The sequence below is a fragment of the Haliotis asinina genome, chromosome 7 (assembly GCF_037392515.1).
Source record: "Haliotis asinina isolate JCU_RB_2024 chromosome 7, JCU_Hal_asi_v2, whole genome shotgun sequence".
Lineage (NCBI taxonomy): Eukaryota > Metazoa > Mollusca > Gastropoda > Lepetellida > Haliotidae > Haliotis > Haliotis asinina.
The window spans coordinates 34,597,546-34,669,634 of record NC_090286.1 but is presented as its reverse complement, the minus strand read 5'-3'; positions in this window follow the sequence as shown (position 1 = coordinate 34,669,634).

The window sequence follows — 72,089 nt, the reverse complement described above, 5'->3', positions numbered from 1 at the left end:
GTTATTGTATATAATGCTTCTTCACAACGACCCCAACGATCCAAACTGGAATAAATTAATATATAATTCTGGTAGTTTCCCGGTAACACTGCCATCGCTTTTAGAGGAACTGTAACTGCGTTTGTCTGTTTTCCAATGTAACCATGGTGAGTGGATGCTGAAGATAATGTACACCAAATACAATGTGAGATGCCCGATGGGTTGCTGAATGTGTTTGAGTATAACACTTATTTTATTTACCATAGCATGCAGCAGACAGCTGTGTCATCGAAAAAGGTATATGTGTAAGTGGTGTACATTTTGTTTGTGTGGACGTTCTGGAAAAATTTGATAGGAAAACAGAACCTCTGGTTGTTTAGATACTAACTGTCTTTGCTTGTTAGCCTCATGAGAAAACTCGATGACTGACCTTTCAAGACTAGGTAACGGGAGACGGATGTTAATAACACGGTGCATCTTTCAAACTCAGATGTCAGATAACATTAAAGCAGGTGACTACACGTTATGAGAGCCCCTAGCATTAACGAAGATGGACAGGCAGTGTCAGTAAGTCCCCGAAGGCAACGGATTCCCTGTTCTGTGTAGAGAATAACAATGAGGGATCGATACACATTTGTTGCCATTTTCAGTGTCGCCTGTTTCACAATGAGTTCAAATACTTACTTTTGCACAGGCACAACGTGTATGTCGTTTTCAGTGAAGGCCCTCTTCACTGAGTTATTCCATATTGCTCTTGCAAAGATATTCGTTTCCGACGTAATACCATCTTTGCTGAGGGACGCTTTGGGTAATTTCAAATCCCGTATTTTTCTGTACGTGTTTGCTTTAATCCGGTTTCTTTTAACCCTGTGGATTATGAAGCAGCCATTTTCAAATGAGTGTGCCCTTGGTACTAAATTACTCTTTTCATTTAAAAATCACCATGCATAATGACTGCCCATGAATGTTTTAAAGCATTTAACACAAGCCCACTCTATTTGTTGCGAGGCTCCGTGGAAAAGGAATACAAGTTTGTCATTGCATTATATGACTAGTCCAAATTTTCGCCGGTAACAAGGTTTATGTTGTTGATGCCTAGTAATGTCTGACATCAATAGGAATCCAGAATGATGATTATCCGGTTGTCAGGGATCATTGTATACAACAGGACACCGTTATTCCAGATGCCGCATGCTGTCACACTCTATTGAAATACAGATGGTATGGCAAATTGAATGGAGAGTATGCTTACAGTCCTTAATCGTGTATTATCAACACCGTTACAATCCGTAATCATGGAAACTTTATAAAAGACCTACTGCATTAGTACATGTCCGTTAATCACCCTGATTACAAGCCGTAATCATGGATGCTCTATAGAGGATCTACTGCAACCGTTCATGTCAGTTATTCCCTTTGGTTGCAGTTCTTAATCATGGATACTCTATTAAGGACCTAATACAACCATCCATATCTATCATTCACCAAGGTTATACTCCATAGCTACGGACATTCTCCATCTCTAGATGCTCACAATTTACCGACTTTTGTGAACCGTCGCTGCATGCTGAACCATACATACCAAACCGACTTCACTAATTACACTACACTTTTACGAGACTTGTGTAATTACATAAGAAACTGGCCTTTGATGAGTACATGCACAATACAATAACTTAACTGCGATGCATTATGCATCATCCACGCTACAGAGATTCTCAAATGTCCAGACGCAGTCTCATCCAATAAACCAGCAACATGCTTGTGTTTCCTTGATAACAAACCTCGGTTACTCAATGAACAATTCAAATCTCACAGCAAGTTCAACTTTAATCCTCAAAACCGATCTACTATTTCATTGTCTCCGATTTTTGTGTGAAAAGTGTTGAATGTGTCCATACTGGATTTCAATGGACGTCTTGGAGCGGTAAGTCCCCAACCCTTTAAGTGGTGACTCCGTAATATGAAAAAACAGTCATTTATTACACTGAAACCGCCACTGTCTTGCATGAAATAGATCGCCCATTTTAACCTATGGACCTCACATATATTTGAGAAAAGATTTACGAGTTATAAGTCATGCTTATACCCTTACTTCCATCGATATTTTCTCACGTATTCGGTTTTCACCTCTTTTCCCTTCTTGGTGGTAAGTGGGAAGTGTTTTAATTGGATAAATATTCTCGAGCTGAACATTTAAGCTCCAGCTCAAAAGAACTGCTTTTCAGTGTTTTCATTTCGTCATTTATTTTAATTCTTATCAATTTTTAATTCTTAAGCAGTTTCGATAAATCCACAACAGCACAATGTCATGTCTCATGACCAATGTCCTTTGAGAATTATTTCTCTATGTCGAGTGTTGAACCCAGCAAGCACTATATATCAACAATCTAACTCTACTTTATAACAAATGCTTTAAGTGGCCACAGCCATAATAAAAAACGAAAAAAAACCCCAACAAAATTCATTTATAACGATGAATTCGTTTCTCTCGGCTTTTGAATGAAATATAGAGCTCATTTTATCCTATTGGAAAAAGATTTACGCGTCACAAGTAATTTTAAAGTAATTTTAATACCTTATTTCCATCGAAATGTTCTTACATAGTATTCTGTTTCTATCTCCTTTCCTGTCATAGTGCTTTGTGGGGAGTGTTTTAAATTTGATAGATTCCTGTGCTGAGCACTTAAGCCCTTGTTTAAACACAATCGGACAAAGGATTGCATTTCAGTAACCCCAAACAATTCTTTTACTTCTTCCAAGCGTGCCAGAAATTGCATTTTTTATTACAGCTGAGCTGAATCAACACCTGCACGATGTCACATACACTTAATGCCAAAAGATACGTTAACCTCCTGCCTAATGAATTACATTAAAACTAACAGAGATATACATGTTAGAGGGCATTAGTTTACAAGAAAGTTGAACAACAAAGCTTTATGCAAATCACGAAAGAAAATAAATGATCGACTGCGGGTGAAATGCATCTTTTTCAGAAGAGTTCATTTGTCTTATGTTCGACCATGTCGAAATAACCAGATAGCAGTAATCTGGATGTCCAAAAGAAAGGCTGAAATATAATTCTACTTTGAGATAACGAGAGACCATTTAAAAGTCACCGTTTTTCAACTATTAAAACAAGAGAAAACTGTTGGAGAGTGTGTAAAATCCCTATGATGTCAGTATTTTGAAACCTTTCCCAATGATTTGCACTAATGAAATCAAGTACCGTGTTTCTTTGACATTTTCAAAAAGGGTTTAGGACCATCGGAAATTACCTTTGCCGACATTTTTGCTTGATATGTAACAATTGTCTATTTTCAATTTACACATAGCATTTGCAATATTCAAACAATATTTGCATCCGTTTCACCTGTAGAATGATTCTTTAGGATATGAAGAGAGACTAGAATGCATGATATGACACACAGGTACGGGAAATATGCCAAAGGAAGAGAGAAAAAAGGTCATTGGGAAGGTGCAGATGGGTCCGACATACAACGCTCTCGGATGCCACCGCATCATGGTTACAAGACTTATTCAGCACCACAGACTGAGGTCACCGTAGACCATCAAAATGCAGCAGAAAGTTGCATCACAATACAGAAGAAAGTTGCATCACAATGCAGCAGAAAGTTGCGTCACAATGCAGCAGAAAGTTTCATGCTCACGTGAGTAAATTTAAAATTCATTAAGGAATAAGGGTATCGTTTCTTGCGTTTAGTGTACATATATTGTGTTTTGAGGCATTCTCCTACAATTATCCGTTCTACCATGACTCAAGAAAATACTGGATTCTGACTTGTTATTCATAAAAATCAGACGGCATTAATTCTGGATTGACGCTATCTGATTATAGGCCGTTTCACCGCACATTAGCAAGTCTTATTGTGAGAACCACTTCCATTTGACCACAATGATGGCAGGTCATAACAACAACTTCATGGATTTTGACGCTGACTCGGGGATTTGCCACATATGCGGTTCGAAACTTTTGGAATGAACATGCGTCTGATTTCACGGCGCTTCACTACGCATGTATATATAACAATGTCGCACTACTTCAGCTTGACCACCAACATGGCTGATATCAAAACAACAGACTTGATGGAAATGCTGATAAAACATTTATTCAAACGAAAAAATACAGTTAAATCATATTTCCTCCACAATTTCATTGGATTTTCACTATCATAATACCCTCTATTATGAAAATATTCAATCACAATACAATACCCAATTACAATACAATTACAATACACGGCCCCTAACAAAACACATAAACCAGAATGAATGCCAAAATACACCCCAATCAAAATTGTGCAGCAAAACGTTAGTAAAAATTTACCTACCTGGAAAATGGTATATTTGTTTCCATTTAGAATGGGAAATTCGCAAGATAACGGTCTGGCGAAACACCAAAGTTATGCTAGATATACTCATACTCCATCATGTCACAATAATACATGTATCAGTATGTGAAAAAAGGGAACACCAGAGTTCTGCTCTGAAATCCTCCGCGCAAGGCAGAGACTGTTATGTTCGTACACTCTGAGAAAAGCTTGGCCTCAGTCCATACCCAAATGATGAAAACAAAGTTTCCAGGAATCCCAAGTTAGTCGCATGTACATTGTCAAACATTTTGATAAAACGGCACTATCACTCTTTTGCCGCATGCTAGGATGGAGGTAAGTATATGAAAGCACAATCGACACTCGCCGAGCGTAAAAATCAACAGTTTTTGATGAGTTACAGATCGCAGGTATATCAGAAAAGGATCTATTCTTCGATTCTGGGGGTTCTGATTCGACATCCAGTCAAGTATTTTCCATTTTCACGTCAAATTTCAAACTTTCGCAAAATGTAAACTCTGTCTCGTCCGCCATTTCAAACTGAAGCGTAACTCTACTTCCACAAAAAAAGTAGGTCACAAGATTCTATTATTGTGTAACCAAGGGATCAGAGTATCACAGCAAACAAACAATATGCTGGTTTAAGTCGTGTAGAGGTGGGATTATAACAACTTAGGCATTACATTTATTATTGCATTGAATAAACAGTTGTTTGTTTTCTTTAGACAGAATATTTTTTTATGTTGAAATGTTTAAAAATACGAGAGTCACCAATCACTCTCTTCACAGACGAGTTTAACTCGCCTCTCATCCCTTGCCGGATCACGCAGCGTCTTCCGCGCTCGGTTCCAACTGAAATTTAGTCGCCATCAATTCAGTACAGTATGTCTCTGATTTTCAAACACAGTAGGTTTATCTCCTAAACAGATAAAAAACTCGATGGAGTGTTGTAACCGGCGGTGGCTCTGTTATGCGACTCATGCCATCTCATCCTTATTACTGCAACGGGTACCTTTCTTCCATACCATGATACAACAACCTGTCTCTGCAATTCTTCTCATCATGCTTATAGCAACATGTATCTGACATACAGGTCACAAGTCGCAGTCTCTATAGCCGTGGGGTAAATATGTTGCAAAAATGGTAACTGTCGTTGTTTATAAAGAAATGTCTATCATACTGTGAAAGACTTATCCGGAAATGTAATCAGAGTCTGGCCAAAGGTGAGCACGCATTCATGTCTACTCGTGTGCACCTTAATAGCGTCTATCACTCCAGGGTTATCTGGTTTTTACCGTCACTGTGACCAGAACAGGAATGGTGTCTTTGCATATATGAACATGACACATGTCAAGGCGTAGTTCAAAATAATGCTTCCATTTTCCCGGCATTTTATCACGATTTCACACAATGCCATTTAGAAAGTGTTCAAATGTAACATATGTCATGTTTGGGATTACACTTTCTTAGTAAAGTACAAATTCTAGTACGTATTTTGTTGAGTCCCATCCGGGATTCCAGCCCGCACCCTGAGAGGCACCTAATCACCAGCACACAAAGTCAACTGTCTTACCCTCAAATATGGTAACCTCAAATATGACGTATGTCACAATTGACCAATTTGTAAATAGAATTGTGTAATCATAGATTTCGGGAGCCGTGCCAACACTTATCAGAGGTGTACTCAAAGTACGCTGTCTAGACTACCAGTTCTCCGATGTCCATTTTTGTGGATGTCACTCTAACCTTTAATTCACTCACTCATTCGACATTCTAAAATGGCGTTATTTTTTCCTCACATGATTGATAGCTGTGGCTGATGTGCACACGATAGTTAGCAGGATGTTTTAATCATTTGTCTTAAAAACTGTTTTCAGAGACCGTTTCAATGAATTAACGTGTGGTCAGGAGATCTAGTTATATTGAAGACTGTCGATCATTATTCACCCTTAAGGAGCAGAAACTCTGACGCGCCTAAGGAGACAGATATGGGGTTTCCTTAGTTATCAGTGATATCTAATTAACCTTCTTCGATCCACAGGAGATCCAACAAGTCTGTGCAGATGTCAGAGTAAACTGACACACAACAGGCTAGGTCACTGAATGTGATGACCAGATAAATATTTAGTTGACACTCCAGCCACCAAATGCCATTCCCTGTAGAAACACGCCTGTATAACGTCCTATCGTATTGTAATCAACGTTCTTACCCCATTACTTTCAACCAAAGATCTTATGAGACCAGCACGCTTCACCCCATCATATGCTGATACCAACAGTATGAACCTTTAGCATCGAGCTAGGTTTTTTTCGCAGAGTAGATTTGTAGAATCGCATCCTCAAACCCAAACAATGTAAAAAAGCCTTTGACAATAATTTCAGCATACAAGGATTGTTTCTTGGATGATATCATGTAATTGTAGACTGAAAATCACTTCATAGACGTAACTAATTTGTTGGACAAAAATAGAGAGAAAATCCTGTCCGTAGTTATTCGAAATGTCTGACAGTACAAACGCATGAGCTTATGAATACAGTAGAGAAGATGACAGCGTTTTTTGAGAATCGGTTAAATATATTATATGAAAATCATGCGTGATGTCGGCTGTTGACGATTCTCGCGAATTATAATTGTGACGATATATGCACGAACACAATAATGATTGTATTGTTTTTCAGATCTTCGAGTACTCCATCTTACGAAGTCTGCTTGCATCCTCAAAGAATCTGTCAAAACTGAAGAACAGGAACATCCACTCCTTTACAATATATGCAGTATACATACACTGTGCGCGATACATATAATGTCTTTATGTATAATGGAAAGTACAAAAGTAGTCTGTTGGTATGATGCGTATGATACACATTGTATCCGACGTTAAGATATGTCATGCACATGGTATCATTGTGTATAGTGTCACGAGAGTGTATTTTCTGTAAATTGTATTATTAATTAAGTAATAATTATTATTGGGTCACAACCTTTTAAGTGATAGTTATTATGGGTTACCTTTCGTATCATAAATGTTCAGTGGCATTAGTATTTTATCGGCAGGCCTTGAAGGTAGTTCTCTAGAGTTACCTCCTTTGAAAAGGTAAACACGAGGCTGACCGAGAGAATTCTACGTTAGTGGCGGTGGTTGTAAGTGCTCGAAAGTTCTTGAGTCAATGACTGTATATAAATTTATAATGGCTGGTTGCCGTGTTGTCGACACGGACACATAGATTAACTGGAGTATATATATATCTCCCTCCCTCCGTCAACGCTTGATCTACATAACTGCTTGCTGTGTACATTCTGCATTACTGTTTCTCACTCTCACATCAAGACTTCGGTGAGTTGACATGATATTTGTGACCCATTACTTTAAAATTTACTCTGTTGTATTGTATATGAAACCTCTCTTGTGAATCTTTCGTATGTTGCCTTTGTTTTTGCTGAATAAAAAAGCTACAGATTAATTTAAAAGGCACACGGAACCCTTCTTATATGTTACCACCGCATTAAGAATACATGGCCATAATCTATCCCCATCGTCACAAACAGACGCAAGGTGATGTCAACTGACCACATGGACAAAGCACAGGAACATATACTACAAGTCAAAATAGGAAATTGCGCCAGACATCATGTTTTTCACTAAAGCCTCTTGTTTGCAAATCGACTCATTTCACTGGAGACAAATCAGAGTGTATCTAAATTAAAAACTGTCAAAGTACCTACATGATTTATGGAAAAATCACACATTGTCCAAACGTCTGTCACCATTCTTTTCTTACAATGCGTTTTCAGTGAACGAGCCTTCATAAAAGATAAATAACGTCGACAAAATCCCTTCCACAAGAATAAGAAATTGCTAAAACCTAAATGCGAAATTGTACATCTTTGATTTGATCATGGCCACGTGTTTATGAATCACCAACAAGTAGTGTTGATACCGGGTGTTCACGAAATTGTGATCGTATCCACCCCTGAAACTTGAAAATGGTCAGCAAATTATGAACAGCATGTAATGTTGAAACCTGAAGGGACGCTTATGAACATACCTGTTTTGAAATTGTTTCAGAGTAGACAAGTGTCACTCCGTCAAAATAGTTATGTATTTTGCTAACGAATGCTCAATTATATTTGGATTAGTTTGACTGATTAAATGCTAACATGCTTGAACTACAGATACTCAATGGGTATCATGTCAAATTCGCTGAAACAGCTCAAGTGAACTGAATTTTCATTCACTGTGTCGAGGAGGCAAAAAGTGTATAACTTGTTCGCGTCTACTGATTGCACATTAAACATTTCTGCTTTAAATTTAGTTTTGCACCCCTGAAATCCTAAAGTTATTCTGTTTAAACCTCCCTTTTATGTCCGAGCTTAGAGTCGCGGAACGCATCTCCAGTTGAATATAACCCATCGATTGTTACTACAGCCAAACCCCATCAAACTGAACAAAAACAATATGGACGTAGGAAAGGTTCTTAAGCCATTGTCTTTGTCAAATAAAGGTGTACACGTCTGAGAGTAATATGTATCAGAATCTTCCTCGGGCATCTATTACGACCATCACTGCTGTCCCACGGCAAGGTACTGGAACAGAACTGAAATAGATTCTTATAACGATCATGACCATAGTATTATCTTCACTCAAACCTCTGTCTCGACCTGCCAGAGCAGTTGAAAGTATATCCACACCTGCAGCCTTGTCCGCGTGCTCTTACACGTTTATTGGGAAAACATCGAGACATGCTTCCCCTCGATTCATCGTATCGATATTGTCACATATGTCAGAGTAGCTGACTCTTCTGTATCACAATTATCTCAACACATAGCTTGAAGACAGCGACACTGTGTAAACGTGGTTTCATTGCATTATATTTCAATCAGCTGCAGCTGTGATCATTCGTAAAGAGCGTAGATTAAAAACGTACCCACACAAGGAAAACAACATGATACCAGATGGTTGGTAGTAAAGGATCACTACAGGGTTACACACCGAAATACATAAATCTCACATATCCGTTGGAAAGTGTTCAAAGTGTTACAAAGGGATTAAAGGATGTATTGAATAGTTTCGATGCAGTGGAATGACATTTGAGTCGTTAGCCTTATGCATAGCATCCCACAAGAGATACGAGTAATATCAACAAGAGATGCGAGTAATATCAACAAGAGATACGAGTAATATCAACGAGAGATACGAGTAATATCAACAAGAGATACGGGTAATATCAACAAGATATACGAGTAATATCAACAAGAGATACGAGTAATATCAACAAGAGATACGAGTAATATCAACAAGAGATACGGGTAATATCAACAAGAGATACGAGTAATATCAACAAGAGATACGAGTAATATCAACAAGAGATACGGGTAATATCGAGTAATATCAACAAGAGATACGGGTAATATCAACAAGAGATACGGGTAATATCAACAAGAGATACGGGTAATATCAACAAGAGATACGAGTAATATCAACAAAAGATACGAGTAATATCAACAAGAGATACGAGTAATATCAACAAGAGATACGGGTAATATCAACAAGAGATACGAGTAATATCAACAAGAGATACAAGAGATACGAGTAATATCAACAAGAGATACGGGTAATATGAACAAGAGATACAAGTAATATCAACAAGAGATACGGGTAACATCAACAAGAGATACGAGTAATATCAACAAGAGATACGAGTAATATCAACAAGAGATACGGGTAATATCAACAAGAGATACGGGTAATATCAACAAGAGATACGAAGAATCTGAAAAATTTCAATTTTTCGTAAACTATTGTGACGTCATCTGTTACCATCTCTTATCTCTTTCAGTGAAACTGTATTTGTATCATTTCACTACTAAAAGCTAAGTATTTAATTAGGCTATCAACTACTTGACAGGAAGTGCCATATAAATGTATACACTCGGTATTCTTTGAGCAAGCAATCAGCTATTTAACCACAAAGTGGTGGTGTGTTTGTTACTAAGATACGAACCGTTACTGTAGATAAGTGAATTACATGTTAAGTCGCAGCCATATTTCAAAGTGAAACAGGATCAAACACAATCTGAAAACCTGATATGAATAATTCCTTTATAGCGGTTGAATGTTTCTCATTTCCACCTCTTTGCCATATCTACTTCAAACTAGATTGGTGTTTATTTTATATGTTTGGACACAGTCTAGGCTTGGTGTTGATACAGCAGAAATAGTGCAACCCTAGCATCCAGTTACTTGTGCATGTCTAGAGGATATTAAGTTTTCACATTGGTCACATTTAATTCGATCCCGGAGACGCTTTGGTAAATTGAAAACGTATGTGACAGTCTTCCACAGTGTTGTTCTGTGGGCATTTCCATGCAGAGTATGTTCCCAATAACCAATCAGTCCCTTATGGTAGTGATCAGCTGACATTGCTGATTGCTTTTCGACTGAATGGATAGCTGATTGTTTAAGAAGAAAAGGAGTGATATACAAGATCAACTGTGAATGTGGCGATTCATATATTGGTGAAACCTCCTGCCCTGTTGACACCCGCATAAAAGAACATAAATTCTCTACAGCCAAGGCAGACAGCAAATCAGGCCTCTCAGACCATCAACAAAATTCCCCAGTCATCGCATCAAGATCGACGAATTCAATGTCCTGTCAACCCAAAACCAGGACTTCACAAAAAGGAAACTGTTGGAAACCATCGACATCCGCCGCCACAAACATTTGATCAATAAAGACCATGGATACTACATACCATCGGCCTATGAAGAACTAATCAAGAAGTTGTAATCCATAAAGTTGTATGTTTCATTTTTGGATAGCTGATTGTAAGGACAAATGCTAGTTATTTCAGAATATGTACGAACGTGTAACATTAAACGTCAGCTTAAAAGATTTCTCAAGAATGCGTAAACGTGGAAATGGCACATCAGCTGTAAAAACTTAATTGACCATCAGCAAACATCACTGGTAAACGTATTCTGGCCAAGCAGCAGCAACCGCAAACACGAGAATGCAAAGGTGTCAACTTGCAGTTATTGTACTTGATCAAATTCTCACTGTTATTTTTATTGGGTCCAGCCATTTTCACAGATAAATCGAGATACTGTCTACACTTTACGGATCTGTTGCCTCTGAGCTTTGCGTTGACAAGGAGATAGATCTGAAGTTGGTAACGTAAACAGAAATGACCGCTGTAGAGCTTTGAGACTGGATTGGAGCTGGATCACGATTCGATCTACGGACGACGAGACAGTATGACAGGCGTGTGAGTGCATGTGAGTACGTGTGTGTGTGTGTGTGTATGTGTGTGTGTGTGTGTGTGTGTGTGTGTGTGTGTGTGTGTATTACGAGATGAAGTTGTGGATGTGTACGCGAGCATCATGGTGGAATCAAAGCTAATCGTGATACCACATTAGAGCAGAGGCTATCAACCCTATCTTACCAGCAGCAGCAGCAGCTCGCTTTTCCTCTACGCAAAATCTCTCCGGAAATCCACAAGAATTTGGCTATAGCCTCACTGAAGACTAGAACTATAGTCTTATGGCAACCGACCGCACACTTCTTCAGAGTTGGGGATGATGGTGCCAGGCAGTGATCGCAATGCGAATCATATACTATGAGGCATTTTTTTGACAATTGGTGAATTATTATGATAAAGTTATATCAGTTTCATAGTTCTTCTCCCATTTTGATGGGTGATATGACTGATTATTGGGCACATGTTGTTTGTTGCCAATGGCTAGTGTGTCTAATGGCGGAAAACTGGGTTCAAATACAGCTTGTACGCATTGAAAGTATGTTACTTACACATGAAAACTATTGTGTTTGCACACTACATGGTTGGTATTTAAGAACTGATCAGCCCCACCCATAGCTGGATCTAATGACAGATCCAATGATAATAACAGTAGTCAGAGATGAGTAAGGTAGCCCAATTAAGCTACAAACGTGGCCTATAGAGGGAAGTTTGTATTTTTCAATACATGATCAAAGATCCGCAAGTGACACATAAAATATTATACCAAACATGTTGTCAGTAAACTCGTTGAATAAAAAGCGATACTTTCCTTACTACTGTCATGTTTAATTCGTAAATGCAGTATTCCAACTAACTACGAAGAGCAGGCCTTAGCACCAAGCTTATCCACGTTTGACTTCTATTGTTATTTTTTTACTAACACGAAAAATTGCCTGCCTTTCCAAATTAACGCATCACAGTGCGGAAACAATGCTGGAATTGCAATCAACTATGGAAATAAGCCTTAGCGGAAATTGTGTTAGTGCAAAGGTTTGGACAAACAGTTCACCACGTTTTATGAACTAAGTCTTTGAAACAAATGTGGCAACCGCTTTGATGTCAACGAATGAGTGTACGCAGTGTGTCACACAGATGTTTTAGGACAGACCTTCGAAACGCTGATGGCTTTTGCAGTGTCTCCCTCTGGCCTTTTACTAATTTTTATTCCATGGTAACCAAGTACATAAAGCGGATCTCTCAGACCAAGGCTGAGGAGGTAGCACTTTACCTAGGTTTTAAACTTTAGGTACAAAATCACCTTGATCAGTATTTCAGTGGCATACTCACGCATGAGGAAGTACAGCCCACAATGACAACATCTAAGACGTCTATCACTTGGTGACACTAACGACCCAACACGCCGAGAATTACAGTTGATCCAAGATTGACATAAAACGATTCTGTCCATTGATAACTTCCCAACTTTTTTAAATTTTCTATTGAACTCTTAAAAACTGAAGAAAGACAAGCAGGATTTTGAAGAGCATTTATTGATTTCTGCAAAGTTCCATTACTTTAGTTTGACGATGAGTTGACACTTATCGATAACATAAACTGTTTACAAAATCAACATTGGTAACACGGTTGTCAAGCCGGGCATTACAGCACCAATGATCATGACAGTTTGTCGTTGCTTTAAACTACGACGCCATCACCTGCCCTCTGCTACAGTAAGTGATTCATGATCGGTCTTGACATTTAATACTAGAAGTAACCAAGGAATTTAAACTTGTCCTTCAGATTCTCCGATCGGTGAGCAAGTGTTCTCGCATTGGAGTTGTCTTTGCCACACTCCTTGCACAATTTGGTTACAATAGCAGTACAGTGTATTGCCAAATCTCAATGGATTCAACATCAGTTGGTGGACTTTGAATCAGGCTGTGCAGATACCACCAACATGTTAGGTTAGTAACATAGAATGTTACACTAAGTAGGTTCTGATGGAAGGAGAGTGGTCTTAATGACCACGGATTGTGCACCGTGTGTGACAAGTCCCACAAATGATATTGCTCGTTTTTGGTAATATCAATGACGCGTAGACCGTGGTATAAAACCGGAGGCCATTATGTTACTTTTGAGACACATTACAACTTAGCATTAGGCGTTTGTTACGATTATTTAAGCCGTCCTCTTCGTGAGCAAATAACACAACTAAGACAACCCTATGCCCTTGTGGAGAGTTTGTCCAATCTGTCAAACGATGGTGTCAGGAGAAATAGAAATGGATTGATTCTTAACGGTTGTCTTGAGGCACTAAATCCCAGACGTAAAAATGCAGTTCTTGTTTATTTGTTGAAATGTACAAAACAATGTTGCTATTCTCACAAAACAACATTCACACCACACATCAAAGTACTCTTAGGCGCGTACCGGGTGTTTTATATTTGAATTGCATTAGCAGGTTGATCTCTGCTCATGAAGAGTATTAGTTCAAAATATGTACTGTAACATCAAATCAAGTATAGAGTTTAACTATGAAAAATCGGCATCTTTTCCAAGTTTCTCGGGGGTTCGACAGGGAGAAAATCTCTCTCCTTTATTGTTCTCTATCTTCATAAATGATTTAGAATTATGGTTAAAAACATTTGATTGTAATGGCGTTGATATATCTATTAATAACTAAGATATGAATGTAATCTACTTTTATACGCAGATGACACCGCACTATTTGCTACCTCAGCAACATCCCTGCAAAGGTCCCTGGACCAGTGTCATGGGTATTGCCAGATATGGAGACTGACTGTAAACTGTGATAAAACTAAAGTTGTTATTTTTGGAAGTGGGAAGAGTAGAGTAAATAAGCTATCGTTTCATTATGGCACAAATGAAATTGAAATAGTAGATAATTATAACTACCTGGGGTTTATTTTTCACAGTAATAGAAAGGTTTCCTTCGGTATTAATGTACTAGCTACACAGGCAATAAATGTATGTTTTCGTTGTTAAAAATGGCGAGAAATAATGACTTACCACTAGACTGTGTACTTAAAGCGTTTGATATAATGATTTTACCTATCATGTTGTATGGCTCTGAATTTTGGGGACATGGTAAAATTGATATAATTGAAACTGTACATATAAAATTTTTAAAACTGGCCTCGGGTCTCAGAATGTCTACACCAAATTACTTCTTATATGGTGAATTCGGAAGATATCCTATCAGTATCCATGTATCTAAAAGAATTATTAGTTATTGGCATAAACTTACTACGACCATGTCCAAATCCAAATTATCGCAGGTAATCTATAATCTCATGTCACTAGATAGTGTGGTAACTAATCATTGCCATCCTTGGCTTAAACTTGTTGAAAATATCTTAAACTCATGCGGACTTAGCAATGTGTATATGTTCCCGAGTAATTTTAGTCGAACATGGTTGTTGAATATGGTAGAATGCAGATTAAGAGATCATTTTTTCAAGAATGGAGGAATAACATAGAACTAAGCTCTAAGGGACTATATTATAAATGTATTAAAACTCTACCCTTATTTGAAGCCTTTCTATTATTGCCCAATTATATTTATTTTCCATTATTAAAATTCAGAACTTCCAATCATTGGCTACCAATTGAAACCGGGCGCTGGAATAATATTCCAAGAGAAAATAGAACCTGTAAATTATGTGACTCCCCAGCAATTGCAGATGAGTTTCCCTATATGTTTCGCTGTCATGCCTTTAACGAATCTAGGAAAAAATTAATACCAACCAAATTATTGAAACACTCAAACATTGTATCGTATAAAATTTTGTTTACTTGTTTAGATTTTACTGTACAAAAAAACTTAGCAAAGTTTGTGAATGTTATCTCTTCTGCTATAACAACTGTTAGGTAACAGACATGTCATACCATCAACTGATTCGTTATAATATATTGTCATACTCTGACGCCATTTTGACTGTATGTAAAGATTGATGTGTGTACCATGTACTCTCATACCACCATTGGCTGTCTTTAGGGGATAAATGAAGTTGAAATTCGTCTTTACAGTCCAAAACAGCTCATAAAGCCATGTGAAGTGACCACGGAGTGAAAATGAGAGACGGGGAAATGGAGAAATGGGTAAGGAGCACATCCTGCACAGTGACACACACGAAGGTTTACAAAATACCTCTTGAAATAGTTTAATACTCGATACAGATAAATATGTTAGGGTCCCATCATTGCCAGCGTTCTCTACCATCCTCCCTGCAACTGATACAGATTGTGATGAGGTCCATCAGAAAGTTTGATAGATGAGTTATTACTGTTAGATTTGTTATGATAAGTTATAAACTTATCATAACAAATTTAGCTTTAGAATGGATCTTATTTGGGAAGCGGCGACATGAAGATGACTACATCGAATTTCCTCCCTTTTTTATTATTAATGACCAATTAACAATGAATAAACAGTTCCTTTTCATCATTTATAGAATTCAGTGAGACTGAAACCTGCTGTATGGAGAGGACCATCAATGTTTCATCGAAGCTCGCCAACGGCGCTGACAGCTGCTAATTCAACCGAAATGCCACTAATGCATCCTTGTCTTGTCTTGTCTTTTAAACAAAACTCCACTGTCTCATCATATTGTCTGCCATCCACAATTTGTGTCAAGAGAAAACTTTGAGACACTCATGGAAATTAATTAAGTATATGTAGACAGATATTGACAATATTCTAGAAGGTTCACTCCACTGAGATCACACATGATGTGGGGTAGAGTGGGAGTGAGTGAGTGAGTTTATTTTTACGCCGCACCCCGCAATATTCCAGCTATATGGGGGCGGTCTGTGAATAATCGAGTCTGGACCAGACAATCCAGTGACCAAGAACATGAGCATCGATCTGCGCAATTGGGAACCGATGACACGTGTCAACCAAGTCAGCGAGCTTGACCACCTGATCCCGTTAGTCGCCTCTTACGACAAGCATAGTCGCCTTTTATGGCAAGCATGGGTTGCTGAAGGCCTACTCTACCCCGGGACCTTCACGGATCGGAGTGGAGTGGGGTGAGGTGGGGTGAATATGCTTCATGTATCATTATTTCAGCTACATGAAAGTCGACTTAAAATGATTGTGAAAGTCGAATGACAATGACTAAATCCACAAACGAGTACTCGATCAGTGCCCGGAGGACACGATGATCAGCCATCATCGTAAATGGGTACTAAGTCCATCGATGGGTACCAATTCTTCCCTGATTCCCGAAGATGTTACAATATATGTGTAGTTGGGGAATGACATGCGTAGCAAAGCAAACAGATAACTGACAAACTATGACGAATTAAGACTTATATGCACCAAGATTATACTTGTTGCACATTCCCTCCGTGTAATGCACTAGACATGATGCTCCCGTAACATTAATCTCTAATAGCAATATTATAAGTTACAAGCAGTGTTACAAATGTCATCTAACGTCAAATATCAATACCTGTTTCATATCCAGCTACTTGATTGATGTCTGTAAATAATGGAGACTGGGATGGACATCCCTCCTGTTTACATCACGACCATCCATATAATTGGATATGAAAGTGCAGACATGTTTATAAACAGCCATTTCCTTCACGATGTTAGAATATAAAACCACAACCAGTTCCATCAACACACATCCTAAGCCCTCATTTTGTCGACGGAAATCTGAACAGCTACAGACGATAAACCTATTACAGTAACCCCGATTTAGGTGATGTCGTATTTGCACACATACACAATTCCGTAATCATTTTCTCTCGCTCAAGCTGTATCAATCTGGTCATGACCACATGGGGTTTGAGGTGAAAAAAAACCGCAACAAATCTCACCAGAGTAGGACAGACAAGGGTCTACTATTTTTTAAGCAATATCGCAGTTAGCCCCTTAAAGGTCTCTTAAACCGTCGATGAAGTGAAGAAAAATCTTTATTTCCACACAATTTAGCGCTTCGTCAGTGTGATGGAGGATTTATACGTCTCTAGGTGAGACACTAGCTCAACGATGCAGATATATACCCCACAAGTGCAAAACTGCGTTTATTTTCGTTTTGCAAGAAAAATACTTTATAGCTACGGTTTATCCGGCGATCACGTATGTTACTTTGATAATATGTACCCGATGACCATCTAGCCGTCGAATGTCATACAATTTATACATTACCCTACCTAATCATATATAGATTTCGAATATTATTCTATGGCATCTTGGACCTCGAATATTGCCCGATGGAATCCCAGTTTTCTAATATATGGAATCCTAGACTTGAATATAATAGCATTGAAACCTAGCCTTCCAATTGTGTCCGATGGAATGTTACCTTGTGTAGTCAAATGTATAGCCTTGGAAGACACAGACGTTGTGTTGCAAAATAATAATTGAAATGATGTAGGTATTCTGCTACTGTCTGAGAAAATGCCTACCCTTTCAGCTTTTGCCATCCGTGTTTCAGCTTTAGACAGAAAAATGCACACTACATTCTGAACTTTACTGAGAACGTGTAATCCTATATGTGGTCTCCCGTAGTCTAATGATCTCACGTGGATGGATCACGTCTTTTGTGTATTTTATGTATATACTGATGTGAGGTGAAACTTTAATAAAATATATATTTTTATCCATATACCTATGTAATTTAATTATGTTACATGTTTGAATCTAACACGTGCGTGTTATTTTCCATGGCATGCAGCTGTATCATCAAGAAAAAGCTGTAGACGTGTATAAGTTTTGTTTGTCTAGACGTTCGGGATACAATGGATTGTAAAACAGACCTCAGGTTATTTAATCACAAATTGCGTTTGCTTGTAAGTATAATCAGACAACGCTTTGACTGACCTTTCAAGACCAGATAATGGAAGACGGATGGTAACAATACGGCACTTCTTTCAACCATGAATGCAGGCTGACCGCCGCTAGCATTAACGGATGTGGACAGTCAGTGTCTGTAAGTCCCCAGAGGCAACAGACAGCTTCTCTGTTCTCTTTAGAAAAATAACCATTAGAAATGGATACCGATATGTTTCAAGTGCTAGTCTCGTTTTGCATTGAGTACAATGTGCATGAAACACATGGTATCCAGAGGTAACGTATGTCATGTACACAAACCCGTTTACTGTGTAGGATGTACCTATTGTTCATTTCAGTTTGGTATACTTTGTTAAGGCAAGATACACATGCAAATCCTGGATATGATGTATGATGAACAGTGTGTAATTGGTGAGTGAGTTAATATTTATTGTAAACCAAAAGTCACTGTATTCTGTAATCTGATTGGTTGAAAAACATGATCAAATGGTATTAGATTCCCGGAAACTGCAAGAATATTCACTGCGCATTGACCTCGCAAACAATTGTTTTGTTGAGTCATCAACAGTGGTGACGTCTTTCAAATCATATTGTGACGTAAAGTCAGAATGACGTCACAAATGAGCAACTCCAGACGTTACTATGGGAACCAGCTGAAACGGCCTGCTGATGACATTTCACTGCTGTACCCGTACTCGATGTAAACGAGTGCAGACAGTAAAACCCTTTGGTTTACTTTTGTGTTCACAATGTCGATAAACATCATGTGTTGGCCAATTTCCGGGTGTTATTGAGTATTTGAAGCACGGGAATGTTTCATTTGAAACCTCCGGCTGACGCCGTCGGTTCCAAATGCATTCCCGTGCTGCAAATACTCAATAACACCCGGAAAGTGGCCAACACATGATGCTTATCTCCTTAACGTCACACAATATTGCAGCCATATCGTGACGAGAACATAAAAAAGAAATATATATGCATATTATGAAGAACCTGTCAACGAAGGACAGTAAAACCACTAGATTATCACAGTTAGTAGTAACACTAGCGTGGAAACACTATTTGGACAGCAAAATATAAAAACAGGTCATAGGTCGCCAACAAAAGAAGGTAGATCACCATACTAGGGACCATGGGGACTTACAGTACCTCTGCTACCTGCATGGTCCCTAGCTGTATTTACACCATCCCCTCAGCTGCTGGCGACTCTATGCAAGATTACCCACAATTTAAAATGACACATATTCTACGGCTAAAAAAGTGGAGAATAAAATTTGACTTCAACTTTTTGGGGACATACGTACCCTCTCAGGAGGACAATAATTTTACTGTACCTCAACCCCTTCGAGGATACAGCCACTAACAATGTTATCTGCTAATTCAACTTCCAGTCATCAAATATTTATCTGTTTACAAGTCATGGAACAGATTTAATTCTTTTAAAAACGTAATGATTAAATGACAACTAATATTACCAAAAATCATTCATAGTTAGTGATTTAAAATAGTTATCCCTTGTGATGGAATATTCAATACAGTCAAGTTAAACATGCTTGACTGTGATTCTTTCATCACAAGGGATAACAAACGGAGGATCTTCACCCTTAAGCAAATGTTCATGTGTATATCTTGTGTGGCCAATACGACATCGTCGAATGATGACCTCTTCAAATCTGGACTAACAACCCAAGTAGGTGTAACCAATGTAGGGTTTTATTTCATGTCATTTCTTGATACATAGTTGGGTGTCCCACCTCTTCTGCATCAGATCACGGATGTAAGATCTAATGGTAGCTTTATAATCAGTGTGGGGAATAAGAAGTGGTGTCACAGGTTTATTGAGTGCTGCTTTAGCAGCAAGGTCAGCCAGTGTGTTACCAGATATTCCTACATGGCTGGGTAACAAACAGAAGACGATGTCGTATTGGCCAGTAGCAAGATTATTATACAATTCAATAATTTCAATTAAAAGTGGATGTTTACAAGACATATTTGCAATCGCCTTCAGGCAAGAAAGATAGTCTGAATAGATTATATATTGTTTTCATTTAGGGTGTCCTTTAATATATTTGAGAGCCGTTAATATGGCGTTTGCTTCAGCTGTCAAAATAGAGCTGTTATCTGGCAGTCTAGAAGATATTGTTCTGGATCCAATGACAGTGGCACAAGCAACTGCGCCACCGTCCTTGGGCCCGTCAGTAAATAAAAATTAATAATTGCTATATTTAGCTTTTAATTGATTATATTGCTGTTTATATTGCAATTCGTTGGTTTCTGATTTTTTCAACTTCTGGCCTAACCAACTGCCAAGGAGGAGAAGAAAGAAGTTGAGAAGGAGCTATATTTTCCAGCTCAATGCCGGATGAAGAAAGACATGGTTTAATTCTATGTCTTAGAGGCGGAAAAAGAGAGGATTTCTTGCTGTATAAATCCTCATAAAGAGGACTGAAAACACAGCCACAGGCAGGGTTAGATTCATTAGAGTATAATTTAGTAATGCACTGTAAAGCCAATTTTAAACGGCGCTGCTCAAGAGATGGTTCATCAGCTTCAACATAGAGACTGTCAATAGGTGAAGTTCTAAAAGAACCAAGACAAAGTCTTAAACCTTGATGATGGGCAGAATCAAGAAGTTTAAGCTTGCTCTTGCAGGCTCCACCATATACAATGGAGCCATAATCAAGTTTTGAACGTACAAGTGACCTGTATGGGCGTAGGAGAGTAGCTTGATCCCCTCACCACTTTGAGTTGGATACCACTTTCAGTAAATCGAGTGCCTTCAAGCATTGTGTTTTACTGATTTGATATACGGCAAAAAGGTTAAATGGGAATCGAAAATCAAACCCAAGAACTTGGCCTCTTTTACAACTTTGATGGGAGTGCCATTTACAAATAGTTCTGGGTCCTTGTGCGGCTTATATTTTCTACAAAAGTGTAGACAATTAGTTTTTGACTTGGAAAATTTAAAGCCATTTTCTAGACACCATTTATTCATTTTGTGTAAACACAATTGCAATTGCCGTTCGATAGTATGCATATGTTTACCTCGACAAGAAATATTAAAATCATCCACAAAAAGTGATCCATCAATTGAATCAGTTAAAACCTTGGATAAGCTGTTGATCTTGATACTAAAAAGTCTGACAGACAAAATACTGCCTTGTGGGATACCCTGATCCTGATTATAATGGTCAGGCAGGGTTGAACCCACTCGGACTTGAAATTGCCTGTCTTTTAAAAACTCTGATATAAAGAGGTAAACGTCCTCTCAACCCAATGTCATATAAATTCTTCAAATACCATGCTTCCAGGTCGTGTCATAGGCTTTCTCGAGATCAAAGAAAATCGATACAGCATGTTGTTTATTTACTAAAGCATTTTAACGAAGGATTCTAAACGTACCAAATGATCAATGGTACTTCGATTTTTCCTGAAACCACAGTGAATATTTGTGAACAGGTTGTTGGTTTCAAGATCCCAAACTAATCTATTATTCACCATACGTTCCATGGTTTTACAGACACAGTTAGTGAGAGATATCGGTCTGTAATTCGACGGATCTGTATGATCCTTGTCATGTTTTGGTACTGGGACTACAATGGCATTATGCCACGAAAGAGGAAATTTACCAGACGTCCATATTTTGTTGAATATATCTAAAAGTGTGCCCAGACATGGTTCAGGCAAATGTTTCGTAGCTGATAATGATTATGGTCATCACCTGCTGCAGTGCCATGCGCTTGCTCAAGAGTTGTATATAACTCATGTAATGAAAACATTTCATTATAATCTTCACCATTATTTGATTCAAAATCATGGTTTTTCTTTTCCTCTTGTTTCTGGTATTTCTGAAACTCAGGGACATACATTGCCGATGAAGAATTTTTGGCAAGTGTTTCGCCAATTTTATTTGCAATTTGAGATTTGTCAGTAATTAAATTATCACCACTTTGAGATGGTGAACTGAAGATTTTGAACCATTGCCTTTAATTCTTTGAACCATGTTCCATACCTTGGACATTGGTGTGCGTGAATTAATCCTGGAGACATAGTTCCTCCAAGACTGCCGTTTGTTTTGTTTGAAGGTACGACGGACTTCCGCATTGAGCATTTTAAACTTATCCAAGTTGTGGACAGTTGGATGACGGCGGAAATAATTTTCTGCTTTTTCCCTCGCTTTTCTGGCTTGTCTGAATTGAACCATGGTTTCCGTACATGTGGAGCAGAAGAGGACCTTGGTATACACTCATCAGCTATTTCGTTTAAAGTGTCAGAGAAAAGCCGAATAGGATCAGTTACTCAAGCAAACACTGCGGCCGTAGTTTGGATGTGCATAACGTTTTAAATAACGACCAGTCTGCCTTGGAAAAATTCCATCTCGTATAAGATGGAGAATCAGATGGATTAATTGCTGATAAGATAGTTGGAAAATGGTCACTTCCACAGAGGTCATTGTGAACTGACCACTCAAATTTATTTAGTAGAGAAGAGACAGATCCAGAGAGGAGTAGTTGCCAGTTGCAGGGTGCAGATAAGTGCTTAAATCATCATTGTATATACACAAGTGATTATTGGCTATAAAATCTTCCAGTGTTTTACCTTTAGAGATTGTATTTGTACCACCCCAAATCGGGTTATTGCCACTGAGATCACCCTTTATAGTACAAGGTTTAGGAAGTTGGTCATAGAACGCTTGAAGATCAGATTGCTGGAGTGCTGAAGAAGGTGGAATATATAAAGAGCATAGTGTAAAGGTAACGTGAAGAGTTAGTCTCACTGCAACAGCTTGGAGACTAATTGTGAGTGTTAATGGACTATGGATAACATCCTGCTTTACAAGAATTGAACACCCTCCAGTGACCCTGTCACCTGGAGGTGAAAAATAATTATATGCAAATGAACTGACGTTAACCAAAAGTGTCTGTCTGCTTCAGATAGGTTTCTTGGAGACAGAAAGCCGATGCTGCAAAATCCTTGACAAGTAGCTGTAACGCGTTGAAACTGGTCCTTAAGCCTCTACACTTCCACTGTACAATATGTTTGGAATGGATTATCGTTTGGGCGGGTTGATTGGGGATCTACCCCGCACTTTTTTTGAGGGGGACAAGCTGTGCGCCCTTGATTGGACGTTTTCGGGCACGTGCCTGTTCTCAAGTGATCCGTATTTGTTATAAAGCTTAATTCTGTTTTCAGATCCTTCTGGGGCTTTGCCACTTTGCTTTTGTGAAGAATCAGGCATAGGTTTAGTTTTTCCTTTAGGAATATGTTGTACATTTGACAACGACTGAGACCTTGAAGGTGGCTGTGATGATGAATCATGATCCGAAGCTGACCCTGATTGACGTTTTGACATGCGAGGAAGTAGTTCAGCAGTCTGGGTGGAATCAGTGTGCACCCAAGTCAAGTTTGTTTGAGCTGCTGAAGACGATTTTAGAAGCTTTAGAGGATGGTTCAGATTGTGTTTTGGTTTTTGAAGCATATGTTTCTTGTGGGTCGTATCTTTGAACGATTTCCAAAACGGGCACTCTTTTAAGAAAGAGGAGTGGTCTCTAGAACAATTGGTGCATTTCTTGTAATTACTGTCACAAACTTCTGTTCTGTGGTCTTCTCGCCGCAATGAGCACGCACAACAGACAATGTGCAGGAATTTACACCGTGACCATATTTTTGGCACTTAAAACATCTCAGTGGATTAGGAATAAAGTTTCAACTTTCATGTGACAGTAACCAGCCTTTATTGATTTTGGAGCTGTTGGAGTGGAAAATCTGGTTGTTTTTTCAGGTAGTGAAACGTTTGACAAATAACACACCTCGGTCCTTCATCATTGCGGCGATGTCAATTTCCAGCATATCAGCAAAAAGTCTATCACGGTCTCTCATAATACCCATACTAGTGTTAAGAGTACGGTGAGCAGAGACTGACACTGGAATGCCGACAAATGATTTTGTTGCTTGTTGCCTCCTACTGTACTCAACAAGCAAAGAACCTGTTCGTATGGAACGTGGTTTACATGATATATTTGACGTATTACTTTATGATCAGTCAGTCGCCGTGGAAGATAGACAAAACCCATTTACATGAATGGAAGCAACCTATTTCTAGGCAATATAATGTATGTTGCTATGTCGTGTTTAGGGCATAAATGAATCTGAATAGAATACCTGCTCCCTCTCTTCTTTTAGGTGTGGAGTTGATTTATCACAGAACTTTCCAAGGGGAACTCTTTGAATCCGTCTGTCATCACGATCAATGGGATAAAAGAACCTGAATTTGACTTATGTGTTCTCTGTCACAAGGTCATTATCAAGCGATAGTGCATCAATCGTGCTGAAAGCAAAATGTTCTTGATTCAAACTGAGCCAACATGTTTAGCTGTTATTTGTGCATCACCCTTACTTCAAGATCATAAGCTGGAACTGGTAGTGGCGACTAAAACAAGGCACAGTGCATCATCCTCTAAACGTGGATGGCTGCTGGCGCAAGGACTTTTCAGTTAGGGACAATAAATTACAGTGTTGATTCCAGAATTTGTTTTGGTTTTGCTAGCTGAGAATACTTTGTCACTTTTATACCGAAGGAAATATCTGTCTGACAGCGAACATGCTTCAAATGCAGTTTGTAACTATTAACAGTATTGATACTTACGCATGAAAACTGTCGTGGATGTAGGTTGCATCTTTGTTAGTGTAGAACGTTTCAGCCGCACTCGTTGTTGACTCTTGTGAGAAGCATGACACCAGGAACTGTAGTCAGAGATGAGTAAGGTAGCTCACTGTGTATATCAAGGAGAACACTTGGTCTGGAGCGAGGCGTTGTATTTTCATCCGCCCACACAAACATAAGATATACCCAATATACTCATGGAGCACTCAGTCTCACTTAAAACAGTCACTACAGTTTTGATCAGAAAGTATTGAGAATTGTAGGAATATGTTTAATTGGATTTCTAGTATTAACAATCTTGACCAGCTATCAAGTGCTTGGTTTCATTCAAGACAGACAACTCCGTTAATTCCTTTTCATTAGTTTGTGAAGAGTTATCCCTCCTTTGTTAACTTGCTAGCAGACGACATTTTCAGTGATCCTCAGTATGGGTGATTTACAGAATATTAAGTTGATTTTAGAATATCAGACATCGGAAAGTTATTTCAAGTAGAACAGGCATCCCTTTGTCCTCTGTTTATCGTGTTCTGAAAAAAAATATTTCAAATGGATATATCACTGAGCACCAGGGAGGCACAGGGAGGCCTAGAAAATTGGCGGCTTAGTATTCTTGTTTCTAAAACAGTCGAAGGAGTTTAGAAAACTTAAGGCTGCATATGACTGACAGAGGAACCGTGGCTGTCTGTAAGGAGACAATAAGAACTGGGCTGCATGCAGTGGATTGGCAGAAAAGTCGAGGAATTCCACAACCGATCATGTTTGGATTTTCCAGAAGGACAACGACCCAAGACATCTTTCAAAGCATTAACAGGCCTGGTTTCGGACCCAAAATATGATCTTATTAGACTGGACAAATGACAGACCTGACCTAAATCCAAAACAAATGTTTGGGGACTTGTCTGACAGATATTGCTGAAATGAAAGAAGAGGTATGAAAGAAGATAAATGGACAGGATTTCTTTGATCAGTAGTATGCCCCGCGGCATTGGAGCCTGCATTGCTGCCCAAGGTGACTCAAAATACTAACTGTTCACCTGTCGTTGGATCTGGAGTTATGTTTTGCTAATATCCACATTAGATACGTGAGTAATGAGTAAAAAATACAATCTTTAACTTCTCAATAATTCAAGGTCATACCATAACGTCCCTATAAATGCTACATCTAAATACTATTGAATAAACATGCGTTTTTTATTTGTTTTTCTAAGCAACTAACATATTTTAAATGGACCGTTATGGATTACGGTTGTTTTAATGACAATACGTTTTCTCCTGTTTCCAGTGTTCAACTTAATTAGCATCTCTCAATATTCTATTTTGGAAATACATTATTAATCAGCGCTGACAATCACGTCTTACGTTATAACACACGTCACCTGGGAACAGCAGTAAAGCATAAAGTATAACTGTGTTTACTCAGGGGAGGTTTATCACGCCCATCCTGGTGTATTTTGTCTTATTTCTTTACAGACTGCTGTCACTAGCAGATCAACCATGATGTATATTTCACACGTTCATTTGTCCTTATTTAGCATTTTTGTTCCAAATATCCAAGAGCCTCAACCAATTTCTTTTATTAAATAATGATGATATACATACGCTTTGAAAAGAAGATAAAATTTGACATGTTGCAGGAATATCATCATATAGACTTTTCGTTGAATACTTTCAATCATCCATCGAGTATGCCACAAAACGTTTCTTCAGAAAGACGTATACCACGTATAGCTGTATTATAGGCCACAAGGCCGACATTAAGCAAAATAAACTGTCTATAACACGATTTCAAGGAAAGTTTTATCACGTTTACACCATTGACCTGGGTTATTCAAAATACGTTGAAAGTGAACTCTGAATAACTGGGATGCAAAATGTATATCTTTACTAACTACTTAGTTCCCAATATCAATTATTCGTTCCAAACCAGCGCAATCTATATACATGTACATCAATATATAGATGTATACACGGTGTATGTTCCAAAGCCAGATGGCCAGGCTGTGAATTTTTCATAGTTTATGCTCTTCATTTCTTTACGATGTAAACAGCAATGTTTTGCTTTACTCTTTAATATGTTTGATTGATCATTATATTCAAGATACTCTTGTCAATATTCAACAGTATTCAACAAGCACATTTTACAATTTTAAATGAGGTATTTTCACAGTTGGTACCCGGGCCACTGACTGCCATCTGTAGAGTTCATTGTTATTTGGGCCTTTTCATAGTCACAGTGTACAGTATAATCATAAAGTTCCATCTGCTTTACATGAATCATTGCAATACTAACTGGATGGGACTGTTTAATCCTATTTGCCAGAAGGTGATAAAAATGCGCAGAATGAAAAATTGAGAAATTAGAAACTGTTCACGGATTGTCAATAAAAGAACATGACTATATGAATAAATATCCAACGGCGTGAAAACATCCGGCAAAATCACATTCGCCTTTTAGTAATTTGTTGCTGTTTCATGAATAAACATTATATATTCCTCTTCTATTCTCCCTGACGCAAGTTACAAAAATGTCGTAGGAAGAAATTATATGAAATATTGAACGATTCAATTGTCAAAACCATGTACGGTCTCCTCTGTATGACTTAAAATCGAAACTGTCTTTCAAAATGACCAATCGCTCATGATGTAGTTGGTCATATTACTACATCACATATTACAGAACATGCTGTTTACATGTACAAGAAATGTTTGGGTAACAACATACAGAGTATACAGCCTCCTTGAGAACACTATGCCTCCCTTTTCTTCGGATTCATCATATAGTCTGATAATTGTACAATCGATCCTGCTTTTAGCTCTTAGAGGTTCGTCATGTATGTGAAAAAATTCTGTCGCTGTTACATGTTTCAAATGCTCAAAAGATTCGATTTGCAACATCATTTCGGCACTATGTCATAAGACTGTATCACATGAGGAATACATTGTACTTTCCATTTGCCAGCTTTCCTCTAAAAGCCAGAAATGTAAGTGGTCATGTTCTACAATATTTGAGGGACAACTGAGCATTTCCCTTCTACGATGATGGAAAGTATCTAACGACTCTTGCCCCAAAGTTGTCTGATCAACGTTAAACCAAGCTATCAAAACTGTTTGGATTCGGTGGACATTTTGCAAACGAGACGCTTAAGTGAAAACATGATGCCATTCCTATTTACACTTCAGTATAGGTTCCTGGTATTTCCTATGTCGTCAATTGCCACCGATGGGGGTCGGTTATGCTCACCTTTCTGCGATGTATTCGGAATGGTGCAATCAAAACTGATTTTATCAGAGGTTTATGATGACTTTTGAAATGCTTTGGTCGCATTGGCTTTTGGTATCCAATTCATTTCATTTTTAAACAGTGTGTGTACTTCTACTTCACGTCAAGTGAGAAACAACTGCACGTTTGTTTCATCGTATTCAACCAGAAAGCGTTATATCAATGTTTCTAGTTCATAAAACCCTTATTTGGGAATAACTGCCAACGGAAACATATTGATGCTTGATTGCGTCAATGAATGGGTTAACGTCACTTTGAACAATATTTCCTTTACATGAGCGTGTCAGCCTGGTGCTGGAGAAGGGAGTTTTCCTTCGTTGTAACATGGTATTCAAACAATCGATCCCATGATCTTATCAACTTGTCAACATATTCTTGTATACCAGGACATCTGACCAAACATGACTTTCTGCATATGAATGTCAAAAGCAAATGGTATCCTCATAATGCTCTCCTCCCTTCATCTTCTGTTGAAAAGGAAAACAGCTCAGTTGTATTCTTTGGTGAATAAACACATCTCGCGTCCTTCACTCAATGGAAACGTTCCGGAAACTTCTACCTCAACCTCAAGCTTACTTACAGGATGTAACGTGTGACCTTTACTGTACGCACTTATATTTCACATTATGTTTTATTTTGTTACTATTTTGCATGTTACTGACAGAATGCCGTTCGGTGAGTAGACTTTAAAATTACTACATCAATTATATTAAGGACAAATGCCATTATGTGTTCATAACACTGATGAGCTCAAAATAACGTTTCTCTGCTTGAACCCAGCAGTTATGGATCCAGTTGTTATGTCTGATCCAGTTATAATCATCAGTGCCAAGCACTGTGTGTGTGTTTATATGTGTAGGGATTGGTTGCCGACGACAAAACCTTTGGAAAACAAGACTGTTGATCAAAACCGTAACGTTTCACTCACGTCTGTAGTGAGTCACTAAAACACAACCTACAAGAAATGCATATGCATCATGGAATTGTGTATCACTCAGAGGAGAAGCTTATGGCTGTAGGCCATAAAAAGCCACATCAGTTGTAATCCGCACACATTTCTTTATGTTACGCCAGTATAGACGACAAGAGAATGAAAAGACAGAGGCTCAACGACACAACGCCATCGACCGTTTACAAGAACGGGCATCGCAGCATGAAGTGGCAAGCCATTTCAGCGTCTCCATGCAGACCATCTCAAAACTCTTGACCCGACAAAACAAAATTTGGAGTGTTAATGACAGACACAGTTACCACCGCCAGAATCGCTACATTCGGTTGAGACATCGTCCTTTAAACACAATGGCTGCATCATACACAACAATCCAAATTCCTGAACTACGCCGAATCTCCGACCAGTGCGCAACTGGCTATAGGAAGCCAATTTGAAACTATTTGCTAGAAGACTTATTTGGTTTGGTACCCTGTCAGTAAGCCAGATTCTGTCAAAACAGGTCTCTCACACAGGCAGATCGGGATTTGGGTTTGATATTGTTTAAATTATGTGGGGAGGATTTGACCAAATTCTCATCTGGTCACATTAGTGACATTTGCCTCAACGTGAGATATATTGATATGCTATTAGTTGAAGTCTTTTGTAAGATTTCAGAATATGATTTTAGTAAAATGATTTTAGTTAGTCCAAGATTATTTGTGCAATTTGTTTTATTCGGAGCACAAGCATTTAGGCCTCTGGTGTTAAAAAAGACTCTGTCCTTTTCACCAAGGTTAAAATGTTGAAGGCGTTACAAATACCAAATTTTAAGAATAATCACTTTTACCCAGTGCTGTTGAACTTTAGGATTCTTTTTTTTTTGAAGAACTGTTACTTCTACAATCATCACAGTAAATGTTGTTTTATCGGGACAGGCCTTAATATAAGCTTGTCACTTGTTTGCCGACCCAGTCTCTGAACACTGTATCAGAAATAGCTATGTTTAAACCGAATTTAACATCACAAACAAACACCCACACCCACACCCACACACTTGTATGTATCTCAAATCGGTACCCATAAGTCGTGTCGTATTGTAGATATAGACTATATCCCTTGAACAATGATTGACGCTTCATTTGCTAATGATGATTATCTGGCTCGCATCTCTCTCCCAGCCATAGTGCAATTTTGGCTTAACTGGACCTTTTTGGTTAGGCTCTTGGTAAGTGAGAGTGAACAAGTCACGTCGTTCCCTTCATCAGCCTCAACGGTTGATCGTTCGAGCATGATTGTGCTCGACCTCACGTTGCACGTGTCTGACAGGACTTCGTCCAGCAAAAACAATGTTACGGTGTTACCTTGGCCCCCCCCCCCCATTACCTGTATTGTCTCCTATTGAACATTTATGGGATAATCTTGATCGACGCTTGCGCCAGCGCAGCCCGCCACTTCAGACACTACAAGGACTGCACACAACACAAGAGTATCAATACATTCCTCAAGACAGCATTTGGCATCTCCTTTCCTCTATGGGTCACCGCTGTAAACTGTTATCGATGCTCATAGTGTTCACACTAGACACTGACATTTTACACTGGCCTAAATAGTCATCAATAGTTTTACTAATTGCAAACACGTACTGGAGAATAATGTTTTGGAAATTTGCAAAGGTACTGTAACTGGGCATTGATGTCAGGTTTGAATCACTTAAATGCATTCAACATAAATTCCTAAACAGGAAGTATAGTTATTTATCCGACGAGTATATAACTACAATGAAGTGTTCACACCATGGCATATTTGAAAATGGCTCGTTTTCGGCTTTAAAGTACTAAACCTGAAATTGAACTAATTGTGTTGTATGTGTGCCTGGCGCATTGCTGCTCTGATGATACCAAGCTACTCTAAAGGTCTCTGGTCGGTAAGATAAAATTATTTTGACGACCGTCTGTAAAAACAATATATTAAATCACGATAACGTTACAGTGATGACTGTGTGAGTCTATTTTCATCAGTATTTTGCAGAGGGCTGTCTTCACACAATTTCCACAGATGCAACATATATTGAAAACTGTAGCACTTTTACAGAGTTATTTCATGATTGTGGGATGTACATTTCAGTAGTATTTTTTTCTTTATGTTGTGAGACATCTGTTTGAGCTATCAAAAAAAAGGAATATTCCTTAGAAATTCTTGAAAACAATTATTACCTTTCAGACTGATGACAGAAACAGAAAAAGAAATGTATCTGCAATCAAAATTGTGACTAAGCGTTATCCAGTTTTGCTGTACCTGAAAATTTCAAAGCCCCCAGCCCGTTCACCGCCAGACCAGAACATAAGTTTATGTTTCCGTAATTACAAAGGTGGCATTTGGTCTTCTGAGAATGTAAAATAAACAAGTTCACGGTTACGTAAACACTAGTCTACCTGTAATCATATACGATAGTGTTACTCTTAACGTCAGCTAGTTTCAATTTGCTCCCATGTCTGTGACAGGCACAAGCCCGAGAGTTATTAGTTGTTCAAATGTGCTCATTACCTGCTTATTACCCCATTACCTGACATCATTCTTATAGTACTGAGGTACTAATTTGGACTTAAATTCGAGCGCATTACCAACTTAACCTAAGGTCATGAAGTCGCTGTCCTTTCGAACCTTTCGGCCTCATAAACAAGCCATCAATGCAAATCATTGCTGATACATTGAGATATTTTTGTTCTGTTTACAGTCTTAGAAACGAACTACAACCGATGATTCCTATGACGTTGAGAAATATTGTGTAGATAGTAATTTAAACCTGGCTGTGGTTAACTGAATGATTAAGTGTACAAATTATAGACAATAGCCTAACGGTAGTGGTTTGGATAATTATGGAAATGCACACAACAGACGAAACCCTAGTGATTGTTTAGGTGAATATGAGTCCCGCCATAGTTTATAATTACTGTCATCGGCGACGTTTCCATGGCATCAACGTGTTTGTACAACTGGCATGACCGCGACGAAGCATCTTTACATAACGGGATCTCTGAAAACCAGTTATAACACGTAAACTCTTGGTTATCCCTGTGTTGTCAAGGAAAGGTATGTGCGACTGCTTCGTATACAACATGTCATTCTAGTTGAAACTGTGTTTAGGATTCAACAAACAAATAGATAAACAAACTAACACACGTAATACTGGTTATTCGACATTCTTCAAGCACCGATTCAGTAACCCATGCTTGACGTTAGAAGCAGGATCGGGTGGTCGGGCTTGCTTTCCTGGTTGACACCTGTCAATGTATTGAGGTAGTTGTCAGGTGAAGCAGCCGGAACTGATTTGATTCAGACTTAGTTAATAGGTGTTGATCAAGGACAATTAATGATAAAACCGAAACAGATCACTTACATCATCAGACACTATTGATCAAAATAACATGCACATAAATTAGAATTTAAAGCATTCATAATAATAGCAAATATCTATCAAAAGCAGACACAATGGTCTTGGGTGAGTGAGTCAGTTTAGTTTTACGGCACACCCAACAATATTCCAGCTATATGGCGGCGGTCTGTAAAAACTCGAGTCTGGACCAGACAATCCAGTGATCAACAACATGAGCATCGATCTGCGCAACTGGGAACCGATGACATGTGTGAGCCAAGTCAGCGAGCCTGACCACCCGATCCCGTTAGTCGCGTCTTCCGACAAGCATAGTCGTCTTTTATGGCACGCATGGGTTGCTGAAGACCTGTTCTACCCCGTGAACTTCACGGGACACTCACGGAAGTAGCATAACTTGAGCAATGCAAACGGATGTATTGTCCCGATTTGCATATTTTGATATGTTTGGCTACACACAGTTCGTATATCGGGAAACTCTTATCCAAATTTATGGTAACGTGTGGCACCAGGTTACGGAGGCAGCCAATACCGTATCAAATGGTGTGTCTGCAACGCGACTTACTTACACATGTACTGGATTTGTTTGTCGCAATTCATATCATGATACAACAGTTCATTTACACAAAATGAGACCCGTCTTTGGATATGCAGCTTTTATACAATGACCACCGTTATCAAACATGTGCAAGGGAGTTAGTGTCTCGCGGCGGTGTTAGTGTCTACACAGAGGCTTTGAATCACTGATGTACAATAAATACGTCACTTAGGGAAGTCGCATATTCATAGAACTGTCTCCCTTGTTGGTCGAATCGTACCCTTAATAGTGTTAGCATCTATACTGAAACGTCACATTCAATGTACCAAAGACGTTCCATAACCATGAAACTGTCTCCCTAGACTGGGTTCCTGGTGGAAATTTATGCTTCAGTCCACATTCCATCATGTTTCCGCATCCCGGAAACCAACACATTTGTGCTGTGCACTGTTCACTACAATGCTATTCAAAAGAATTGCAAAATTGTCACTAGGATCTTAAATAAATGGTGGTGCCAAAATGGTACTTGTGTCATAATGGACAGTACAAAAGTACGTTATATTAAGGTATGTTTTTTTCTCTAAAATATATACTTACACCCTTTAATATACCACTCCCAAAGCCCTGTCGAAGCTGTTGACCCATATTTCGAAATATATGTTTTGCAAAAGGCTATTTTTTTATTACTGTCATAATTGTAAAGTATTACTATTCCTGTCATTTAGAAAGGAAAACAATATATGAGCCAAAATGAATGTATAAATTTAAGAAAACCTATTTTTCTTGCCTTTATGTGTAAATTACAAACTTCGGCTCAGATAAAAGTGATGACATGTTTCAAATATGTTGTTTGCTTGTTTGTTTTTTAACACAACACTTAGCAATGTTTTAGCTATATGGTGGTGGTCAAGCCTGGACCAGACATTTCACTGATCAATAGCAAGAGCATCGGTCTACGTAACTGGGCCGCCTGGCCGCCTTATGCTGTTAGTCGCTTCTATGAAGATCATGAAGACCAATTATAACAGGCCGGATATTCACGTGTTGGATAGTGTTTTTTTATTATGACTAACTTTCAGTTGAATTACTGGTAGGATGTAAAACATACAGCGGGTAATTATTGATGCAGTTTGAGGACTGTTAATTTCTCTGCTATTGTGAGTGAGTGAGATGCGTTTTACGCCGCACTCAGCAATATTCCAATTATATGGCGGCGGTCTGTAAATAATCGAGTCTGGACCAGATAATCCAGTGAAACGATATTTGAAGAGGATCGTACCTATAAGGACTCGAAATCGGTACTTGGCCGGATGAGCGTATACTATAAGCACAAAGCCACAATCCCTAAACAGCATCTGGCATTCTCATGATACGATCTGAAAGGTGTATTGCAATAGCTATACAACAGCGTGCGATATACACACCAAGGGGAAACCTTTGTATACAAAATAAGAAACACTGTAAGAAACACACGTAGGCATACTTTTCATAACTGTTTACCACGAGTTTGTAAAAGTCCATCACATACGTTTAATCCATATGTTCATGTGTCCATACACTTGCTAATCGATTTCGTCTAAAGCATCAGCTGAAGTCTACAGAGATCTTTCAGATTTTCCCCCTGGAATTGTGCCAGCGTGTAAAGAAGGAAAAAGGGATTGGAAAAAGCGGGGTAAGTTCATGTTTCATAAGTGAAATTATTTTTGTGTGAGCAAATGTCCCACGTGACAGACGTAGTGAAGCAGCTTCGGAGATGCATCCACGCAGACATACGCCAAGCGGCTGAATTGAAGGGCAGCGATATACAGGCTTCAGATTATCAACTTTCAATATTTGTGGTTCCCTTAACTGAGAATATTAGAGCCTTGGCTAGACCAAGGCGGGCAAGTATAATGCCATTAGCCAGGTTATTAAACAAAACATGCATACAGCACTCACAGATATTTATATAGCTCTTTCAATTTTCTTAATTCAAGATTAGATTTGTTGAAATTAGACGAACGTCACGTTGAGAGAACAAAGCTCTGGAAAATACCTTCATTTCGATGGATGGTAGCTACATATATCACTTTAACTTACTGAATACGGTGTTGTACGTACCGAGTGATTTATTGAGGGTGTGAGTGTGCATAACGATGTCTTGAGTAATATTCGACCAGCTGCTGTTCCTCACGTTCAACACTTTGACGCGATCCACGAGCACAAACTCACAGAGAGGCTGTCATACAGAGATCGTATCTAGGATCTGAAGGCTCGTTTGGGACTCTAATCCGCAATGCTAACTCACGCCCTCGCGTTTAGTTGCGTCCCTTTGGAAACAATGTGCCGATTTCGTAATCGAAACGGTTTTCTAACTGGATTTTCCAGCATCATACGCGTTGAGATTTCCCTTCTATAACTATCGGCTTTCCTCTCAGATCAAGCTAAATTCACCCACTCACTCGTACAAATCTAACACTGATCTAACAGTCACGTACAATTACTGTTCAAAGCGGGCTTGTAAAGTAGTAGAGCGGTTATAAGTACGGTTTTGTCACTTTTAATAACAAAACATTAAAATCTGTTTGCAGTTCAAACATTCTATGTTGATATTCACACTAACTCATCCGTGGAAATTTCAAAGTTTCAGTTTGCATTTTACGCCAAGCGTTCTGCAGCTCACCATTTTTATAAGTTCACACTGATTCAAATGTATGTCAAGGGATCTTTCATTTCAGAGTTTTTATAACTGAGCATGAACGGTTTTGTCATATCGAAAAAACACGTTGAAATTCACAGTTCAAGATGCAGCAGGACAGAAATTAATGAAGAGTGAAATAAGAAATCCTCTTATGTCTTTCCTCCAGCAAAAGCGGCAGGAGACGTAAAACCCATCAATATTATTTTCCTTTATTATTAGCTTTGCATCAGTTCGATGATATCTGGAACGTTATTTCACAAGAACACACCGTGGAGCGACAGTTGATACAAATACATTTGTAGTGTGTGGTTATGCGTTAAAGTAGCGTTTTTGTTTGACGAAATGAGTAAAAGGAGTGAAAATACATTCAGCTAAACACGTTGCACTGGTGACTCCAGACAAAGTCTGTGATTGAATGTGACATTCATTCTAAAACGAGATAACGACAACATGACGTCTTATACTGAAAGATGTGTTGTGGAGTTTTACATCCCTGTCAAGTTGTGCAGTAATAAGCAAGAACAAAGTAATTCCTGCTTTGGGTTCACGTCTCTGCACAAGATCAGCCCATGCATTCCATCTGGACGCGCCTGATAAACTTTAAGACGCGTCACCATAGAATATTATATGTTTTATCTTGTGCACAAGAGTTAGTAATACTGCCGCTGTATGACGGCACTCTATAACTAATCAAATCTGGACAAGAAAATCCAGTGATTTAGTATATGGCAATCGATCTACGAAAATGTCAAGCCTTTCCCGCTTGTCGCCTTCTAAAGAAGCATGGCTTGCTGAAGATCGATGACTCGGATCTTCACGGCTTGGTAAAAAATACTAGCCCATTTCAGGCTTTTAAACTAATTCCATTTTTATGTATATTTGTATTTTTGCGCAACAAAAGCGATTTCACCTCTCATTTAAAGCAGTAATGAGTAAGTTATTGAATCTGTGACTGCCATCGTCCAATGAGATGGCTATGCTAGTCACATACAGTTTAATAATAACTCCGAGAGCAGGCTTATGCAAATAACATGTTTAACGTCATTTTCACTTTTCAACTTCAATGCAGACGCTCGATGAAGATCCGGGTTAGTGAGTGAGTGAGTGAGTTAAAATTTAACGCCACATCGGCAATGTTTCAGCCATATCGTGACGAGAACATGTTTGATTTTGAAATGAAATGTGCATAATCCATAAAAATCGGTCGTCAAAGGACAGTAAAACAACTAGAATATCACAGGTTCAATATAAAACTAGTGTGTAAAGTTAAAACTAATATCACTATTTGGACAATACAATATAAAATACCGGCTATACATCACCAACAACAGAAGATAGATCACCATACTAGAGACCATGGGGACTTACAGTACATTTGCTTCCTGAATGGACCATAGCTGGATTTACATCATCCCTTCCGCTGTTAGTAATTGGGAAATCTAAGCATAGATTAAAAAGACATATATTCTACGATTAAAAGTTTTAATTTACATGTACTTTGAATGTTTCTGGACATACAAGGTCCGGGTCACAGAAACCCATGCTTGTCGTAACAGACGACTCGGGTTGTCAGACACGTTGACTCGGTTGATTCGTGCCATCGCATTCAAATTGCGCAGATGGCAGGCTCGTCTGGTCCAGACACAATTATTTACAGCCACATAGCTGGAACATTGCGTAGTTCGGCGTTAGAGAACAAACACATATTCCGTCCATTAGACCAGGTAACCTGTGACATTAGAGGCTAGGTTGCAGAAGACGTAAACATTCAAAGCAAGATGAACATTAGCCTGTATCGCATTGGGAATTAGGCTGATTGGTACTTAATGACAAAGAAGAAGCTGGCCGATAGTTATTTATTCAATATGCACATACTGTGGGTTTACCTAGAGTGGATTAAGTTAAAACAAAAATATTAAAGAGTAAATTAAGAAAAGGGCAACGAGAGAAGTATAACGCATCAATGTTACTTTCTGGAATTATTGGCATTGCATCACACGTTGAGACAGACAGATGATTGCAGTGAACCAAAATTAAAGGTTCTGGTTATTCATTGAAGTTGAACATTCAAAATGACAGAAAACACATTGAGCTGATCAGGTTAACTTAGGAATGGAGACAAAGACACTATGACACTATAGCGACATGGGCGCTTCAGATTGATTCTCAAACACGATAGCGACAATATTGCTCTGCTCTCTTATAGCGAAAGAAATGTGGACCTCTTGGCGACTTCTATAAACGGAAGGAACAAAGAACAGTAATATATAATTGATAATATTTCAGCTCTTTCGCAGCGTTTTGTAACTAACTGAGCCGGGCACAGAAAATCCACTTAAGCTGATGAGCATCAATCAACCATATCAAGGAGTCCCCTCTTGCATCATGGTTTGCTGAAGATCAGTTCTGAATCGATCGTCACGGGGTTGTAGACGCAAGGCCAGTTTACTTTGTAAACTTTGTAACAGCACCTTTCAGCACTTATTCGCTTGTTGGTACAGTTTTGAATTCATACAAAAAAGCGATATTTTATTTTGACATGAACAATATTTTTCGAACCGAAGCGAGGAAACTAGGTTGCCAACCTTTGATTGCTTCGTTCGCATATTAGAAGAAGACTTGTCATATTCTCTATGCTGCGCAACCCCATTTGCTCTGCAGTGTGCCTGTGGTCAGAGAGTCTGGGCAGCAGATCTCGTCAGTCGCGTCACTACGGTTTGCAGAGGCAACATATCACCCAGGATTTTGACGGGTTGAACTGATGGGTTCCAATGTCGGCATGAACGTCTTTGGCACATCGTTGGTTGTCCTCACCATGCTAATCCTCATCATTGTCTTCAAGTGGCCATTGTTGTAAAACAGTTGTTAGAAAGCAAACCATCAGCCTGACACACCAGTGAGGCGTCATTTTATCACACCAACTAAACTGTCTCTCGACTCATAGTAATTACTTTGTTGTAATATAAATGTTTCTGCAGTTTCGTGTACAATCCTTGGCCCTATACATGCTTGGCAAACATTGTCTCATCGACGATAGTGATAGTCACCATTTAAACTGGGACGCTCTGCCGTTCTTCAAGAAGAAAATCCTGGGTTGAGAGTTCACACATGATGCCGGGAACGATATCGATAGTCATGTCATGCCATGTCACGTCACGTCACGTCACGTCACGTCACGTCACGTCACGTCACGTCACGTCACGTCACGTCACGTCATGTGCAGGAATAAAGTTATCCTCGAGCTCAAGCATTAGCTTTCATGACGACGCTTAACTCCCGTCACCTGTTATCGTAGTTTAATTGAAATCAAGTCAGCTGAAATGTTCTGACATGACTAAACATACAACTAGCGTATACTATCAATGAAAGAACGTCAACTGCTCACATATTCACTACACACGTGATCATTGAGTTTCATATGGATGATTTTTACACATTCATAACTTCTGTCATTGGCTGGCAAGAAAACTGTTTAAGTGTGGTAATGTAGGCATCATCTAACTAGATATTTTATAAATACAGAAGAATACATCTCACCACTTACTTAACACCCCCTGTTCATTTTATGGCATGTGGAGAGAAGGCACTTGGAATGTCCAACTTGGCAAGGCAGGGTAGTCGAGACGACTGACAAGTACCATCTATCAGGTTACTGATTTAAGATTAACACTGGAGTAGATGATGCTACGATTACACACAATTCATTTTGCATTACATCTAAAATCGGTTCGGATGCCGGTGTAGACGTTGACCAAAGTAATGTATAGTGCAGACAGATCTTCATAATATTATTTACATTTTGAAATACGTAATATGAAATAAATAACAGGTTGAGAAGGTAGGAGGCGAATGTGCTGTGTACGACTTTGGTTGTACCTTTGCAGACTTTGTTTAGCTATGGTCTGTCTGATTTTAGTGATTTACTTACAATGATTACCCGTCAGTACAATTATCAATGGCAGCAGGATGATTTTATTTCTACAACGGTCTCTTCAGACAAACTACAATTCAAATTCATCTCACTGTCCCTGAGGAATGCTCTACATATTCTCACTTACGCTAACATCTGTTGTCCAGTATTAAAAGTGTTATTTTCTGTGATAGTATGCGATAAAAATATATTTAGCGTTGATTATGCCGCGGCCGATACTTATGTAAACCTTCATTTTTGAAAGAGATGGAATAACAATGTACTAAATTAAAACATCTGACGACACGCCACATTGTCATTTTGTTGAAAATAGAGACCCCTGACATTTGCAGGCCAATGTCCATGTGGGAGGATAACGAAATCACCTTTAGCCGATCTAGTTGAGAACCAGATTGAAACATAGTTCGTCACTGTAGTTATCCTAAAGTCACCAATAGCTTTACAAAAACGAAAAAGGCTTCGGCGATCAGAGTGTGGATTTTAAACACTTAAACAGTAACCCATAAAAATATGCGATTGGATTTTGAAAGTACTGACAAATATATTCATGTCAAGTTGAAATCATGACCAACGTGGTTATTCAATATGGAGATAGATTAGATCTTTCAGTTGCTTGATCCTTAGTAATATATTGCAATGCGGACAGCCAAATGATGAAGCATAGTCATCACAATATCTGTGTTTTATTGTGGTACAAAAGCATAGATTTGATTGGATACAAAGCTGGACAATTTTCATGAAATGTGTTGAATATATGAAAAACGTATGCACGCTATAGAGGTGTACTGATATACTCAAACAGAGTCTAGTTTTCATTCTAATGTGACCTCAGTAATGAATTTAAAATACCTGGGTGTTCTTGATGGGTAATATTCTGACGAGTACTAGTAAGGAATAAATGCTATCATGAACTTGTGGTGTGGGCATACTCTTAACATAAAAAGATTCATTAGCTGTGATATCTGTAGAAAACCTACAGTCGACTTATAAGAAATAATACACAGATCAGAATGTTTAAAACCAGATGTAAACTCAAAACAATTACTTTCAATCTGCATTTAAGAGAGAATTTCTTTAAGCCGTCACCAATGCAAAATCACGCATTGACAATTCAGAGAATAGCCCTTAAGGATCGATGTTTTAGATAACTCATAAACACAACTCAACCAAGACAGGCCACATATGGTACCAAGAGAGGTAAAGAAATTAGATGTCTTTTCAGCAATGTAATTGCAGTCCATTGACAAATAAGACGTTTTAAGTAAAAGCGTCCGCTTAGCAAAACAAAAGAACAAACTTCACCTGGTTTCTTCGGAATATTTCCAAACACTTAAACGTTGACAGTAACTGTGTGGATTCTAAAATGCATTGTATAGGAACTGATGGCAATCGGGAAATACAGTGGCCAGTAAGATTCGACGGAAGAGAAAAAAGAAACTTCAGATCAATAATATACTCAGCCAAAATAGAAACAGTGCACATAAAGTGAAAAAAGTATTGTGAAATCCACGCGTTAAACCAACTGAGCACTTGCAGTGCCAAACAACCAATGCACCCGACGGAGAAGAAATCATGCGATGCAAACAAATTGGACGTTTCACAGTCATGCAGTTCAGCAGTTTCGTGTACAATCCTTGGCCCTATACATGCTTGGCAAACATTGTCTCATCGACGACAGTGATAGTCACCATGTAAACTGGGACGCTCTGCCGTTCTTCAAGAAGAATTGCTGGTGGTTTGCTGGCGGATGTGGAGGTAGACATACGGAGCATTACCGATATCAATAGGGTTTAAACCTGGACATCACGCAGGCTACTTTAGGACATTGACATAATTGTGATCGAGAGAAGGAATGCAGACGCGGGCAGCATGTTTGCGAGTCTTGTCATGTTGATAGGGAGTAGACTGTTAAAGTGAATCTGTATGCCTTGGAACAAATGGACCTTGGATCCAAACATTTTGAGGAATGAGAAATTTATATGGTAAAATGTTTTGCTTTAGACAGGGAACCGGTTTAAAAAAGCATAGGGCATTGGGATATAAGTCAGATTGCTTGACATTAAGAAAATTATTCAGACCTCAAATATCAAGATGAGAAAAGTGTGAATTTTATTCTTCTTCACATGTTATTTACATCCAATAGTGTCAGTAATTTGTTTTGATTTAAACCAAATGCAAATGCGTTCGTGTGAGGATCCTGTATGGGATGTAGTCGGAAATGACACTCAAAGTTCCCACTGTACTTAGCAGAATGGGAAGTATGTTTGAATGGGATACATTGTCCAGTCACTAGAATGGGAATGATACTAACTCTTGCAAGACGTCATGTGCGGAGCTAGGTACCGCTTTCACCATTATCTTTTGAAATCTGTTCAGTTGAATTAGCTTATTACTAAGTGTTCATGTAGTTCAGTACGTAAGGCTGTACATGTCTAAAATGCATTGAACCAATGACTGTCTGAATGCCTACGTGTAGACTGTGTACTGGTGTTCGCCACTGAACACCTGGGTACTCAGTTACATGTGACCTATTTTGGAGATAATCACCATTATCTTTTGAAATCTGTTCAGTTGAATTAACTTATTACTAAGTGTTCATGTAGTTCAGTAGGTAAGGCTGTACATGTCTAAAATGCATTGAACCAATGACTGTCTGAATGCCTACGTGTAGACAGTGTGTATTGGTGTTCGCCACTGAACACCTGGGTACTCAGTTACATGTGACTTATTTTGCAGATAAATGGTTACTTGGAGATTTGTACATGAACAATTCATGCCTTGGATTTAGAACGCACCCAGCCTTCGAGCAACACAGATAACAAATCGGCAAGTTGACAATATCACAGTCTAGGCATACGTTTTGACTATAGATCAGCCTATATAATCTGTAACCCCAAACCTGGCATTATTTCAAGATATCCCATTTGTGCATGTTATGTTGTCTAGACAGTAGTTAATATTTGTGTGTGTCAATGTATTTCTTTTGAAATCACTTCAGGTATGAAATCAATAAGCACAACAACACAACACAATTTGTCATTTCGTTGACGAATAACCATTTGTACAAAACCCTTATTAGGCTTGGATTTCTTGACATACCTCAACATTTAAGATGGTCCACTGTGTGATCCCCAAATACGCTGGACAATAATCTAGAGTGAATGAGTTTATTTTACGCCGCACTCAGCAATATTCCAGTTATAGCGGCGGTCTGTAAATAATTGAGTCTGGACCAGACAATCCAGTGATCAATAGCATGAGCCTCGATTTGCGCGATAGGGAACCGATGACATGAGTCAGCCAAGTCAGCGAGCCTGACCACCCGATCCCGTTAGTCTACCTGTCACGACAAACATGGGTTACCACCGTCCTCTATTCTAGCTCAGACCTTCACGGGTCCACAATATCTAGAAGATACGAGACTAAGTTGGACTGCATTACCGAAACTGAACTCAACTTTCGATTACGTTTCACAACCGGGGTGTTACATCATACACATGCTGTGCGGATCCTGTTACGAGAATGTGACAAAGCAACAACGGTTGCACATGCTGTATTCAACTAAGCTTCAGCTCTACTAACAAGTTTTAAATGAGCCCTTTTAAAAGAGTAACAACATATAAATAGTTAATCCGTTACTCCGTTCACTAGCTATACACGTGTCATACATGCAACACATACACTTCATACCAAATGGCAAGCACGCATATCACATAAATGTCATCTTGATAATCGATAACAGATAATACTCCTAAGCACATTACGCACGTAACAATTATAACAACACTTGATCAGATGGGTATCATAATTCTATCTTCAAGCGATCAAATGGTCACTTCAACGTGAGATTGGGCGCAAGATCCGATCATTGCACGACGTGAAATGAATATAAACCAAGGAAGGGTTCGAGGGAAAGCTTCACTGATTTTGCGACTGATTTGTTATCAGTGACGTAACCAGTCAGATACGGCAGATAATTCCCTCCAACTTTGCACAGAGAACTACACAATATCATGTGTGACGATTTGGATTCATGTCATGTTGGATTGTCGAGACATAGGACAATGTTTACAAGAATGTTTACTGCAAAGATTAAAGGATTTGGCTGACCAGCTAATAGTAAATTAGATATATTAATAAGCAGTTCGTCATTTCTTTCCCTGACCAGTTAATAGTAATATATTAGAAAGAAGTTCGTCATTTCTTTCCCAGACAGAACGGATTTTCGATCATTAGGCCTCGTTGGCTGTTGCTGACACCTATTCAGAAACTGTATAGAGAAAAAAGCTTGTAAATCTAGTATCAGTATGTTAATTGGTTTCTGACAACCGCTGTTTCTTAACTATAGTCCAGAAACCTTCCATAGTTACAACATGCTTACAAAAAATACCTCAGACAGAGAAAAGGACAATGCAATTTTGACAACCGAAAGGATTTGATCAAGCCGTTATGACGCTGTCACTCAGACCAGATTTAAAGGTCAACCGCTTTTAAGCAGAGGATCAGACAGCCACCCATTAAAAACAGAAAATAGCCCAGAATAGGCACTGCCTTGAGCAACAGTATTGATATTAAAAGAGTGCCATATCCGCACCTCATCATGAGAAATTATTTTCTTAAGGGATAAGCTTTCGCATGTCTAGTACTTGCTCATCTGAAAGTAATATTCACAATTCAGACAAAATGGGAGTAGGTGGTGTAATTCCTACATTGTAGTGTCTGCATTTACTGGAATTACATCAACATTAATGTGCAAAGGAAAGGGCAATCTTACACAACTGTGGTCTCTTACAACTGTCGTGAAACTCCCGATCTGGGGAGAGTGCTGACAGGCCATTGTGCACCTTTGCAGACCCTATACAATCACAGACAACATTCAGCGAAAGCAGACTGACATATCATCAGTAAATATTACCATGAACACATTTGTGAATGTGGATCATATATTTGGGTTAGGGTTAGGGTTAGGGTTATCTGACTGAACAGATGTCACCTATCTTTAAGGATATTGTTTACAGCGAACGCATTTATGTATATGTGTATAATCTAGATGAACTTTGAAGTTATTTCTAAATAGTTTCTTAAAAGCCTAAATGTTAACCATAAGCTTGCCTGGAATAACTACGGTGAGGATGGATGAGAGTACCTTATATTCCCATCTATTTGGTGCAATATCATTGCAACGCAACTGTTCGACTCTGGAGTAGACAACTCTGCTTCTTATCAGGGAACAAACATACAAAATCACCGGCAAAGCTCTCATTGTACATATACATGTGTCAGTGAGTACGAACACCTAACCTGCCAAGGGCGATCCAGTTGCCAACGTCGCTGCAAATAGCCGTAAAGTGTTGCATCCCTTGGGGATATTTCGGTAATTATTAACTATGTTTCAAATCTTGTTTCAGTACCATGTTGCCCACGTTTGGTATACCTCTTTCATAATATTGCCGGAATTTTACTAAAAGCGGTGTAAGCCTAAACTTACTCACTCACACATCACACATGAGCTCGTTGACTTTATCAAAGTGATTACACCCAAGATCCACATCTTCTCGAACCTTCATTCTATGTCACACTGACACACTGCTATGAAACGACATGCAAATTCAGTTCTGCAGATTTTAATGGGTGGTTTAGAGGAATGGACTATTACCGGTTATCAGTATGATGTTGGTAATTGTGTTTACTTTAAGAAAATTATGACCTTATGAAGAGGATTAGAAGAATAGACAGTCACCTCTACATAATGTAACACAACCAAACTGTAAGCTTTTACTGTTTGGATTGCACATAGTATACACTCTCTCATGATCAGTTGTAAGTGTAGAATGAGCCTGTGGCCCCCACTACAAAAATCGATCAATCGATTGATTGATCGATTGGTCGATCGATCGATTGATTGATTGTAGCTTGGTCAAACAACGCGTCAACCAGTGGTGTATGACGCTGTGAAATCTCCGTTGAAGGAATATGCCCAAGTATACTTAAGACGTTGTGAAATATTGCTCGACGTAAAATGAAAGTTGACGACGGAATGTTTGAGAATGAATGGGTGGAGATTAATACTAGGATCGACATACATGCGTTAGTTCATACTGAGAAAGATGTCTTATCCGGGAATCGAACTTTATGTCAGAGATAATAGTAAAGATGAAATTGCGAAGAGTGTCTTGTCCATATCGATTCATCAGTTCCAGTAAATCTCTGTTTTTGTCACTTTTAATGTTAACACGGTGTGGTTAAAATGTAATTTTTCAAGAGCAGTTAGATATCACTTGTTCCGAGTTGTTTCTCTGACAAATATGTTGTTGCAAAAAGTATTACATTTCGAAGGCAAAACACAGTGACTCGTTATACATTGATGGCTGATGGTGACAGATCTTCCCTTGACGCCAAGCGAATCTGCTGAACTGTGAGTACCCATGGGGGAGGTAAAAGTAACACCATAATTTTTAACCAATCCGAACGATCAAACACATCGTCTAAAACGATGGAACCTTATGGATGAACCCTGAGAAAATACTGAAACAAGACATGGCTCAGATTATTCTCGTTCCGAACATCACCCAGGCGGTTGATGTACCTATAGGTGCAAAGGGCAAATTAAGTAAATCACAGTAATCACTGCAGCCTAACTTCGTAAATAGGTCAAAGTGGCAAACGAAATATATGGGTCTCATCGACCATATGATATGGGACCATCTCATTTGAACATAATGGTAGAGAAGATCCCTAGAGCTGCGAACATTTAGGTCATTGAGGGAAATTGTTCAATAGATATTCAGATTCTTTAGACCGTCATACTGTAGTTTAACCGTAAGATATCATCCATGAGAAGTGACCTGGAAGCTCAAGGTTGTTCCACTGGTACGTTTAACATGATGCTAACTGTGTCCTAATTTTGTTGTACGAGTACACATTCAAAGAAGCCAGGTGAAGGTAATATGTGTTATCTCATGTTTTATCTCATGGTGCACATGATACGTCTTCGACATGAGACATTTTATGGGGGAAAAACCATTTTCATTTAGAACTATACAAATAATACACGGCCATTTATTTATTCATTTATCTCGGCCGTGTGAAAGAGAATGTCAAATTCTTTATAAATACCATTTGCACATGTCCATGGTTTACGATACATGTCGCAATGGACAGTAACTACAGTGAAGCCTCGTTAATCGGTTGTGTTTTTCAGCAAATTCGTCCGCAATGCGAATCATCCGGACTACTGATTCAAAACCCACGTCTCAGCAAGAGTTTCTTCCCTTTACCATTACAAAAAAGACACGACTCTGGATTAAAGAAATAATAAACATTTAATGTTTGTAAAGCTTATAAAATGACCAATAGCAAGCACAACAATACATGTAAATAAATTCAAGGCATTGAAAATTCTCTCGTTGTTGAATTTCCAGGAACATTGTACAACGTTACAGTCACACCAAAAAGTCCTTCATGGTCGTTTGTGTGTGTGTGACTTTGAAAGCGTGAAAACCACCAGAAAGTGACGAGACTGATGCGATGTTCTGCAGATTAATAGAACCATAAATACAACGTTGTCTTGATGTATCGGGTTTAGTACAATAAGAAATTGTGTGGTAAGTGTTTGCAGTAACTGTTTGCAGTCATAAGCTTAAGATTAGATACATGTGATACTGGACAGAACAGGGAAAGACTATTGTTGCCACGAGACTGTTTCTGCCCATGTGTTCAGAGGGACTAAGATGTTTACACTAGAGACGGATCAATTATGTGTCCGAAATTAGTGAGTATAGTCATTTGTGAGTCAGCCATGCCCTGATTGCCTTTTCGCATTAATAAAAGCACGCGTTTCCGTTTTTATGTTAACTTTGCTTTCGCATTATTTAATATATGCATTATTTTATTGATTTACAGTAAATGAAATATCCTGGGATGCTGCTGTTGGGTGTCAAACTGGTTTATTGACGTCACGAGGTTCCATAATTGAGCATGTAAATTTAATAACCTCATATTACCCTGAAGTGTTTACCTCGACGTCTAGATGTGATGGAAGTATATAGTACTGTCACAACACGAAGAGATCAAATTTAAAAAAAATCATTTTCATGTTACAGTTAAAAGACGCAATTAGACAATTTCTCATTTTAGACACGTGTAACCATGACACATGATACCTGTTACGTTTCTGTAATGCGATTTGTGTGTTACAATAGTTTTTTTTGTTGTTGTCTATGTAGGTTTTGAATTAGATATTGCGCTTCTTCTTGGACTGATCATATATTTCCTTCCCGGTTACAAATATCAATAGAACCGCATGTCACATTTCACATCACCTGCACCAGTGTACTGTTTGCATCACCCGGCGTCATTCTAATCATATTGTGACCAGAGGTGGATTTTGAGAACGTCACAGTGGAAGGTGGTCACGTTATTTAGAATTTTGATTTTCACAAATCAGCGTATGTATTATGAAGATTCGTTAAAAATATGAGAAAACAACGGACACAGAAGAATGCAGTGCACTAACTGTCATGCATGGGACATTAAGCACTCTCGGCTTGTTCATGGTTGTGGTTTGTTATACATATTATAATAGGCAAAGCATGCATAACCACGAGACTTTCGAAGTTCTATTTATTATCAGATTAGAAGAAAAACATCTTATAAATTTATAAAATACAGTGATGGAAACTAATGGATAGTGATAACCAAATGGTTATCCGAGAAGCTCATGTTTTATAGCGGGATATATAGTAATTAAGAGGAGTCGACAAAACCCGGATGGTTACATATACAGTTCTACTGTTCACGTTTTAATTGTGTATTAGTGACAGTGAGTCTGGGAATTATGCTTTACTCAGCCAGTCATTGGTAGACGCTTGAAGTGCGGTCTTGTCGTTGTTTCAGAGACCGATGGGCCAGCAGACAACAGTCTTGTGAAATAACATCAGATTGAAGTGTAGGCCACTGCAAGCAAAATGGATTTATTATGTCTGATCTGGCAGATATGCTAGCCGCAGTGGCCCTTTTGTTGATGACTAAGATTAACACGAATAAGCAGCAATCATAGAACTGATGGCCGATTTTATACCCGTTTAACCCTATACAACGCCACATGATTGATAGTGTGGGCATTCTCATGCATTGACTTTCTTGAATTGAAGCGTGACAAATGATTATTAACGATTTATCTCTAAGGGAATCACTGTCGAATTTCAATGTACAAGTCCAAAGGTGATGGCTAGATGTCATTTACTGAATTTCATTATACAACGTCAAGCTGTAAATCACACACGTTCACATGTACACTTCACACATATTGCATACTTCTAACATTAAGAATGATGACTATTCCGAAACAAGGCCGGAAAATTGTCTCTCCGGAAATTTGAACTGAATTGCAGTACATCTTGCAGTCTATAAATGTGTATATGTGAGTAATTTGTGTTGCTCCAGCTTTTGCATTTTAAAGATAAGATCATTTCAATGCATGCTGAAAAAAGCCAACAAAATATCTCCATAAACAGTTGCACTTCATTCAATTAACACCTTCACATAAGATTATCTGCTTTCGGTTTGAATACTGGTAAATAATGAATCAATCGCGAATTTCTTTTGGTAAGGTTACACTCAAGAATGGGATTCATCGTTGACATTATTTATGAAGGTGACGTATTCCAGTTAATTAGATCAACGCCCGTGATTGATGTCACTATACATGTATTGCCTGGACAAGACTCGATTATGTACAGACCATCGAAACTTAATTGGAATATTACTGATTAGTAACCAAACAAAACAATATTTATCATGGGTTACAATAAACTTTTCATGAGTGTATCCCCCCCAAAAACCCAAAAACACACACACACACACACACACAAAAAGAGAACAAAAACAAAAACAAAAACAAACAAAACAAAAAACAAACAAACAAACAAAGAAGCCAAAATAACCAACCCCAATATTCCTGTTCAGGAAAATAGTCTCAAAAGAAGAAACATATTGGTTTGGTTTGTTTTTTTTTCTACGAGTTTTGATTACAGCATATATTCATCATTGTCCTGATGTAAAGGTAATGTTCCAGTTGCGATCTGAACAATAATTTAAACACTGTATCTACTGGGTTAAAGAAAAAATGTGAAGTAAACCTAGCTCCTCTAGATAAAGCAGTCATTGGACTTGTAAACATATATATTCCTTTACATGAACCACAAAACGCAATCAAAACATCTGTTCAATGTAACATGGCTCCTTTACGAAACCCAAACATGATTTCATTATCGACACAGACATAATTTAATAGTTTAAAATATCATTCTAATTACTTGAGTATAGCGATTACAAAGCCATGAATAAGTTAAGTACAAGTTAAGCCTTGGGTCCTTGTACAATGTTCGAATGGAACTGATTCTGAAAACTCTTTATTCAGCAGAGGCTCCTGATTCAGTCTGATGGTGCTAGTGTGAGATTTTAATTGCATCATTGATTACACCTAATTCGATTAATGTTTGTTTTGAAAAATATATATCTTTGTTTCGTTAACAGCCGTGATATACCTTTAAAAACTCAGATCATGAAAATGCCAAATGTATTTCAGCTGCAAACAAGTGGTAAGACGGAAGATAAAGATAGTTTTCCAGGAAAACGTTGAATATTTTGATAAGATCATGTACGTTTATGTTATTCTCTCTGCTGCCGTTCGGAATTTCTCTTCTACCTTCTGTTCGGTAATGGAGATAGAGCTATAGAATGCAAAATTGATCTATTTTATACGTATCTGATTCTAAAATGCGTGTTTGAAATAACCATGAGGACACAACAATTGAGGATCTCGATAATAATGTTCTGCATTTGATTATTCTCAAACCACCCACCTCACAGCAGGCTCAGGTCCATAAATACAGATCAAGGTTTCCCAAGCTTACTGAAATATGAAACGGCATGGGACGAAAATACTCTCAATTATCTACCGGAATAGATTCCATTGGGCGTTAAGTGCCGACAGTTATATTAATGGACTTTCCATTTCGGGAGCACCTGGTGTCCTCATTGAACTAAAGTAATCTATTCATATGTCTCACGACTATTTTGACTCTTACGTACAAAAGCAGAATCTGTTTTGGTGGGTGACTATTACTAACAGTAACTAATCTCTGTCATTTTACACAACAACCAGAGATGGCGTCAGTGGTACGTGCATGTTCAAAATCACCAAGGATTTAATATATTATTGCAGAATCAACTGCAACTGCAATACCATGGCGTCATCAAAATGAATTAGTGCGAGTTGATGAGATTATTAGTTACGCAGCTTAGCATGTCAATTGCGTCGAATTCGAAACGAACGTTTACAAATCCAATTTACAGAACCCCTTAAAAACAAAGTTGTTGCATTCCTTGCAACAGGGAGAAAACAGTTTATGATACGTTAAATGTATTCCCTTAGGTCCTGAAATAGTCACATGTAACACATTGATATAAAAATACATATGTATGATTTAATTACGTTTTTGATACAGATTTATATATAAGGTGATGGATACATTTTGCTTACATTTTTTAATAAAAGGAATGTCTCCGTTAATTTGTTTCTTGAAAAAAAAATGTTACACGCGTTTCACATGAATCCAAAGTGCAATAACACCAAAATACTCAAGCTTGTACAGACCTATACTTTTATACAGTTGGATTAAGCATTTCGTCCTGATCGTGTTCTACTACGTTAAGTATTACGGCCAGACAGTGGTGATATACTGAGTACAGACTGAGACGAAAGAATGCATCCAAGTTGGTCAGAGGTCCTCTTGTTCCCAGTAACATTTGGAACGGGTCAGTGTATTAGTATGCCAGGTTATCGTGCTATTAACCCACAGGTCACAGTATCACATCTTCGAATACACATCATTCAACACTAAAATGATCTTTGCTTCAAAATTCATTTTTGTCCCGTGACAACGGTTCTGAACTCGTTTTATTGGCTGGTCATCCGAGTGCTATCGTTTATCTTTAATAACATTCAACATCAATCAAGCAAAACAAGGTTGACGTGATGACGTTCGTTCGCACAATCTTACAAACAAATCGGATGGGAGCTTGACTGAGTACAGGCGTGTGTAGTGATTATGACAACAGTGTTGAAATTGAAATCACATCGTTGCATCAACTCGATTAGACGCAGTACAGAGAACCGTTCCACGAGCGCCACGAGTACCGTCAGCCAATGATGAAGTATAGGCGTTACATGTGTAGATGACCCACGTTGCTGTTTTTTTAAGACAATGTATCGTTTAAATTTTGTCCAGGGTTCCTTTCACAAAGCAATCTTCACTAGGGTTAACCTTAACTCCCTTTCTTTATCACTAGTCTAAGTTTGCCATAGTGACTTACGATCACCTCAGTTCTTCGTGAAAGGAGGCCTTGATTCCTTAAAATAGCATGGATGACAGCTTAAGTTGAAAGGTCTATTTGCAGATAAAGCCACTCTTGGCACTAAGCACACTCAGGGACTGTTATTCGTTTTTTTTCTTTTGTATCTACTCAGCATATCACTCATGAAACATACTGTTAGTGTTGGTGTTAGGCAAATATCTATATCGACATTAATTGCACGCGAGACTCAGTAAGACTGGAACCAAGCAGATGGCGAAAATAGACATAACGGTACGGTGTGGTCAACACTATTATTGATCATAAATAATACATGGATAGGTAAACACATAATGTACCTACTCAGATTTTCAACTGGAATGATTGTATGTTATGACTAGTAGAACTATCATTACGTCACCCAGCAAACTTTAAGTAGCGCAGAAGAGAGTCACTGAAGGCAGAATTTACAGACAGATTTACAAAAAATCATGCAATCCCTAAACAACAACAACATCAAACAAAAACAAAAGGTATAGCTTCGGAAAGGTATCAACATCTGTACAGGGACAATCAACAACTTTTGATGCTAACCCAACTTCGTGATGCCGAACTCTCAGTATCGATTTCTGAAGTACCTGTGTGAGATAATATCGATCAGGTTACTGCCTCGATCTGAGCAGGTTGTAAGTTGCCGTGTCATCACAACTGTATAAAATGCGTTTTCGGACTGGCGAATGTGTGTGGTTTATGTTTCCAGTGATAATGGCCGTAATTGTGAGTCTGAATTTATTAAGTGTATGGGACAGCATATGGGTCGTTACTACCTAAGATATGATCATTTACTTTGAGTACTTAACTACTCAAACATCTTATGGGCTATACTATCTACTTTATGTTGAGACAGAAAATAAAACGTGTATCAGCTTTCGAAAACAAACTCGACTGACGCAGATAGTGTAAATTGTTTAAGATATCCTTTCTAAAGGCTATCATCGCTTTGCCAGGTCGCATTGACCAAGCCAGTCATATAACTATGTCTACTTTGTTATTAACTAAATGAATATGGGGGAGAATGAGAAAGGTAAAATGAATGCACTAAACACCGCCAGGTTGAACGTAATAACATGGTTATTTCATTGCATCTTTATGGTTTGGACTCGATTTAACGACTTTAAACGGGTACATATAGTGCAAGGTATGCTTGTCCTCTTCGCGTACCACTGTGTCACCTCAGAGTTTCAGTGACAACGTTTAAGCACAACGGAATCGATTGAGACAGAATATCAAGTTCCGATAATCCGATATGTATTTAACTACATATAACAGTGCTGTCACAGTTTCGACAATTCTCAAAAGTGCTCATGTCTTCAAAAGAAAGTACTCAGGGAGATGTTTCCATAGAAACCCATTTGAAATAGTGACGGATTAACCATTCCACTATGCTGACAAATACTGTCTGAGCTTGATGCATTTATGCACTGGTTTTACACTTAGGTGAAGACTTACGTTTATTAATATCACATGTTTGTGCCAGGAAAGTACAATGACTTTCGTCCCAACACATTCCTTAAATAAGGCCCCAATCTTCCCTGCTTCATAGGGTAGGAGCCACTAAATGCACTACCTTGAAATGTTCCAATTGCCTTGTTGATTGTAGAAGTTCCAACCACTGTCAGAAGAAAGTGCCGCACCACTCTTCAAAAGGTCGAACGTGTTGATGAAAGATTGGTGCCGTAATGTATAACGAGAAACGTCATGGGAGGCAGGTTACTACTGCAGGAATTATCACGAAGAGTCATTGCGTCTCCCTGTATGTGGTTGTTCATGTGAACTCTTTTAATTTATTACTGGTCATGTAACTGGACGTTATTGCCTTGTAACTGGAAAGCAGGGTCAACATGGCATGGTTTGCTTGCTTGACACTTATGCAGCAGCTCTTGCTTCAGTATCCCCTTCATCTGCCATGCCGCGATCCTTTTCGCAAGACGTCCTTATCCCTTATCTTGCTGTACAGTACTCGAGACAATTCATCATTCCTAAAATCAAAATTAGATCTCACAAAAAATGATCATTTCATGTTAAACAATGCCCTGACAATGCTATGACGTCATGAAATTGATGATGTCACAATGCTATGACATCGTTGCATTGCAAATCTAATGCCAGTGCTGTGTTCAGTTTTCATGGAAAATGTAATGAAGAATGATTTTGGATGATGGTTAGTTTAGTTTTTCACGTCCTCTTGTTCTATGTGATATCAGTAGACACTTGGGTGAGATTATCTATGTCTCAAATGCATGCCATCTACCAAACCGTAAATTAAAAGATGTTTTAACATCTAATGGGTTGAGTAAGTGAGTGAGTGAGTTAATATTTAACGTCACATTGGCAATATCTCAGCCATATCGTGACGAGAACATTTAACATTTACATGGAATATATGCATATTGTAAAAATCTGCCAATGAAGGACAGTAAAACAACTAAATTAATATCACTATATGGACAAAACAATATAAAAACAGACTATAAATCTCCAACAACCGAAGGTAGATCACCAGGGACCATGTGGACGTACAATTCCTTTGATACCAACATGGACCCTAGTTGGATTTTCATCATCCCTTCAGCTGCTAGAGAGTGTACAAAATGCTAGCCAAAATTAAAATAACATGAAACTACGATTAAAAACCTGGTAGACATAAATTTACATCAAATGTTTTGGGACTTACCTTCCCTCTCAGGAGGACAATAATTTTATAGTGCTTCAACCCCCTTTGAGGGTACAGCCACTTACAATTCTAGTTACGAATCTAAACTACCAATCATTAACGGTCACATGCAACCAAAAAATGAAATAATTAATTAATTAAAATACAATTATCAGTTATTCATGACATAAAACAAACATTATTTCTTGTGAAAAAATAAACAAAATTATAATTATACAATCGCAATTCAAACGGGCAATATTTGGTACTTGCGCTTACTTCCCTTGAAACGAAGCCTTCGCGAGACCGGACCCAGTCATAACTGGTGGGGTGCACTGAAGTGTAACGACTGTCACAGCTTCCGATTGGCTGGTTCATTTGCTGATACGCTGAGGACACATTGTGTGTATAGAAAGATGACCTGTTTGATGGGCATTTTAGAAGTATGGTGAGTCACAAGAATGTATGATTCTTTATTCTTCATTCGTCCAAATACAAAGCAGGACTTGAAACTGACAAGAGTTTGCACCAGTTTCCGTCCGATCCAGTCATCCGAGAAAAATTGATATAGTTTGTTTGCAAACCACAGACATAAAACATGTCATGTGTACAAGTTTCACACCTGCCTAATTACATAATATGGCAGAGACAGGACTCAGGTTCACGAGTCATAAATCAATTTATTTTATTTATGGCGTATAGCCTGATAGGTGTTAAGTTCAAATTGCGTGTGGTTAATGATTGAAGTTGTGTATTGCATATTGTCGTTAGGCAGACAGACATATAGGTGTCAATAAACCAGACACTGAGCTTTCTCTGTGACACAGGCTGCTTACCACAATCAACAAGTTATTTTTATGTAACGAGTAGATTATTTACTTGTTTGTGTACACAACCAAGATTAGACTACTGCTCACGAGCTCATACTCCGGGCAGACATGCTGTTTCAAGCTCCCGCGAACCTATTTACTGCGCATGCATTTTGAGCGCAGCGCAGCACAGCACAGCACAGCTGTTGAAACCACTTTTTACCCCAGCGCTGGGGGAAATATAGTGAATCGTTTGAACTCCGATTTCGCGGGCTTTTTTTCATCGCGTTTCTTTCAACTTTATAAGTTGAATTGGCATTTTTGATGATTTGTTTCGATGAGTGCATACCGAAAGGTATCAGAATCTGCAAAGTTGTATTTTACGTTGCATGTGACCTTTAAAATACATCTATCTACAGATGTATCTATATCTATCTATTTGTTATTAAACATTCAACCATAAAAACAAATTTCCTTTAAAAAGCCAATGATATGGATATGCTTGCCCGTGGTTCTCTCATCACAAGGGGTGCAAAACGGAGTATCTTCACCTTTCAACAGGTATGCATGTGTATACCTTGTATGACCAATACGACATCGTCGCATGATGACCTCTGCAAATCTGGACTGACAATCCAAGTGGGTATAACCAATGTAAGGTTTTATCTCATATAATGTATTGATACCCACTTGTGAGTCCCACTTCTTTTGCATCAGATCGCGGATATAAGATCTAATAGCGGTTTTATAGTCTGAGTACGGAATAAGAAGTGGAGTCACAGATTTGTTGTGTGCTGCCTTGGCAGCAAGATCAGCCAGTGTATTCCCTAAAATACCAACTTGGCTGGGTAACCAACAGACGGCGATGTCGTATTGGCCAGTAGCAAGATCATTATATATTTCAATAATTTCAATTAAAAGTGGATGTTTACAAGACAAATATTTAATAGCCTGAAAGCAACAAAGAGACTCGGAATAGATTATATACTGTTTGTGTTTAGGGTGTCTTTCACTATATTTAAGGAATGTTAAATTGGCGTTTGATTCTGCAGTAAAAATAGAACTGTTATCTGGTATTCTAGAAGATATTGTTCTGGATCCAATGACAGTGGCACAAACCACTGCACCACCGTCCTTGGAACCATCTGTAAATAAGGATTTATAATTACTATACATGTATTTAGTTTTTAAGTGATTATATTCATGTTTATATTGTAGTTCATTAGTTTCTGATTTTTTAAAATGTGGTCAATGTTAGGTCCACTTGGGGCCTAACCAATTGCCAAAGAGGAGAAGAAAGAAGACGGGAAGGAGCTATATTATTCAGCTCAATGCCAACAGCAAAAACAAGCGGTTGTATTCTTAAACCAAGAGGCGGAACAAGAGAAGATTTCTTGTTATATATATCCTCATACAGAGGATTGAAAAAAACCCAGTTATATGCAGGGTTTGACTCATTGGAATATAGTTTGGTTATATACTGTAAAGTTAATTTTATACGTTGCTGCTCAAGAGATGGTCCATCAGTCTCCATGTACAGGCTCTCAATTGGTGAAGTTCGGAAGGAGCCAAGACAAAGTCTTAGACTTTGATGATGTCTAATGGGTTGAACTAATTTCACATGTGAATGAAGACATGGAACCTGTCGAGTGTGACTCCCTACTAAAGCAACATGACGCTAGCTGAGATTAAGACAAAAAGTTGTGATGTATAAAGTAACAAAGGGAATAATGACGATGAGGTGATATAACGCCGGCATAGCCTTAATATATATAAAGAGTATTTTGCTTTACATCTTAATCCATCCTAAAAATTAAACCTGACGTCATTTGAAAGGAGTCACACTAATTCTATGCTGCTTTGAGAGGCATTTAGACGTTGTATATATGGAAGGAAAGCAGAGTTCTATGGATAGTCAACTTTTTTATTGCAATGGATGCGACGCTTTGGTATAAGTACTATCACCGTTAGTGAGAGTGATAGCTTGATAACGGTGTTAGTACCTACACCGAAACGTCGCATGTATTGCAATAAAGAAGTTGACTATACATAGACTTGGTTTTCCTTAATCCTATGATGTAAAACTTACGAAACCCTTCATCGGTTGATGAAAAGAAACCGTAAAGTATTGAATAAATCCTGTCATGTTAGCTGTGAGTGACTGAATCGAGCTGAGCCATGTTTATTTCAACAGTATAACGAGAAAAATGTCACAGAAATGGTATACCTCTGAAGTTATCTTCATCGTATCAATAGATTGGAACAGTAATACCTTCCTCCCGCCCTGTTGGAAAATTACCTGCGATCACATCACTGTAGTTCTAACAGCCTCAGCTCTAGAAATTATAAGGTCATTTATAAGGACACCATACTCAGCAGATGTATTGAAATTCCACTTCTGTATCTCCTGCGTAACTGCGCTCGGAGTTGTGATCAACAGATTCATTGACTCTTGCGAGAATATTCACACACAAGGGAATGTTACTATTTTGAGGGCGGGCCTAATTTTCTTCCGAAATAGGTAAGGATTCCCTCTACTTAACGTCGGAAACATTTTGAACTTCTACTTTACATTATACCTATGCCAGAATCCACATCTCTTATTACAAGCACTTTTACAGGGAACCATATGAAACCAATTACCCGAGCTCTTATATCAGAGTTTTGTATCCTTGAACTCGACCTCCTCGTGCGTTTGTAGTCTTTATCGGTGAAAAGTGCCCCCGTGCATCAGTAAGAACACTTGTTTGTGACTCGACTCACTTGTCGATGTCACTTATGAGAATAGGGTCATCACCAGGAGTTCCGTGGGTGTTAGCAACCTTTTAAGCATCAACTGCACATTCTAATGTGCTCACAAATCTTTATACAGCCTGTTTTTGTATCATTTCGCGTATTACAGAGTGTATATCTACCTATACCTGCAACATTTACAACCGGTACATTTCACCCTAATCAGTTTGTATTTTTCGGTTTTGTTCCAATCTTTTAGATCTCTTTTCAGCTTTTCTTTGTAGCATTCGGGATCACATTAGGAATATCTTTTATCACCTAAGTTCTTTTCCTGTCTGTTATGAATTCTCTCTGTCGAGATCTGGATTCCTGTTGTAGCTTCCTGCTTTTAGGTGCTTGAACTTTCAGTGACAGTTCGCTAGTTTTCACGTCAGCTCTCTGTGTTTGAATAGTGTCGACCTTCATCGCCTTGGAGTGCAAATTGTTGTTCGTCGTGTCAGCTCAACCATTTCTCAAGGTCAGTTACTGTTCGCTTCTAACGCCGAAGGTATAGATTCTCTAGGGCAGAGGTTACCTCAACTCATGCACTCCTGCCACTCGGACGTTGTCCCTTTCTATTCTTCTCTCTTCTTCGTCAGTTCCTCATAGACGCCATACTGTCCTGCGTTATCGACGTCCTCCTGCACTTGAGACATTTCCCGGATGTTAGGAACAACACTATTTGCTGTCTAATAATACCTTTATGGCGATGACTGAGTTGATCAGATATCTGACAAACGATCGCTACTAGGCCTAAGGGCTATTTATATGTTTAATAATATAATTGATATTACACGGGGGCGTGTTTCAGATAGAATAAAATAGAGTGAAAAATGAATACAGCCTTTCTCTGTGCGCTTTTCAGTTCTGCCTAGAGAATTTGGTGCAATATTTATCGTTATCCTACGTACTTTGACCTCATATACCTATAAACAGAAATGACGAGAGGGCAGCACAGAACAATTCATTGATCAATAATAAACTCCTATTTTGACACGGCCATATGGCTTCATATCATTAATTACTTCTCACTTACAGTATTCTCCTTGCTGTTGTTAATGTACAGTAGGGCTTTTTAGTTCCATTCCAGTGTTTCGCCCTGGTAATTGGAATCACCCGTCACCATCGGCACATTCTGTGACAATAATCAAACATCCGTTGTCATATTACGCTAACCATCAAATATTTGTCCGTTTAAGAATTGCAAACTTACCGTCTGAGACATAGCACAGTCCGACTAGACAGTATGACTTGTGAACTGTGAAAACATTCACATTTATTCAAACAGCCTTTTACCTTGTTTCTTGTTATTAAGAAGCCCAACATTAGAATGCACTTTCGTGGGTTAAAGGTACTCACAAATATTAAACAGAGCTATAATGTAATTCTGGGTCTGCGTTCATTTTTCATCAGATCGGGTTTGGTAAATCTTCTAATTTATAACAATTTAACAGCGACATCGAGTATATTCATACTATAAATAGACGTAAAAAAACGTCTCGAGTGTACTGTCCTAAATATCTCGAGTGTATTGCCCTAAATAATTATATGTGAAAAGCATTTCAGTGAAGGTATTGATGTTTTTGACTTAGCTTCATGGGACATTTATGTGAGGTAAATAGCATACAGCTCGACTCGAAAACAAGCAATACTTCCATGTATGTTAACATCTTATCGGTTCCACACAGGATCATGACTTTGTTAAACATGGATTCTGCGTTTCCGCGAAAGGAAGTCCGTAAACGTTCAAGTATTTTTCAACAATGTATTTCATGGACAAGGATTTCACAATATAATGCCAATCTACAATGTCGAACCTTGAGAAGCAATGAATGAAATATCATAAGAGTGTCAAAGACCGCTGTCTTCTCAGATGATTTATGGACGCTGAACTGTTTGATGTCATAGCCTTTGAACCTGGTGTTTGGTCAAACAAACATCGATAAGGAATAACTGGAGCAGACAACGTTAACCCAACCAAACTGTTATTATTTACAACGTAGATGCTGATGCAGCAAATTATCCGTACGCGTATTATGGCATCAGATGATATATACATGCATATTAGGAGACGATTGTCATACGTGTAGGGATAATTACCGGTACTTGTTATTGCTAAGGGTTGATTTCAGAGAGGTGTCGTATATTTCATCCTTCATTTATATCACTGACGCTTTGGCAATATTTCAGATGTGGAGTGCTGAAATCAATACCTCTCATTGGTACATGTTATGTGATGGCTCCAGTGTACAACGACGTCTTATTACTTTTGATAATATTCAGCTTTACGATCAGCAGTAACCTACATGTTACAACCTAAAAGCCCACTTTCCTTGAAAGAATCGTTTTTCAGTAACGTCAGTCATTTGAATGAAATGGCAAACTGCGAGGCATGTAATACCCACGCAACGTTCACTTGCTGTTCGGACTTTTATCCCTGATACTAATTCACCTGAGAGTTACGACGTGAAGTTATCAAAAACACTTACATGTATTTTTATGGTATCACGTTCATAAGTATTCGTATTATTGCAGGCGACACTGAGGGTGATATAAGAGGGGTTTTGAAGAAGGATTTGCTTTGATGTGTGTTTGGAAGCATTCAGTGTTACAGCACGCATAACGAAGAAATACTGTGGAATACGACACACGTACGCATAGTGAAATGTTTTAGATGTGATAGACTGATGTTTGAACTGCACATCACTCTTTCAGTGCATCATGAAGTGCCTATTCAATGCAATACGAATAAAATGAATATTGAAAATATAAAGATATGAACCTTTTGTAGCTACCAAGCTGGGTAAAGAAAGAACGCAACGAGTTACCTTCTGTCAAAACATCTGGCTTTTCAATATTGTATACCACTTTCTCACATGACGAACTAATGGCAAAACTCCATCCCTTCATCCATGGGACAGTTGTAAACAGATATGGTGAACACAGATATACCTGTGCCGGCGAGCAAATATCATTCGAAGGTTACAAACCAATTCGAGAAATGCTAGACTTTCTCTTTGAAAACATCGTTGGAAAATTTGGGGATGAAGCATTTCGCCAAGACGCAGGCACATCCCTGGACACCAATTCTGCTCTCCTCGTTGAGGATCTGTTTCTTTATGTACATGAATGGGAATCTCTGCTTCGCTTGGCAAAATCGAATCACGGTAATTTGGACAAGACGTTCAAACTGAGATTTCTAGTATATCGATGATTAGATATCGTTCATTAACGAAAACGTTCTTCCAACTGGACTTGACAAGTACAACCGTCTCAACTGGTTCATGTTTTGATCTTGGTACTTTACGAACAATATTGTAAAGTTGTAATACTGCTGAAACACATTTATACTCATGATGTCACAATTGCAGGATCGATACTGTTTTTATCATGTACTTCATTTGGACGAGGAAAGTGATTTGTAGCTTCATAAGATGAACAATTAAAAGGAAGTACATATCATGGGCGTATTGTTTCTCTGTGAAATATTTATATTTGATATATTTTATACACACACACACACACACACACCCACCCACCCACACACCCACACACACCAGTTTATCGGGAAACCCATATTCAAGCCTACTGGACACCACTGGCTCTAGTTTATTGAGACATTTTGCATCGTATCAAGGTTCTGTGCTTGTCAGATGTAGCCTATGCATCGTAAGGATTGTATATCATCTATTGATTTTTATCGCCACCTGTGTCTTGATAAAGCAGTGGTTTACATAAAAAATGTAACAGGTGTTTAGATATTTTAGTTACAATATGTGTAACGTTTACGTTAGTTACTAACACCGCTATCAAGCAGTGGAAGTGACATCGTGACGGTGTTAATGTCTACAAAGAAGAGTCGCAGTTACTGCTGGACTAGCAATACGCCACTAACGGAACTGTCTCCGTTAATCATAACAACTTCGATTTTAATGGTGTTAGTTTCTATACCGAAAACAACTCTTTCAGCGTTCTATACCTAAGGAACTACCTCCCTTGTTCAGTATACTGACGTTGAAATGCTACTTACAATCGCTTGTGCATGTAATAAAACCTAGGAAACAAAGCACATGATAGTGCCAACAGGAAACTTGTATATTATGGACTATGTAAAATTATACTGGGACCACTGCCCATTCTATAACGTTTGCGTATACTCCTCGCTGTATCGTAAACAAGCATACCCTCCCTAACCCTTTACAGATGATGCTGATGGCCATATTCAAACATATCTCGAAATATGCGCTGAAAAATACACTATATTTAGGATTGTGACCCGTGAAAAGTATTATTGTTTCCATCATATCTATTATTTAGAAAGAAGAAGATATATATGGGCCAGATATATGGATAAAAAGATTATACCCCTTTCTTGTTTTTATGTGTAAATTTGAAATCTTCAACTTCGACAAAGTGATGACTTGTTTCTAATTGCTTGTTGTATAACACACTCAGTATTTCAGTTGAATGGCGGCGGTCTGTAAATAGACGCGTCTCGACCAGACATTCCAGTGAACAACAACTTGAGTATAGCATGGGTAATTGGCGTCATAGCACGCCTGACCGCCCCTTTTCGTTAGTCGTCTCTAATGAAATGCATACATTACTGAAGACCGATTTTACCCGGCCGGATCTTCTGTGGTTAGGTTTTTTTTGACTTACTGGTCATATATTTGAAGATGTGATAACAGCAACACCAAGTTAGATTATGATTAACTGAATTACTGGTAGGATGCAAAGCACACTGCATGTAATGATTGATGGTGCTTGATGATAACTTTTGATGTTTGAAGGTGTAATGTCTGCTATTTGTCACATTATCGTTTCAGTCGGTATATTGAGATTCAGAGAAAGGATAACTTTAAGAAGTAGAGCCTTGTACCAAAGAAGGACTCAAAGTCGGTCCTTGGCCGGATGAGCTCACGCCAAACCACAACCCCTTAGCCGCAGCTGGCTATCTCATGACACAATGCGGCAGGTTATATTGCAATGACAATACAACGGGGTGCAATATATATACCAAAGGGAGAACCTGTGTATGCAAGATAGAAAACACTGTAAAAATTCACACGAACACACAATCCTCATAACTTTTGACCTCGAGTTGGGAAAAATCTTTCTCGTGACTTTAATCAATATTCTCATGTGCCCATGCAGTTGCTAATGGATTTCGTCCACATTATCAGCTGTAACAAATATAAAGAGAGCTTTCAGATTTATAGGTCTGGAACTGCCCCAATGCGTAAAAAAAGGAAAAAAAGGTCGAATGTCCTGGGTTAAGTACCTTTGACAAGTGAAATTATTTCAATGTGACAAAATGCTCCAGAAAAAGATGTAGCGATGCAGATGCAGTCACACAGACAAACGTCAAACGTTGTGATTCCCTTAAGGGAGAATGTTAGAGTATTAGTTACACCAAATTCACAAAATAATGCCATAAGCTACGCTTGAAAAGGAAATATGGATATAATGGTCACGGACATTTGAATAATCCTTCAATTTTCTTAATACAGGATTAGCGTGTTTAAATTAGACGTGTGTCACGTTACGAGAAAAAAACTCTGGCAAATAACGTTATTTGGAAGAGATGGTATGTAGATGTTACATTTCAGCCTACTGATTTCAGTGGTGTACATCGGGAGAGATTTAGTGAGTGAGTGAATGAGCGAGTTCGGTTTAACGCCGCTTTGATTTTTATTTGGTCTGAATCACGGGTTTCCGTTTTGTGAAGTGAGAAAGTTACAGTCGATGCAGTTTCCTGATGCTTAACGCTTTGGTGCGATCTACGAGCACAACATCACAGTGAGGCTGTCATGGAGGTCGTATCTGTGATTTGAGGGTTAATTGCTTCGCCTTTGGGACTCAGTGTTGAGCCTCTCAATCAATCACTCATTCAAGCATGTACTCACACGCTGACTCAGCTGCATGTAGTTACGTCCCTTTAGAAACCAGGAACCGATGAGCATTATTTTGAATTCCTGTTCGAACCGATTATCTTACTGGAGTTGTCACCGTTCGCGTGCTCCTTTGAAGTCACCAAAGTGGTAAGGCCTGAGCTTTCCATTCTATAACTATATGCTTTTCTTTCACGCTTAAAAACCTCCTGAAAATGTCACGGTTTCAGTCCGCATATTTTCAGCTCACATGTTTTATATTAAAGTTCACAATAATTCAAACCGATTAAACTGGGTAAAACGGTTTTATTATATCGAGGCAGTAAGACAGGAATTTATGAAAAGTAAAAGGAGAAGAGGCATTGGCTGTTACCTTGTTATGTAAGGAAACAGAAGTTCCCTCTGCAATGAACATTTCCTCCAGCAAAGCCAGCAGAAGACGTAAAACCATCAATGCTATTTTTCTGAATTATTAGCCTTGTATCAGCTTAAACGTTATTTCACAAGACCAAACAGCAGAGAGAAAGGTGATACAATGCATTTGTAGTAAAGGATGTGGTTAGACGTTAAAGTAGAGTTTTTGTCTGAAGAAAAGAGTAAAATGAGTGAACATACATAGAACAAAACAAGTTGCACTGATGTCTCTAGACAAAGAGTGTGACACTATACAAACTGGTAAGGACATAATGGTTGCAACAGCAATGAACGTGACATTGATTCTAAAACGCGAAAACAACATCACTTTGCCGTCTTACTCTGAAAGAAGACTTTTACATCCCTGTCAAGTTCTGCATGTATAAATGGAAGGAACAGAACAAAGTAATTCCTGCTTTGGGTTCACGTTTCTGCACAAGACAAGGCTATATTTTTAACATAATAAACTATACGGCATGTCACTATAGAATATTATATGTTTTTACCTTGTACACAGTTGGTAATATTGCTGATATTTGACGGCACTCTGAAACTAATCAAGTTTGGACAAGAAAATCTAGTGGCGATAATGAGCGTCGAGCGGTTTTTGTTTTATGCCAACAACTCCCAAAGCATGTCAGACTCCAGCAAGTGTCATCTTTAACGTCCGTTTCACGGCTTTGTTAGACTGCATGAAGTTTTTCTTCAAGGTTGTGATGACATTTGTGTGCAATCCATACATAATTGAAAATGCCTGTAACGGATTTCGCCTCAAGTGGACTCGTTGTGTGGGCGTTCCGTTTTGTGAATCTGCCTTAATTTACTGGTAAGTTGACAACAGCGTGCAAATATATGCCTTATCAGTGCACTCATAAGGTTGTTACATAACTGAATGCAGCTAACGTTTCATTTACATTGCACAGTCCAGAATGAGTGAATATGTACTTCCTCCCTTCGAATAATATCCAGCATTCGAAAAAGAAAGAACTGTTATTAGTATTTTGGTGGCCTTTTGAATAATCGATATGGTCCCCAGGACTCCAAGGAAACTGAGATGTAAAATTACGTACACAGTTGGTAGACATACAGTACCATGATAACACAAAGTCATATGCTGCCAGGAATATTTTAAACTGTGCCATGTGGAGGAATAACGTTATCTTCTAGAGCAAGCATCTCATGACGAAGTATAACTGCGTCACATACTGACTACTGACGTAGTATCACTAGATCACCATACTAGGGACCGTGGGGACTTACACTACCTTTGCTACCTACATGGACCCTAGCTGGATTTACACCATCCCTTCAGCTGCTGTCGATTGCTAGAAAACTTAGCCAAAATCAAAACAACAAGAATTCTACGTTTAAAAAGCCTGGTAAGTTCACATAGACTTGAAAGTTTTGGGACTTACGTACCCTCTCACGAGGACAATAATTTTACAGTACTTCAACCCCCCTTGAGGATACAGACACTAACAATTCAAGTTACTAATCCAAACTACCAATAATTAAGATGCAACTATCTACAGAACATAATAATCAAAATTCAATCATGAAATCAATTTCTTTTAAAAAAACGAATAATTAAATGAGAACTAACTGAGAACTGGTAAAAAGATCCTTAACAGTTTTGACATTGAAATATTTACTCACTTGTGATGGAGAATTCAACAGGATGTGCTTAACCGTGACTCTCTCATCACAAGGGATACAAAGCGGAGGATCTTCACCTTTCAACAGGTATACATGAGTATATCGTGTATGGCCAATACGACATCGTCGTAAAATAACCTCCTCAAATCTGGACTGACAGCCCAAGTAGGTGTAACCAATATACGGTTTTAGTTCATCTAATTTATCTATACCTACTTCTTGTGCATCAGATCACGGATGTAAGTTCTAATGCTAGCTTTGTAATCATAGTATGGAATAAGAAGTGGTGTCACAGATTTGTTGAGTGCTGCCTTGGCAGCAAGACCGGCCATTGTGTTACCAGAAATCCCTACGTGGCTGGGTAACCAAAAGAAGACGATGTCGTATTGGCCAGTAGCAAGATTATCATACAATTCAATAATTTCAATTAAAAGTGGATGTTTACAAGAAATATTTTTTATAGCCTGAAGGCAAGAAAGACAGTCGGAATAGATTATATACTGTTTATGCTTAGGGTGTCTTTCAATATATTTAAGAGCCGTTAGTATGACGTTAGCTTCAGCTGTAATAATAGAGCTGTTATCCGGTAGTCTAGAAGATATTGTTCTGGATCCAATGACAGTGGCACAAGCTACTGCGCCACCATCCTTGGATCCATCTGTAAATAAGGATGTATAATTGCTATTTTTATATTTTAATTGATTATACTCTTGTTTATATTCTAAGTCGTTAGTTTCTAATTTATTAAATGTACTCAATGTTAGGTCAACTTGCAGCCTAACCAACTGCCAATGGGGAGAAGAAAGAAGACAGAAAGGAGCTATATTTTCCAGCTCAATGCCGGCAGCAGAAATAAATGGTTTAATTCTGTGCCAGAGAGGCGGAACAAGAGAAGGTTTCTTGTTGTATAAATCCTCATGAAGGGGATTGAACGCACAGTTATATGCAGGGTTAGATTCATTAGCATATAATTTAGTAATGTCTTTTGAAAAGACAGTTTCATACGGCGTTGTGTAAGAGATGGTTCATCGGCCTCAACGTAGAGACTCACAACAAGTAAGGTTCTGAAGGACCCAAGACGAAGTCTTAGGCCTTGGTGGTAGACAGAATCAAGAAGTTTAGGTTTTACAGGCTCCACCATATGCAATGGAGCCATAATCAAGTTTAGATCGTACCAGTGATCTGTGTAAGTGAAGGAGGATAGTTTGATCCCCTCCCCACTTTGAATTTGAAACAACCTTTAACAAATCTAGTACCTTCAGGCATTTAGCTTTAAGGGATTTAATGTGTGGTAAGAAGGTTAAATGAGAATCGAAAATTAAACTCAAGAACTTGGCCTCCTTTACAACGTTGATGGGAGTGCCATTTAAAGATAGTCCTTATGCAGCTTATATTTTCTACAAAAATGTTTGGAATTAGTTTTGTATTTAGAAAATTTAAAGCCGTGTTCAAGACGCCATTTATTTATTTTGTTTAAGCACAACTGCAGTTGTCTTTCAATTCTCTGCACATGATTATTGACGCCATACGTTAATAAGTTTCATATGAAGGATGTTTCCATATTCATAACCATTGCTATTCGCTGGCAAGAAAACTGTTAAACGGTTGAAGTATGGTCGTGTACGTATCAAGAGACTAGATATTTATATGTGCGGAAGAATTGTATGGCATGTGGAGAGAATTTACCTGGAATGTCCAAATGTACGGCAGAGTATAACCATACGACTGACAAGTACCAGGTATCAGTTTACTGATTAAGATTAACACTGAAGTAGGAATTTGTACGATTACCCTCGCTTCATAGGACTACATACATATGCATCATCATCTGTATAACTCTAAAAGAATAACACAAAATGTACAACAGATAGAAAAGGCAGAAGACAAATGCACTGTGTGCTACTTTGCTTATAGCTTAGCGATATTAATGACGTTCTTCGGCCATGTTCTGCCTGGTTTTACTGAACTATTGACAATCATCACTTATAGTCCCTAATGTGGTGATCTACCGTATGTTGTTGGCAATCTATAGCCCATCTTTATATTGTATTGTCCTTTATAGTTAAACTGTCTTATGTTCAATTACTAGTTTTAAAGGGATGCCTGTGATATACTAGTGGTTTTACTGTTGCTCGTCAACAGCGTTTTAGTTTGTAATTTTCATGATGTACAATGTAATTCAAACTTGTTCTCTTCACGATATGGCCACAATATTGCCGATGTGATGGTACATACTAACTCACTCACTCACTCACTCACTCACTCACTTGTCAGTGCAACGAACACAACTTTACAGTATGATGCCACTTAAGTTTTATGACTGTCAAACCGTAGAAGTAGAATTCAAATTCACCTGTCCATGAGGAATGCTATACATACTACCACTTACACTAACATCTCTTATCCAGTATGGACGATCGTATTTTCACCCTTAGTGTGTGATACAAATATATTTAACGTTGATTACACTGACATTTATGTGAAACGTCATATTTTAAAGAGGCGGAATAACATTGTATAAACATCCGAGGACATGATGCAATATCATTTTGTTGAAAACTGAACAGGTGACATTTCCAGGCCAAAATACATCTGGGAAGATAAGCAAACTATACATAGCAGATCTAACTACCTACAGTTGAGGACCTGATTCAAACCTGGTTCGTCACTTCAGTTGTCATCATGTCACTGGTCGGGTACAAAAACGAAAAAGACTAAGTCAGACGGTCAGAGTATGAATTATACATACTCAAACACCAACCCATTAAATTACACAACTGAGTTTGAATTCATGATATTGAGGGATAATGATATACTTCGAAAAGAGTATAATTGTCATTCTAAAGTGACTTCAGTATCGCATGTGATGTACTTCCTTGTGAGTTCTTGCTGGAATACTGTTGCATACGTCACATTCGGTGGAGTCTTGGGAAGGGATAAATTTTATCAACCTGTGGCATGAACATACTCTATGCTCAAAAATATACAAGCAGAAACATTCAACGGAGACAGAAATAACTGTCGTTTCTCCTTGTTTTGTTAAGAATGGATGTGATGAGATGACTTCTAAACACATCTCAGCCAAGAGAGGCAACATATGGCAGGAAGAGAGGTGATCAGTTATACATGGTGAAGAAAACATATATTGGTCCAGCAAGTTCATTACGTTTCACTGGCAAATAAAACGTTTTATAGAAAAGCGTTCACTTAGCAAAACAAAAGAACAAACTTCACTTGGTTTCTTTGGAATATTCCCAACGCTGTAAAGTAGGACATGTTAGCAATAACTGTATTGCTTCTAACCTGTGTTGCATAAGAACTAATGATAAAATAGAAAGTGCACATAAAGTAAAAAAAAATGGTATTGTGAATTAGAGATACTTCAACCCAAATGGAGATGTTATATAAATCCTTGTGTGAGAGGTAAGGTACTGCTTTCACCGTTATCTTCTGACATCGGTTCAGTTGAATCAGCTGATTGCTTCATTTTGTTCAGTAGGTTAAGCACACTGTGCCCAAGGCTCTGCATGTCTGCAATAGACGGGACAGATGAATGACTACTAGAAAATGGTGTATTAAGGTTCGCCGTTGAACACTCAGTTACATGTGATCTACTTTGGTGATAAATCGCTAATTGGAGATATGTACTTGAAAGATATATGTTTGGCAACGTACCCAGCCTTCGAGCAACACAGATAGCAAATCGACAAGCTGACAATATCACAGTCTAGGTGTATGACATTGCTAAAAATCAACCTAAATCATTTGTAACCTCAAAACTGGCATTACATCAAGAGAATCCCATTTACACACGTTATGTTGTCTAGAGAGTAATTAATGGTTGTGAGGGTCAATGTAATTCTTCTTAAATCACTTCAGGTATCAAATTGAAAAGGCCATCAACAATCCACCAGACGTATCTGTTACTGATTATTATTGACCATCAAACAGTCATTCTTTTGCGGTCAATGCAAAACGGACCCAAACCTCCAATGTCACCTATTGTCAACTTGACTCATCTGTATAACAACACAATTTGTCATTTCGATGAGGAATAACCCTTTGAACAAAACCGTATTAGGCTTGGATTTCTTGGAATCCCTAAACTATTTAGCAATGAGCCTCAATAAGTAAATGTCCATGCAGAATAGAATAGTTGATCTAAATCGTTTGCTAAATGCATGACAGATTGTCTGTGTTTGGAGTGCGATGACCTTCACCCTGAAGACACGGGAAGATGTGATTTACCTCAACATTTAAGAAGATCCAGCCAGTTTATAATTCCTAAATGAATGGTATAATATCTGCAAGATATGCGAGTAAGTTGAATCATTACTGAAACTGAACTCAACCTTCGATTACGTTTCACAACCTCGGCTATTTCACACACATTAAATACGGATCCTGTACTGACAAGTTTTAATTGATCCATTTTAAAAGAGTAACAACATATAAATAGTTAATCCGTTGCTCCGGGCACCAGCTTTACACGTGTCACACATGTAACACAGACACTTCATACCAAATGACAAGCACGCACATCACATAAATTAACATCTTCACTCTCGAAAACAGATAGTATTCCTGCGCATATTATACACGTAACAGTTACACCGAAGAGCACCTGATCTAGTTCTTACTTATCGGATGGTCTCTGCAGTGACATATACGGCTTCAGATCTGCAAGACGGAAACTGATGATAACCCGGAGAAGGATTCGAGAGAAAGCTTAACTGATTTAGAAACTGATTTGTTTTCAGTGGCGTGAGAAGTCAGAAACGACAGATAATTCCGTCCTACCTTGTACAGAAAACTACATATGAATCACAACTACCTTTGTGACGATTTGGATTCATGCCATGTTAGGTTCTCTATACATTGGATAATATTTATAAGATTGATTTATACACCCGGTTGAAAGTTTAGATTGGCCAGTCACGCACACGTACATGTGCAGTGTCATTCTGCAGTCTTTTATTGAGAACAATCCTGCTTGTACATGGAAAATGAGTTTTGTTTCCCTACCACAGTAACAACAAGAAGCGTCACACAAAGTTGTTTAAAGCGATTATCAAAAAGTCTAAATTTCATCCGAAGTTTCGGAATTGCGAATGAAAGGCGGCCAGTGTATTGTCATGGTAATTTTCATGCTAAGAGTGTAGTATACCGTGTATTCCGGTTGAAGTATGTGTATTATGTGGACCCGTGAAGGTCCCGGGGTAGAATAGGCCTTCAGCAATCCATGCTTGCCATATGCCTGTCGTAAGAGGCGACTAACGGGATCGGGTGGTCAGACTCACAGACTTGGTTGACACATGTCATCGGTTCCCAATTGCGCAGATCGATGGTCATGTTGTTGATCACTGGACTGCTTGGTCCAGACTCGATTATTTACAGACCGCCGCCATATAGCTGGAATATTGCTGAGCGCGGCGTAAAACTAAACTCACTCATTCACTGTATTGTGTGATTGTTGTATACATGTAACTATGTGTGGTGTGAATGCATGCACGTGTTGTGTGACTACTGTATACGTGTAATATGACTGTTGTGAGCAGTGTGATTGTGAAAAGCACACCACGTAATTGTTTGATGGTTAGATTGTATTATAGTACATATCACGTATAGTGTGAATGTGGTGTACGTGCAGCCATTGCAAT